Consider the following 72,089-nt stretch of genomic DNA (forward strand, 5'->3'; position numbering starts at 1 on the left):
TTTGTTCGTAAAAGTGTAGAGTCGGGAGCAAGGTATTCGTTAATGTCTCCAGCAGATACTGAATCATTTGGATTCTTTGAAGGCAGGTTTAGTCTTTGTGATTTGTCTAGAGTCTCCTTCATGGTTTGCTCAATTCTTTATTATCAAACTTTTGGCTGTTAAGGTCGTTTACAGTTATTACTGTTTCATTCAGCTTTTTCAACATTCCGAGTATTGATTCGCATACTGGGTACTTTTCAGAGTTTCAGAATGGAAGATCATAATTCTAAGAGATAAATGTTATATATATACATATAACTATTGATGTAGAAACGCGACGAGAATTAAAATATTGATTGCTGCTTACCAGAAATTGATATGGCAATTCTCGTTACAAGATGTGGATGAGTATATGACAGGGTTCCGATGAACGTAATGATTTTTCGGAAAGTAAAAGATTAATGGTGTTGCTGGTAAGTTTACTGTTAATGTGGTGGAATATAAACGGTTCCCCGATAACAATGACGAAAGGCAACTTATATATCACGGTTATAATAAGGCTAATCCGAATGAAAGTCGAAGTTGATTTGCTGGAGCTGTGACAAAATTGGCTAATTTAGAAAGGGATTACAAAGTTATTTTCGGTAATACAATGCCAAAGGAGCTAGTACATATACATGTTAAACGTTTACTCAGGTTCCGAGTGTTTTCAGGTGCATAACTATATGCATCAATCTTTTCTTCCGTATATGAAATGTGGTTGGTTCATCATCTCGATTGAGGTGTTTTCAAGAATCATGAAAGGTTTGAACGTGGATTGTAATCGTCAAGATACAAATGAGGTTTAAGATGAAATCAAGTGGCAAAATTGAAGAAATGTTTAGTTTCATATGTTAAAATCAATATTTTAATGGTCAAAAAAAAATCATTACCCGTTCGTAAAAAAAAACCCTCTCTCTCTCTCTAAGAAAAACCCTAGCTTATTTACAGTCGCCTCCATCCCTTTTCTTCTCCTCCGGTCGTCGGTCTTCTCCGGCGGTCCGGAGGACCCTCTTCCTCACCCTTTATCCTTTGTATTTCCTTCCTTTTTCCCCCTTATGTCTTTTTCGCTCCTGTTTTTTCGTTGTAGGTTCGGTTTTAATTTCGAGTGTGCCGTTTTTCGTCGTTGATTTTCAGATCGTGTTTAGATCAACTGTTAAGGTCGCTTTGGTGGGTTATCGTTACCGATCGGGTTCTAATCAAAGTTCCATGTGTTATGATCAACAAGTCCAAATTCAGGTTCTAATCGGGTCGGGGTTTAGATCCATTGGTAGTGATATAGATCTATAGGTCGTGGTTCCGTTCGGGTTCTCAGGTAATCGGGTTATTCGAGGTATTATGCTAGGTCGTTGCAAACATTTTTTCGAGGTATAATGGTGGGTCGTTGCTAGCAGATCGTGATTCTTGATGAGGTATAATGGTCGTGTAATGATGTTTCAAGATGCAAATCGAGTGCTTGATAATTTTTCTAGGTTGGTCTGTTGGATTAGAACACACAGAGTCCAACAGAATGAAGATTAGTGGAAGCATACTTTACTCCCACTGTAATGTTCGTGGCCTTTGTTGATTCGTGGTTTCCGTCTCGTGTTGTTATGGTTGTAGGTTCGTGGCCTTTGTGTATGTTGAAGGTTCGTGTCTCATGGGTGAAAAATACTACAGTCAATGGAAAGAGTCGAGGTTTTAGCTCCGCATCTATTTTAGGTTCGTGTCAAAGGATCCTTTCTTGGTTTTTCTTGATTTACCATCTTGACATATTGCATAATCACCACTCGATTTGACAAGTGTGGTCGGATTGTTTGATTTTTGTGGGCTTCGTGATTGGTGTTCGTGTGCTCCGATTCCTTGCTCTCTATCGGGTGATTGCCCTATGTGATTTATGTATTGTGTTTTGACTTGGCTAACGAGGGATTTACTTGATGGGTTGATCTTTCATATTTTTCGAGTTTTTAGGATTTGTGTTTTAGGATCGTGGTTGTCGATGTATTGTCATTCGGGTTGTGTTGTTTGTGTGTCGAATGTGGTCGTGATTTAATCGTTGTAATTCCTAGCATTTTGCTAGTTATTATCTATTAATAATATAACTTTTATTGCCTTTTAAAAAAAAATCAATATTTTAATTCATTTTAATTGTCCAATATTAGTAGTCCACAGTTATTAGTGCACAGTTAGTAATTATAATATTCGAATTAATTAATACGTATCGTGACCCATTGTATACATGCCTCAGACTCGATCACAACTCAAAGTATATATATTATTTAAGAATCAACCTCAGCCCTGTATAGCGAACTCGAGCATTACAGCATATAGAGTGTCTATGGTTATTCCAAATAATATATATAGATGACGTCAATATGATATGTCAAAACATTGTATATGTGTCCCGATTTATACAACTATATTTAAAGTGCGTAAAATAAATAACAGAAATTAAATGACGATAAATAAAATTGCGAGAATTAAAATTGTGATAATTAAATTGCGATAAATAAATGTATTAAGGAATTAACAGTTAGCTAGGATTTTGTTAGCGTAGATTCTTAACAAAATTTCTCATAGTTAATTTGTTTGTTTCTAACAATTTTTATTTTTGTCCAATGTTTTCTTCATTATGCCACTTGTTGGATTCTGGTAAGTCAAAATCCAGATATGAAATTGAATGAAAGTGGTTATTCTGTGGTGAATGGATTCGTATATCTGTGGATGTAAGTAGGATAGTAAATGATTGTTGAATCAGATTGGAAAAATGTACAGTGTAACTTATTAATGTGAAATTCAAATATTTCTAGGGTATTACCTACCCGTTAAAATATTTTCACCATTAATAGTTTGTACAAAAGAATTTTTAATTACAATCTTTATGAAAATATACTTACATATATATATTTCTTCAGATGTAATCATGAATTTAATGAGTTAATATGATATTAATCTCATTTGATTTACCGTTAGAACAAGAATATATAATCTTTAAAACATTAGAGATTACATAATCGCCATGTAGAACGAAGATAATTGATGTAGAACAGATATGTAGAATACATAATCTCTAAGACTTTAGAGATTACATAATCGCCGCCTAATAGTTCTCCAATGAAGTTATGAATCAATACTTCATCGTTGATTTTTATTAGTACTCCCTGGTATCTATGGTGCGTATGATGTTGATGCTCGAGGTACAGATTGTGAGGTTGAGGTGTGGGGTGCAGATGTTGTTGTTGGTGGTACTGCTGATGCCGGTGATGCTGCTGGTGTTTGTAATCATTGCACCATATTCTCTAAAGCCACTACCCGAGCGCGAAGCTCATTGACTTCTTCTATTACACCGGGATGATTGTCGGTTCGGACGAGCGGATGAATAAAATCTAGAATCTGAGATAGTATATAATCGTGACGAGATACTCTGGAAATGAGAGAGAAAATAGTGTCTCGAACAGGTTCGCCGGTAAGTGCTTCGGGTTCTTCGCAAAGAGGGAAATGTGGGGGATGGAAAGGATCACCTTCTTCCTGTCTCTAACGACTAAGTAGACTGGGAACCCATCCCCAATTCATCCAGAATAGGTGATGGCTGATTGGTTGATCCATTCCTGTTACACTGCTTTCGGAGCTTGAGTGGAAATCCATATCGGAATCTTAGGAACTTGAACTAGTGGTGAGTTCCATTTCGTATGATTGAATAAAGAATTTTTCAATATGAAATGATTTCTGGCTATCGGGTCGTATTCCAATTATATAGAATATCTATATATATATAGAACAAAAGATTTCATAGATTACTGAGGAATTTACGGAATATGCCAGGCAAAGTTTACAGTAATAGATACGCTAAGATATAAATTTTTGCCTATACACTATTCATGCAGTCAATGCAGTAAGGTGTGTCTAGACTAAGAATGATAAACAGGTAATTTTTGACACGAAATGATAAGCAAAACTTTTGACATGCAGACACGGTCGAAGTCCAGACTCACTAATGCATCCTAACAACTATCAGTTAGACACACTAATGCAAGACCTGGTTCGCTAAGACCACTGCTCTTATACCACCTATAACGACCCGTCCTAATCCATCTGGACGAATACATTACATTTGGTTACATCGTGTAGCCACCCGACAAAATCGTCATTGACGGCACCGCTAACTTAGGTCCCGTTACGTGGTCGTAGTCCCTATATGAGACTCGTTTAACCAAAATTATGTCGCATTCATTTGAAAGTACAAGATTTGCAAAGTTTAGTTTACCAAACGGATCGACAACAAGTTTAAGTTTACAAAAGTAGTAATGTAAAAATGAAATAACTTGCGACATAATTAGTTGAAAATCACAGTTGCTATAAATAGCGTAAGTATGTAAACAATATGTTTGAATCCAAAGGTGCTATCACTAGCGTATGTATGTATGCTTGACTCCAAGCAAGAAATCAAAGTGTATGCATGTATGCTTGACCCCAAGCAAGTACGAGTGTACGCGGAAGCATGTATCAAATAGCCATGTATGAACCTGAGAAACATATAGAAAACTGTCAACGAAAACGTTGGTGAAATCATAGGTGTTTTAGTAAACGTTGTATTTGAACCACAAGATTTAATATAAGATGATTATTAAAATCATTTGCATTTCAAAGTTGTTATTTGTTTCGCGGGCACCCAATTATCAAACTTAACTGTTTTGTACCCTGTTACGTACTGTTAGGACATACACTATACTCGAAAATATATTTCATCCGCTAACGGTAGCGAACCGTCCGAATGAGGCTCGTCAAGCCCATGTGATCACATAATATAAGTTCTCATTTACACCCTGCAAGTGTAACTAATGATAATTGAATTGAGGCTTTTTGTTCAAACCCGTACGTGGAATGTTCGTTTTTGTACTTGTGTTCAAAGTGTAAAAGTATGATACGTATATGTTTCTCATCCCATAGTTTAAAGCATAAAAGTTGTTTGAAAGATGGGACTATGATCTCACCTCGAGTGCACGAGTATAAAAGTACTTCACAAAGTAAACGTGTGCATGCAAGTTGCTTAGTCTTGACCTAAATAAGGAAATTGTATCAATTAACCGGTTACGACACAAGGTCGGGTGAAATGTGTTCAATTAGTCCTATGGCTCGTTACGACTCGATTAGTATAGCATGTGAATCACGTTGTCAAGTTCCATGCAAGAATCAAGTATAAAATACGATTAAAACGATTGCATAAGTGTTTGGTTAAGTTTGACTAAAAGTCAAACTTGGTCAAAGTCAAAGTCAAGGTCAACTGGGTCGGGTCGGGTATCCGATAATTTTCCCATGATGAGAAAGTATATATAAACATGTTTGCCAAGTTTCATGTTAATCGGAGTTACGAGTAAGCGGGGGTGAAAACGTGAAAAACAAAAAGTAGTTGGGACAGACCCAAATGGCGCGCCGCTCCATATTTGGCGGGCCGCTCCATTTAACTGATCAGCAAGTCTGGCAGTTTTCACACTCAAGCACGAATCCAACTTCAAATACACATAAATCATAAACCGTAAACATCTAAAACAAGTATCTTATATCGTTGGAAATGTATTTTGATAAGGAATACAACTAACCACTTTTCAAGCAAAAACATCATTTACAATAGTCGAAAACTCGTCAAGTGATCATTAAATGTTCAAAATCAACGTTTCAAGTTTACAAAATGCATTTTAAGATTCGGGAATCCAATTTTCACATATGATATGCCATTTTGAAGGTAATGAAACATACATTACAGCTAAACACTTACTAATAACATTTCATGGCATTCGAAACATCAAAAGTTCGTTTTAAGTCTATCAAACCCTAACCAAAATTCACAAAAATCAATAATCATGTGTTTGAAGTTTTCTTACTCAACCTACGCATCAAAACGAAGCTAGTGATACTAGTAACACAATTAAAACATGAACTTTAACATTTAAACAACATTTAATCATCCAAAATCAAAGATTAAGTACACCCATTTCAAATGTTCAAACTAGTTACTCAAGACAACAAATCGAGCAAACAAAACATATATTCATGTTATACACGAGCCATAGACACTAACTAACACCATTTCAAGTATATAAAATGAATTTAGAGAAATCTAGTGTTTTTAGAAACCTTACCCCAAGCTATGAAATTTGTACCAAATCGAAGAGGATGAAGAGGGGATTCCAAATATGTAATTTGTTTTTATGTTTGCTTCTCCAATCAGATTTAGATTGTGATTGAATGGATTGAGAGAAAAAGAGTGCTCTTGAGCTAGAGAGAAAAAAAAGGGAGAAGAGAGGTGAAGTGAATGAGTGGTGATGGTGGGGTTTGAATAGTTGACCTAGTCAACTAGTTAGGCCCCTTTGCAACTTTGGTCCCTCAAGTTTCAAAACGGGTGCGGGAATTAACCAACGAATATTTTAAAAACGCTCGAGTAAATGAGTGATGTTATAATTAAATGACGGGGATATTATGAACGTTAGTCAACGGAAACTACGAATTTAAATAACGAAAGATATTATTTTAAAAAAACGGTGTTAAAAATAAATTAACGGAAAAACGCGGGATTTGCAAAGTTTAGTTTACCAAACGGATCGACAACAAGTTTAAGTTTACAAAAGTAGTAATGTAAAAATGAAATAACTTGCGACATAATTAGTTGAAAATCACAGTTGCTATAAATAGCGTAAGTATGTAAACAATATGTTTGAATCCAAAGGTGTTATCACTAGCGTATGTATGTATGCTTGACTCCAACCAAGAAATCAAAGTGTATGCATGTATGCTTGACCCCAAGCAAGTACGAGTGTACGCGGAAGCATGTATATCAAATAGCCATGTATGAACCTGAGAAACATATAGAAAACTGTCAACGAAAACGTTGGTGAAATCATAGGTGTTTTAGTAAACGTTGTATTTGAACCACAAGATTTAATATAAGATGATTATCAAAATCATTTGCATTCCAAAGTTGTTATTTGTTTCGCGGGCACCCAATTATCAAACTTAACTATTTTGTACCCTGTTACGTAGTGTTAAAACATACACTATACATGAAAATATATTTCATCCGCTAACGGTAGCGAACCATCCGAATGAGGCTCGTCAAGCCCATGTGATCACATAATATAAGTTCTCGTTTACACCCTGCAAGTGTAACTAATGATAATTGAATTGAGGCTTTTTGTTCAAACCCGTACGTGGAATGTTCATTTTTATACTTGTGTTCAAAGTGTAAAAGTATGATACGTATATGTTTCTCATCCCATAGTTTAAAGCATAAAAGTTGTTTGAAAGATGGGACTATGATCTCACCTCGAGTGCACGAGTATAAAAGTACTTCACAAAGTAAACGTGTGCATGCAAGTTGCTTAGTCTTGACCTAAACAAGGAAATTGTATCAATTAACCGGTTACGACACATGGTCGGGTGAAATGTGTTCAATTAGTCCTATGACTCGTTACGACTCGATTAGTATAGCATGTGAATCACGTTGTCAAGTTCCATGCAAGAATCAAGTATAAAATACGATTAAAACGATTGCATAAGTATTTGGTTAAGTTTAACTAAAAGTCAAACTTGGTCAAAGTCAAAGTCAACGGGTCGGGTATCCGATAATTTTTCCATGATGAGAAAATATATATAAACATGTTTGCCAAGTTTCATGTTAATCGGAGTTACGAGTAAGCGGGGGTGAAAACGTGAAAAACAAAAAGTAGTTGGGACAGACCCAAATAGCGCGCCGCTCTATATTTGGCGCGCCGCTCCATTTAACTGATCAGCAAGTCTGGCAATTTTCACACTCAAGTACGAATCCAACTTCAAATACACATAAATCATAAACCGTAAACATCCAAAACAAGTATCTTATATCGTTGGAAAGGTATTTTGATAAGGAATACAACTAACCACTTTTCATCAAGCAAAAACATCATTTACAATAGCCGAAAACTCGTCAAGTGATCATTAAATGTTCAAAATCAACGTTTCAAGTTTACAAAATGCATTTTAATATTCGGGAATCCAATTTTCACATATGATATGCCGTTTTGAAGGTAATGAAACATAAATTACAACTAAACACTTACTAATAACATTTCATGGTATTCGAAACATCAAAATTTCGTTTTAAGTCTATCAAACCCTAACCAAAATTCACAAAAATCAATAATCATGTGTTTGAAGTTTTCTTACTTAACCTACGCATCAAAATGAAGCTAGTGATACTAGTAACACAATTAAAATATGAACTTTAACATTTAAACAACATTTAATCATCCAAAATCAAAGATTAAGTATACGCATTTCAAATGTTCAAACTAGTTACTCAAGACAATAAATCGAGCAAACAAAACATATATTCATGTTATACACGAGCCATAGACACTAACTAACACCATTTCAAGTATATAAAACGAATTTAGAGAAATCTAGTGTTTTTAGAAACCTTACCCCAAGCTATGAAATTTGTACCAAATCGAAGAGGATGAAGAGAGGATTCCAAATATGTAATTTGTTTTGATGTTTGCTTCTCCAATCGGATTTAGATGATGATTGAATGGATTGAGAGAAAAAGAGTGCTCTTGAGCTAGAGAGAAAAAAAGGGAGAAGAGAGGTGAAGTGAATGAGTGGTGATGGTGGGGTTTGACTAGTTGACCTAGTCAACTAGTTAGGCCCCTTTGCAACTTTGGCCCCTCGAGTTTCAAAGCGGGTGCGGGAATTAACCAACGAATATTTTAAAAACGCTCGAGTAAACGAGTGATGTTATAATTAAATGACGGGGATATTATGAACGTTAGTCAACGGAAACTACGAATTTAAATAACGAAAGATATTATTTAAAAAAAACGGTGTTAAAAATAAATTTAACGGAAAAACACGGGATGTTACACATCGCGAGGTACTTGACCTCTATATGATACATTTTACAAACATTGCATTCGTTTTTAAAATACAAACTTCCATTACATCAAAAATTGACGGCATGCATACCATTTAATAATATATCCAACTATAAATGACTTAATAATATCCTTGATGAACTCAACAACTCGAATACAACGTATTTTAAAATATGTCATGAATGACTCCAAGTAATATCTCTAAAATGAGCAAATGCACAGCGGAAGATTTCTTTCATACCTAATAATAAACATGCTTTAAAGTGTCAACAAAAAGGTTAGTGAGTTCATAAGTTTATCGTAAACAATAAAATTCATCATTTTGATAGACCACAAGATTCAAATATAGTACACCTATCTCATATACGAAACCATTTTCATAATGCTTGGCAGAGTAGGTTCGTATCCTTTTCTCCCCCGTAGGTTGCCTCGCGATTTTTAAATAATTGTGGACATATCTCGTGCACAAAACTAATACACATAACCTGTGTATAAAAATCATTCTCTCGATACATAACATTCATTTTGATTTCATTGCTCAACATGGTAACGACCTTAGCATATAATGCGCATCAATAATATCCCCAAAACAGAACATCTCGTCTGTATAATATATAAACTTCGAAGTACTAAACACCACGCCCACTAGCTCGTCCGTCTAGTGAACATTCTGGGTGGGGGTGTTAAACCCGGTAGCTACCTTTAGATTCGCGTGAATTAGGGCCATACCCGTTTCTAATTCTTAGGTTACCAAGCAATAATAATCAGGGGAAAATATTCACAACAATTAGTGGCAATTATCGCGTCCAACTAATTCAATAATAATCTACAGAACTTCTGTCTGCATAATAATTCATTCGAGGAATGTTTTGCTTGTGTCATATTGCGTCAAACATTTATAAAAGCATTTCATGTATTCTCAGTTCAAAAATATATTTCAAAAGCATTTAATAAAGCAGTTATAAAAACAGCGCATGTATTCTCAGTTCCAAAAATGTAAAGAGTAAAAGGGAATCAAATGAACTCACTGTAAAGAGTAAAAGGGAATCAAATGAACTCACTATACAGTATTTTGTAGTAAAAATACATATGACGAAACTGAACAATGCAAGGTTGGCCTCGGATTCACGAACATGTATCATTTGTGTATTTATTAATACATGTAATCGTAATCGAACAATTTCATATATTATAACTTTATATATTGTTTATTTAATTTGTATATATATTTGAAAATGATTATTATCTATATAGTTATATATACATATACATATATATACATACATACATATATATATATATATATATATATATATATATATATATATATATATATATATATATATATATATATATATATATATTAAAAATACCTAATTTGTTTTATATGAATATTTATATAAAAATTGTTAATATAATATATTCATACTTATATGTAATATTACTTATGAGTATATTTTTATATACTTAATAATATAGTAATTAAAATTTGTATTTGATAATAATAATAATATTAATAATAACATTACTTATAATAATAATTATAATAAGAATAATAGTAATAATAATAGTGACATTAATAATAATACTTGTAACAATATTGATTTTACTGTTAATGATAGTCATGATATTGATTTTAGTATTTACATAATAATAATAATATTCATGATAATAATATTACTTATGTCAATATTAACACTCCTATTATTTATAAAAAGATATTATTACTAATATTAATGATAATAATAATAGTTTGTGTTATTTTCGTAATAACAATAATAGTAATAATAATCATATTCATAATAATCATACTTATATCAATGATAAGAATAATAATAATAATACTATTAATACTTAGTGATATTACATAATAATAACTAAAATGATAATAATCATAATATCAATATTAACATAACAATAACAATAATTAATAATACTCATAATATCAGTAATAATACTAATAATGGTTATGATACTTATGATTAAGATGATAATAATAATTATCATAATACTAGTAATAATGATATTAATATTAATTTTAGTAGTGATAATAATATACATAACATTAATGATAGTAATAATAATGATTAATATAATAATAATAATAGCAATAAAATTAATAATAATGATAATAATAAAAGTTACAACCTTTGAAGAGAAGCTTAAAAAAAATGCCACGGCTTAAACTCGAACCCGAGACCTCACGCTCACATACAAATACCCAAAGCACTGATCCATTCACGTTTTTCTGACTAAAACCAACCCCAAAATAATATAACCCGTTTATCTGTGATCATCTTCCTCATCTTAATCTAATCGACCAGAGTAATTACCATTCCAACAGAGCTTATCTATGAATTGATTCTTAGTTTGATAAACGACACAGGAATGATTTATATGAGGTGTTTAAAATTAACAGCAAAGAGGAAAGCTTTAAAATAAAAATAGCAATAGCTGTGAGTTTTGTAAAAAAAAAAAAAATATGAACTCATACATCGAATTCAATCTTCCAAACGTTTTTAGATCACGAATTCTACATGAAATAGTTTTAAAATCTCTCCTAGAAACTTTAGAAATCGACACTTCCAACAGGAATAGAAAATAAATAAAAAAAATATGCTGCAGCAGCCCACGAAGAACAATTCAAAACTCCAGCATTGATTTTGATTTTTGGACAGTTTTAGATTATGATTACAACATAAAATGTGTTGTAAATCATTATTATAAACTTTTGGAATCGTTAATTGATCCAGAGACACTAAAACAAACTCAAATTTCATGAAGAACACATTCTTTGACTTTTTGAATTTAAACTTTGACTCCAAAATTAGGCTTCGTTACTAGGATTTGGGATATGAAACTTTGCAGATAGTTTCACTAGAGGATTTCTAACAGAACTACATTATTACATTTTGAAGATTTTTTTGAATTTGAAGGATTGTTTAAAAGGTATAAGAATAGGGGAATGGGCCTAGGTTTTCTTTAAATTTCTGTTTTTATTTTCGAATTGCAAGAAATAGAGAAATGGTGTGATTAATTGAATGATTTATGTAGCTTTTATAATCTAATCAAGGTTGTTTCATAGTGTAAGCTAGTCGACAGATTAAACAGGAGCAGAGAATAAAATCAAAAAAAAATATAAAGTTGATAAAGACCCTAAACTGATTTTGGATGTTATGGTGATAAAATTCGTGATTTGTACTGGAATTAGATATTGGAATCCAATTAGATACAGTATGAAAGTAACATGTAACTCATTCGTATAAGTTGTTATGAATTTACAGATTTATTCTTGATTTTTATATATAAAACAAATTTTAATAAAATAATTTTATTAATAATAAATAATAATACTGATTATTATTAATAACACTAACATAATAATAATACTATTAATAATAATTATAATACAAATTTATAATAATATAATAGTAATAATAATTTTACTAATGATAATGATAATAATTTACTATAAAATGTATACCATAATATGGTTAATAATGATAATTCTAATGATACCAATATTATTAATAATAACAATGATATTAATAATAATAATACTATATCAATCTATATATGTCATGTTCGTATCTTAAGATTATTAATAACACTAATGTTGGTATTAATATTAGAAGTAGTACAATAAAAATTATATTTATACTTGTTTTATATATATATGTATCATTACTTATGAAATATAATATATATATTATATATTAACTTTTTATTGATTAATTATTATCTATACATTCAAAATATATTACAAAATATATATAGTTTCATTTTTTTTAATAACAACTTTTTTATCTTGTGTAATATTTTACATAATTAACTCAATTGATTAAGTTGTATTTTATTGTTTCAATTTATTATATAAACTTATATTTGTATAAGTATATCTGGTTACAACACTCGTTCGTGAATCGTCGGGAATGGTCAAAGGTCAAATAATTTCATGTAAATAGTTCAAAAATTTTGAGACTCAACTTTACAGACTTTTCTCATCGTGTCAAAATCAAATAAAGATTAAGTTTAAATTTGGTCGGAAATTTTTGGGTCGTCACATTTACTTTTTCAAAGTTAAATCTGATGTGTATTCTACTTTTAAAGTGTGGAGAGCTGCTGTTGAAAACGAGACTAACTTGAAAGTTAAGTGCTTTAAATCTGACAATGGAGGAGAATACAGCAGTAAAGAATTTAAAGACTATTGTGCGAAACATGGTATTCGTATGTTGAAAACTGTTCCAGAAACACCACATCACAATGGGGTTGCCGAACGCATGAACCGTATGCTCAATGAGCGGGCTAGGAGTATGCAGTTACATGCGGGTCTACCAAAGATGTTTTGAACAGATGCCGTGAACACGGCAGCTTATTTGATTAATAAGGGACCCTCAACACCGTTAGAGTTTTGAATTTCAGAAGAAGAGTGGATCGGTAAAAAAGTGAGTTTGGCTCACTAAAGGGTTTTTGGTTGTAATGTGTATGTGAATGATGTCGTAGGGGGTGTATACAAAATAGTATTATTTTTAGTGCGAAAATACTATTAAATACGATGCAATTTTACACAAGATATTTATTTATTTATAGAATGGATATACTTAAACCTTGCTACAACACTTATAGGCAGTGTACCTAATCGTACAGTAGTGTAGTTTTTAGTAAGTCCGGTTCGTTTCACAGGGAATCTTTTTTAAACAAAGCTCAACGCTATATTAGTTTACTTTTATAAAAATACAAATATATATATAAGTAATATTATTATTATAAAGGGGGGTTTTTACCGTTTAATGACCGGTTTGTCGATTTTAAAACTTTAGTCGCAGTTAAAACCAAATGTAAAATATTAAAAATAAATACAAGACTTAAATTAAAGCATGAAGTAAATAACGATAAATGAAATTGCGAATAATAAAAGTGCGATAAAATAAACTTGCGATAATTAAAAAGTACGATAATTAAAAGTGCGATTAAATACAATAACAATAAAAATGCGATAATTAGAAGTGCAATTAAATATAAAATAAAGGAAATTAAATATGAAATAAAAGAATTATGCTTATTTAAACTTCCGTAATCATGATGTTTGACGTGTTGATTTTAGTTTTATGCCCATGGGTTAATTGTCCTTTGTCCTGGATTATTTAATATGTCCGTCTGGTTTTTGTCCATAACAGTCCATCAGTCATAAATATAAAGTGCGAGTGTCCTCGTCAAATTATCCTTATACCCGAAGTTAAATATTCCAACTAATTGGGGACTTAAACTGTAACAAGATTTTAATACTTGGTTTAATAATTACACCAGGATGTCGACTGAGTGTAACCCAAGGTTTTAATATTTTGTTATCAATTATACCAAGTGTCCTTTGTACATAATTTCACCCCTGTTTTAATTATTCTAGTGGCTATTATTCCATTCCCGTGTCCGGTTAAATGAACAATTATTCGTACATATAAATACCCCGCCCATCGTGTCCGATTGAGTGTATATGGTAATTTATAGGGACGCCCAATTGTAAATCTTTATATTAACATTAACAAACTATCATTTAGTTAAACAAATATAAAGCCCATTAATAGCTCATAGTCTAATTTCCACAAGTGTCGTTCTTTTGTCCAAACCCCAATTATGGTACAAAGCCCAATTACCCAATTTTAGTAATTAGCCCAACATCATGATTACTTCGTTTTAAATAAGCATAATAATAACTTAGCTACGAGACATTAATATAAAAAGGTTGAACATAACTTACAATGATTAAAAATAGCGTAGCGTTACACGGACAGAATTTCGACTTACACCCTTACAACATTCGCTAACATACCCTTATTATTAGAATTATAATTAAAATTAAAATATAAATTATATATATATATATATATATATATTTTACGTATGAGGAGAAGAAGAAAAAAGATGATATTTTACGATCAGAATGCGCGAGCTTTATAGGGGGTTTCTGAATTTGGGGCTCCGCGACTCGCGGTGAAATACCCTTCAAACTCCGCGAGTCGCGGAGAATGAAATTACAGCTCAGTCCCTTTGGAGTCTTTCTTGCCGACGGTTTTTATTATTTATTATAATATATAAATAATTATAAGAATTATTTAAATATTATATTATATTTATGTGCATAGTCGACTTGTAATTTTTAGTCCGTTGCGTCGAGCGTTGAGAGTTGACTCTGGTCCCGGTTCCGAATTTTCGAACGTCCTTGCGTACAATTTAATATCTTGTACTTTGCGTTTTGAATCTTGTACTCTTGTAATTTTGAGACGTTTCTTATCAATAATTGCAACCTTTTTGATTGTCTTTTGTACTTTTGAGCTTTTTGGTCGTTTGCGTCTTCAATTCGTCGAATCTGTCTTTTGTCTTCACCTTTTATTATTTAAACGAATATCACTTGTAAATAGAACAATTGCAACTAAAAGCTTGTCTTTCTTGAGGAATAATGCTATGAAATATATGTTCGTTTTTAGCATTATCAAATATTCCCACACTTGAGCGTTGCTTGTCCTCAAGCAATATCGTCTTGATATACTAGAATCACTTCTTTTATTCTTCACACTTTGTATATCAGTGATTTCTATATGGCGGTATAAACAATGGTAGTAACGATATGGTTTAAAGTCCCACATGACTATAAAAATTTAGATCCATTAAGGAAATTGGATTTTTATGAAAACATTTGATCTTTTGAAAATTAAATCTAGTTTTTACCCTAGATAAGTTTTTCGGGATAACCCTTTACCGGTGTTTGCAAAATATTTTTGTGGGTTTGGTGGGTTTCAGATTTGAAAATTTTAGCTCAAAACTTGCGGTTTTGTGTCACCCACTTGCTAACCTTGTATTTGGAAAGCAACACGTCCAGTTTACTTGTCCCGTATATTACCTTTCGGTAAACTACCGTCCGGTTGTAAAGGAAAGCGTTGAACAAGCAACTGTTAAGGCAATGTCCCCTGACATGCTTTTAATTATGGTCTATAACGTGTCGGACGCAATTACAATCCTTGGTAGGAGCAATAGTAAAGTTCACCCTTATGATTTTTCGGTATGGCACAAGGTCCTGTCTTTGACCACTATGCAACCACCGTTCTTACGGTTGACACCCGATTTAGTTCAGGTGACCTAATGAATTCCAGGTGAATTCCTAGGATTTTACGTTCAATGGTAATGAACGCATTGAAAATGGGTTTTCAGAAAACAAATCGGTTTATAATTTTGATCAAAATATTTTCTCGTTCAAGCTCGAGTTTAGATATCATTGAATTCCATGAGTTTGAATTCTCAATCTTTAAGGTCAATCTCTAGGATTGAGTAATATCAGTCTTAAAAGCTGATTTTTAATCTTTAAGGAGATTATCCTTTCTGGGGATCTGATTCATTAGTCTTATCAAGCTAATTTGCACGGTGCCCCCCCCCCATTGTACGAGATAAATCCTTCTCATGGTTAGGATAAATCTGACCACTTGGCTACCCTGTTTGATGCTGAGGTCCGTGGATTTCCAGCCGATTTTAGTGATGACTTTTCTAGATTTTTCGTCAACCTACAGCTGGTCTGGACGACAACTTCTTGACCTAAATCAAGAAGCGCGTGTCTTTTTCGGAAGACTTTACTTCCTTTTAATGATGGAATTGATTCATCGTGTAGATCCATCTATTCTTTTAAATATATTACAGTAAATTGGGTAAAACTGATTAGTATTGTCCAAAGCAAAAGTACCTGCAATAATCTTGTACAAAAATATGTGATATATGTTTTAAAGAACTTGGTAAATTCTTCCCACACTTGGCTTTTATTTTTTTCTTTGCCTTTTTATTTTCTTCTATTCCATTCTAAATGAATTCAAGCATTTTGGGTTGTTTCTCAATTTATGTCCTTTTCGAGGTAACGATAATTTCGGTATTAACACCTAGTTTTCATCGTTCATAAATATGTATAAACATGATTTTGAGTTCATTTAGTTGAAAATTTTTCAAATTTTCACAAAATTTGGCAAATAAACCAAGTATAAACCCGAGAGAATTTATAACCCTTCCCCACACTTAAGATCATGCAATGCCCTCATTTGCAAGAAATCAGTAACAATTTAAATTATTGAGGGTGATTAGCGTAGTAAAGTGATTAAATTTTACCAAAACTTCCAAACATATTGGCGTTTGTTTTGAATGATAAATGGTGCACGTCATTTGTTCATTCCGTTTGTTGTTACATCACATATAATTTTGCATCTTATTGTTAAAATTAGTTACTTTTGCTGAACTTAATGCCAGTCTTTGAAAATGCGTTGTTTTACCCTGTTTATAAGATAAACTACAAACAAATATATACATACTTTTTTTTTTTTTTTTTAAAAACCTTTAACTTATAAAACAAATATTAATTAATTTTAAAATTTTGTTTCTTTTAAGAATGAGGGCGTTTTGGAACGATGCCCTAGTCCGTCCCTCGACAAAATTTTAAAATTTGTCTTTTTGTAGCGATTGTTTTAAAAGCTAAGATTTTTGGGTTTTTTCAATGTTTTTGGCATACTTTAATCCAATAAGATTAAAAATAATGATAATAAAAGTTCTCGTCCCTCCCTCGGGTAAAGCAATTTCGGTTCAAAGACCTAGTCTTCAACTTACGACGAATTTTAAAAATCATATTTTTAACTTAATGAGATAAAGTAAATTTTTGTTTTTAAATTCACACAACTTAAATATAAAATTCAAAATTAATATTAAAAATTCACACCAAACTTAAAATTTGAAATGCATAAAATTAAAAATTCATATTTTAAAAATTAAAAATTCACACCAAACTTAATTTTAAAAATTCACATTATAAATTCACACCAAACTTATATTAATTTTTCAAATATTTACAATTTTAAATATATTGTTTTTACAAAGTTTACAATATTAATTTAAGATTTAAATATTGATTTTAAAAACATGGTAAAAATAAAATTAAAAATCTTTTTGGCTTTTTATCCCACTTTAATCAATCAAATATTATCAAAAATATGCGCCCCTCTTTTCGGTAAAGTAATTTCGGTTCCAAGACCTAATTTAACTCATGACGAATTTTTGAAATATTTTGGGTTGATTGATTAAAGATATTTATACCTTAAGAATAAACGTTAAATTTCGCAGTGATGTAATAAATTTTTGAATGATATCAATAATTTCGGTCGCCAAACCTAATTTTATTCAATATCAATTTAATACTTTTTAGCGAACAAATTAGCATTTATTATCAAAAGGTTAAAAATAAAAATAAAAATAAAAACTGTACAGACATACCTGTGAAATAGATTTCTTAGTTATATGATCTATCCCATTCATAAGATAGTCGGTTTAATTGGTTTTCCATGGCTACATAGGCGTAACCTCGAGCATTCAGTGTCTTTTCTTCTAAACATATGAACGGTCCGTCTCTGCATAAAGTAACAAATTCGGTATTTGAATAGGTTTGATTATTTGAACATTTACCTCCATGTGACCATTTTCCGCATTTGTGACATCTTTCTAGGTGTCGTGCTCTTCTTTTCGCTGCGGATTTTGATTTTCCTTTACCAAATTGTAACTTATTATCTTCGCATCTGGATTCTTTTCTAACTCCGTCCATTCTTTCTCTGATTACTGATACTAATTCACTCGGTAGTATGTCATTATTACGTTTAGTGATCAAAGCGTGTAGCATTAGACCATGGTTTAGTTCACAGGCAGTCTTCATTTCGTAAAAACCTAAAAAAAATAAAAATTCAGAATGGGGGGAGAAGACTTGTTCTTTAGGGTCTGCTAGGGAAAGACCATTTGGGTTCCATTTTCGAGAACTACACGAAAACAGACAATCTAACTCTAACAGAAATACATATTATCCTTTAAAGACTTGATTCTCCCCACACTTATTTAGCTGTGGTGTCGAAATTGTGATTAACTTCGTTGTCGACTTCCATCGGACCATGTATGTAATGTTTAACTCTGTGACCATTAACTTTAAATTCAATCCCATTTGAATTTATTAATTCTATCGTTCTGTATGGGAAAACTCTTTTAACTATGAATGGTCCAGACCATCTTGATTTCAATTTTCCAGGAAATAGCTTGAATCGTGAATTAAAAAGAAGAACTCTGTCTCCTTCTTTAAATTCTTTTGAACTTCTGATTCTTTTATCATGCCATTTCTTCGTTCTTTCTTTATAGATTAACGAATTTTCGTATGCTTCATGTCTTAATTCTTCTAATTCGTTTAGTTGACTTAATCGTAGACGTCCGGCTTCATGTAAATCAAGATTACATGTCTTCAAAGCCCAAAATGCTTTGTGTTCAATTTCTACTGGAAGATGACATGCTTTTCCATAAACAAGTCTAAAAGGTGTGGTTCCAATTGGAGTTTTGTAGGCTGTTCTAAAAGCCCAGAGTGCATCCTCCAATTTAATGGACCATTCCTTCGGATTTGATCCTACGGTTTTCTCTAGAATACGTTTTAAAGCTCGGTTGGTATTTTCAACTTGTCCACTTGTTTGTGGATGATATGCGGTGGAGATTTTATGAGTTACTCCATAACTTTTAAGAACTTTCTCAAGTTGATTATTACAGAAATGAGTACCCTGATCACTTATTAAAGCTTTCGGTGTTCCAAACCTTGCAAAAAGACGTTTTAAAAAGTTGACTACAACTCGTGCATCGTTAGTTGGGAGAGCTTGTGCTTCCGCCCATTTAGATACATAATCAATGGCTACGAGTATATATAGATTATTATGAGATTTTGGAAATGGACCCATAAAGTCAATACCCCAAATGTCAAATACTTCACATACTTGGATGACATTTTGTGGCATTTCATCACGTTGACTTATTTTTCCGGTCCTTTGACATGCATCACAGGATTTGCAAAGAAGGTGTGCGTCTTTGTAAATTGTAGGCCAATAGAATCCAGCTTCATAAACTTTTCTTGCTGTTAGTTGAGGCCCATAATGCCCTCCTGTTGGTCCTGTGTGACAATGGTTTAATATTTTACTAGCTTCATCTCCAAATACACATCGGCGTATTATTCCATCGGGACAACTTTTAAATAGATGTGGATCTTCCCAGAAATAGTGTTTTATATCACTGAAGAATTTCTTTCGTCTTTGGTACGATAATCCTTTTTCAAGGAATCCACAAACCAAGTAATTTGCATAGTCTGCAAACCATGGGATTTCTTTATAATCTATCTCCAATAGATATTCATCAGGAAAATTGTCTTGTATGGCTAATTCATTTAGAACTTCTAATTCGGGATTTTCAAGACGAGAAAGATGATCAACGGCGAGATTTTCTGCTCCTCTTTTATCTCGGATTTCAATATCAAACTCTTGTAAGAGTAAGATCCAACGGATTAATCTTGGTTTAGCATCTTGTTTTGAAAATAAGTATCTAAGAGCAGAATGGTCGGTATAGACCACCGTTTTTGCTAAAACGAGATATGATCGAAATTTGTCAAAAGCAAAGACAATAGCAAGGAGTTCTTTTTCAGTAGTTGTATAGTTCGTTTGTGCTCCTTGTAACGTCTTACTAGCATAATATATAGGTTGAAATCGTTTTTCAATCCTTTGTCCTAAAACGGCTCCCATTGCAAAATCACTTGCATAGCACATTAGTTCAAATGGTAGATTCCAATTTGGTGTTATCATGATCGGTGCATTAGTGAGTTTCTCTTTAAGAATATTAAAAGATTTGATACACTCATCTGAAAAGATGAATGGCGCATCCTTTTCTAGGAGTTTATTCATAGGAGTGGCAATCTTAGAAAAATCTTTTATGAAACGTCGGTAAAAACCGGCATGCCCTAAAAAACTCCTAACTCCTCTAACATTGGTGGGATGTGGAAGTTTAGCAATTACATCTACTTTAGCTCTATCCACTTCAATTCCTTCTTTTGAAATTTTATGTCCAAGAACGATGCCTTCTTTAACCATGAAATGGCATTTCTCCCAATTAAGTACTAGATTGGATTGTTCGCATCTAAGAAGCATTCGTTCCAGATTAACTAGACATGATTCAAATGTATCACCGAAGACTGAAAAGTCATCCATGAAAACTTCCATGCATTCTTCTATCATGTCGTGAAAAATCGCCATCATGCACCTTTGAAAGGTTGCAGGGGCGTTGCAAAGTCCAAATGGCATGCGTTTGTAAGCAAAAGTACCATAGGGGCACGTGAATGTGGTTTTCTCTTGATCCTCGGGTGCTATTGGAATTTGAAAATATCCGGAAAATCCATCTAGAAAACAATAGTAACTATTTCCGGCTAATCTTTCCAACATTTGATCTATGAAAGGTAAGGGAAAGTGATCTTTTCTGGTGGCGTCATTTAATTTTCTACAATCAATACACACACGCCATCCTGTTACAGTTCTAGTAGGAATAAGCTCATTTTTCTCATTTGTAATGACAGTCATGCCACCCTTCTTAGGCACGCATTGAACTGGGCTTACCCATGGACTATCAGAGATTGGATAAATTAAACCTGCATCTAGCAGTTTAATAATCTCTTTCTTAACTACATCTTGCATATTAGGATTTAGTCTTCGTTGGCGTTGCACATACGTTTTATGACCCTCTTCCATAAGGATTTTATGTGTGCAATACGAAGGACTTATTCCTTTAATATCATGAATCTTCCATGCAATGGCTGGTTTATGAGCTTTCAACACAGAAATGAGTTGTGATTTCTCATTTTCAGTAAGAGAAGACGATATTATTACAGGTAATTCAGATTCACCATGTAAATAAGCGTATTCCAAATGGTTTGGAAGTGGCTTTAACTCTAATTTCGGAGGTTCTTCTATCGATGATTTGTATCGATATCTGTCTTCTTCTTTTAGCATTTGAATTTCTTCTGTTGTTGGTTCATATCCATTAGCTATAAGTGTAGCTAACATTTCAGCTTCATCAATTGGTTCATTACCTTCTCCTAAAGAACATTCTCCTATTCCTTGTAATTCTGGAAATTCTTCTAATAATTCTGCATGTGCATCTATAGTTTGAATATAATAACATGTATCATCTGCAGATTGTGGTTGTTGCATTGCTCTATCAACTGAAAAGGTAACACTCTCATCCTCTATACTTAGGGTCAGTTTCTTACCGAACACGTCTATCATTGCTTTAGCCGTGTTTAAGAATGGTCTTCCTAATATGAGAGGAACTTGAGAATCTTCTTCCATGTCCAGAACAACAAAATCTACTGGAAATACTAAAGTACCAACTTTAACTAGCATGTTCTCCACTATCCCTCTAGGATATTTTATTGATCTATCGGCTAGTTGTATGCTTATTCTGGTTGGTTTCAATTCTCCAAGGTCTAGTTTAGCGTATAGTGAATACGGCATTAGATTTATACTAGCACCTAAGTCTGCCAATGCTTCTATTGAACTAAGACTACCCAGAAAACATGGAATTGTGAAACTTCCTGGATCAGATAGTTTTTCTGGTATCTTATTCAACAGCACTGCTGAACAATTAGCATTCATAGTAACAGCCGAGAGTTCTTCCATTTTCTTTCTATTTGAGATTAGATCTTTCAAGAATTTAGCATATCTAGGCATTCCTGAAATCACATCAATGAAAGGAAGATTTACATTTATCTGTTTAAACATATCCAAGAATTTGGATTGCTCGGCTTCAAGTTTTTCTTTCTTCATTTTACTCGGATAAGGAAGTGGTGGTTGATATGGTTTAACATAAGGTTTAGCCTTAGCTGTGTTATCTTCATTAATCTTTTCAACTACCGGTTCTTTTTCCTTATCTTGATCAGGTTGTGGTTCTTGTGGAGTAGGAATGGCTTCATCAGAAGTTACAGGTATTTCAGGTGGTTTAAGTGTTGTACCACTTCTTGTGGTAATGGCTTTAGCTGTTTCATTCCGGGGGTTAGCATTTGTATCACTAGGTAGACTTCCCGGTTTTCTTTCACCTATTAACCTTGCTTGGTTACTTACTTCTTGTTCCAGATTTTGAATAGAAGCTTGTTGATTTCTAAATGCTTGAGCATTTTGTTCATTGGTTTGTTTCTGAGATGTGAAAAACTGTGTTTGAGTTTCAACTAGCTTTGTCATCATATCTTCTAAATTCGGCTTTTTATCATCGGTTTGTTGTGGTGGTTTGTTTTGAAAATTCGGTCTTTGCTGATTGTAAGTATTATTGGATACTTGTTGATTGCTAGGACCTTGTTGGTTGTTGTATGGAATATTTCGGTTATAATTCTGGTTTTGATTGTAAATCGGTCTTGGCGGTTGATAATTATTCTGATAATTATTTCCAGGCCTTTGGTTTATGTATGAAATATTCTCTCTTTGTTCCATTGTTAATTCAATACTGAGACAATCTTTTGTCAAATGTGGTCCTCCACACTGCTCACAACTAATTCGTATTGAGTGAATATCCTTAGTCATCTTTTCCATTCGTCTCTCCACAGCATCTATCTTTGCGGAAATAGAATCTAAGTCATGGCTAGAATCGGCTCTAGCTGCTTTAGATGATCTAATGATATCTTTTTCTTGGTGCCACTCATGTGAGTGGGAAGCAGTGTTATCAATAATTTTGTAAGCATCAGTTTCGGTTTTCTTCATAATAGAACCACCAGCTGCTATATCTATGTCTTTCCTTGTAGTGATGTCGCATCCTTGGTAGAATATTTGTACTATTTGACAGGTGTCTAAACCATGTTGCGGACATCCTCTTAACAACTTTCCATATCTTGTCCATGCCTCATATAGAGTTTCATTTGGCTTCTGTGTAAACGTAACAATTTCTGCTTGAAGTCTTACGGCTTTAGATGCAGGAAAGAATTGTTTAAGAAATTTGTCAACTAAAACATCCCATGTATCAATCGCCCCTTCAGGTAACGATTCCAACCAATCTTTGGCTTCTCCCTTTAAAGTCCAGGGAAATAACATGAGATATATCTGTTCATCCTCCACTTCTCGGATTTTAAATAGTGTGCAGATCCTATTAAAGGTACGTAGATGTTCATTTGGATCTTCCTTCGGCGCACCACTAAATTGGCATTGATTAGTCACCATGTGTAGAATTTGTCCTTTGATTTCATAATCTGGCGCATTAATGTCTGGATGAGTAATTGCGTGACCTTGGCCAGTGCGTTTAGCTCTCATTCGGTCTTCCATACTTAAAGGTTCCAGATTCTCCATAATTGAATTTGTTGAATCGGTATCACTAGATGATTCTGATTTAATGGTTCGTTCCTCAACAATCTCTGTTTGAATGATTGGTGGCTCCGGAGGAAAGTTTAGTGGTTCAGGATCTACGAACCGTTCCTGAATATTCTCCGGATTCTCAATTGTGAGGTCGGGTTCAAAAAATGGATTATCGGAAATTTGAACTGAAGTACTTGGTCGACTGGATGACGATTCTAAAGAAAAATCAACGGCGGTTATATTTGCTAAATGTCTTGATCTAGTTACAGGTGGTGAACGTACAAAAGGTGGTGAACGTCTTGCTCGGTGCATTCACTGAATATCCTATTAGTTTTTAAAAGGAAAGAAAAATTATAATAAGTTATCCAATTAATAGACTTTTCTGATTTTGCCCACGTTTTGAATAGCCAAAAGATGCAGCAGAGGGGCAGGATTCGTTTGGTCTCAATATAATTGAGGACTGTTTGGCTCCAATAACCCGGTCCACGTACAAATCCAACTATTACTACGAACCAGAAAATTTTGATGTCTATTAATTTAACCACTTAAAATAAATTTTCGTAATTTTAAGAAATTTAGATAAGAAGTAGAATAAAAATCTATGTCCTAAAACTAGAATAGCGAGAAATAAGAAAGAAAAAGAGTTCGTCGAAAAAGGTCGAAAAAGAAAAATGGTTGAAAAATAAAAGGTGACGGAAAAATAAAAGAAACTTATAAAACTTAAAAATACTTGACTAACCTAACCTTATTACTACAACTAACTTAAAATTATAATCGCAAATTGAAATTACTAATTGGAATGATAATTGATACATAGGTAAAAAGTCGTCTAAAAATATTAAAGCTTACAAGAAAAACTAAATCCCAAATGGAAATAACTTAAAAAGAAACTAAAACTTAAAAAGGCGTCGCAAAATTCTAAAGCACCTAAATCTTAGTCTAAAGAAAAAGCACTTAAGGAATTCTACGGCAAAGCCTAAAAATCTAGGAGTAAAAACAACTATGGCAAAAACTAAGTTTAAAACTAAATATGAGCTAAAAATACAAAAGTTACGCTAAAGCGATTAAAAAGGGACAAAATATAAAAATATACAAAAAGTTGTAAAAATTACAATTTTTATAAAAATATTATTTTTATATTATTTATTTAATAAAACTACTAATTTTACAAATTAATTAAACTAATTTAAACAAAATATACAAAATAATAATAAAAACTAAAAACTAATTAAAAACTAAAAACATAATTAGGGTTTTAATTAATAAATAATAATAATAATAACTCCGTAATTAATGCCTGATTAGGGCTTCTGTCGCGTGTCAGAATACCTCCGCGAGTTGCGGTATTTAATGCATCAAACCCCGCGAGTCGCGGGGTTCAGAATTTCAACTGACAGGTTTAATTTCAACGCGTTTTTCTTTATTTATTTATTTATTTATTTATTTATTTTATTTTCTGTTTTTAAATATGTGTATTAATAAAACTTATATTTAAAACTTAAATAAAAATAGAATCACTTTATAATTTTATAAATAAAAATCTTAAAACTAGATTTATATATATATATATATATATTTTTTTATTTATATGTTTTTAAATAAAAACAAAATACTTAAATAAAACTTATGTTTTTATAAAATAAAAACAAAGAAACTTTATAAAACTTAAATATTTATCAAACTCCTAAAAATATTTATATTTTTGTTTTTCTTTTTATATTTTCGAATATTTAAAACGTTTTTTTTTTACAAAAACGAATTTTAATAAAAGTAAACTAAAAATCTTTTTTTTTTTTTTTATATTAGCGTTGCGCTTCCGGCTTTTAAGAGAGTTCCCCGGCAGCGGCGCCAAAAATACTTGATGTCGTAGGGGGTGTATACAAAATAGTATTATTTTTAGTGCGAAAATACTATTAAATACGATACAATTTTACACAAGATATTTATTTATTTATAGAATGGATATACTTAAACCTTGCTACAACACTTATAGGCAGTGTACCTAATCGTACAGTAGTGTAGTTTTTAGTAAGTCCGGTTCGTTCCACAGGGAATCTTTTTTAAACAAAGCTCAACGCTATATTAGTTTACTTTTATAAAAATACAAATATATATATAAGTAATATTATTATTATAAAGGGGGGTTTTTACCGTTTAATGACCGGTTTGTCGATTTTAAAACTTTAGTCGCAGTTAAAACCAAATGTAAAATATTAAAAATAAATACAAGACTTAAATTAAAGCATGAAGTAAATAACGATAAATGAAATTGCGAATAATAAAAGTGCGATAAAATAAACTTGCGATAATTAAAAAGTACGATAATTAAAAGTGCGATTAAATACAATAACAATAAAAATGCGATAATTAGAAGTGCAATTAAATATAAAATAAAGGAAATTAAATATGAAATAAAAGAATTATGCTTATTTAAACTTCCGTAATCATGATGTTTGACGTGTTGATTTTAGTTTTATGCCCATGGGTTAATTGTCCTTTGTCCTGGATTATTTAATATGTCCGTCTGGTTTTTGTCCATAACAGTCCATCAGTCATAAATATAAAGTGCGAGTGTCCTCGTCAAATTATCCTTATACCCGAAGTTAAATATTCCAACTAATTGGGGACTTAAACTGTAACAAGATTTTAATACTTGGTTTAATAATTACACCAGGATGTCGACTGAGTGTAACCCAAGGTTTTAATATTTTGTTATCAATTATACCAAGTGTCCTTTGTACATAATTTCACCCCTGTTTTAATTATTCTAGTGGCTATTATTCCATTCCCGTGTCCGGTTAAATGAACAATTATTCGTACATATAAATACCCCGCCCATCGTGTCCGATTGAGTGTATATGGTAATTTATAGGGACGCCCAATTGTAAATCTTTATATTAACATTAACAAACTATCATTTAGTTAAACAAATATAAAGCCCATTAATAGCTCATAGTCTAATTTCCACAAGTGTCGTTCTTTTGTCCAAACCCCAATTATGGTACAAAGCCCAATTACCCAATTTTAGTAATTAGCCCAACATCATGATTACTTCGTTTTAAATAAGCATAATAATAACTTAGCTACGAGACATTAATATAAAAAGGTTGAACATAACTTACAATGATTAAAAATAGCGTAGCGTTACACGGACAGAATTTCGACTTACACCCTTACAACATTCGCTAACATACCCTTATTATTAGAATTATAATTAAAATTAAAATATAAATTATATATATATATATATATATATATATATATATATATATATATATATATATATTTTACGTATGAGGAGAAGAAGAAAAAAGATGATATTTTACGATCAGAATGCGCGAGCTTTATAGGGGGTTTCTGAATTTGGGGCTCCGCGACTCGCGGTGAAATACCCTTCAAACTCCGCGAGTCGCGGAGAATGAAATTACAGCTCAGTCCCTTTGGAGTCTTTCTTGCCGACGGTTTTTATTATTTATTATAATATATAAATAATTATAAGAATTATTTAAATATTATATTATATTTATGTGCATAGTCGACTTGTAATTTTTAGTCCGTTGCGTCGAGCGTTGAGAGTTGACTCTGGTCCCGGTTCCGAATTTTCGAACGTCCTTGCGTACAATTTAATATCTTGTACTTTGCGTTTTGAATCTTGTACTCTTGTAATTTCGAGACGTTTCTTATCAATAATTGCAACCTTTTTTATTGTCTTTTGTACTTTTGAGCTTTTTGGTCGTTTGCGTCTTCAATTCGTCGAATCTGTCTTTTGTCTTCACCTTTTATTATTTAAACGAATATCACTTGTAAATAGAACAATTGCAACTAAAAGTTTGTCTTTCTTGAGGAATAATGCTATGAAATATATGTTCGTTTTTAGCATTATCAGTGAAAACCAAAGACATTGACAAAGACAAGCTTGAAGCTAAATCAAGAAAGTGTACTTTTATCGGGTATAGGTTGGATGACATGGGTTATAGGTGTTGGGACAATGAGGCGAGGAAGGTGATTCGTAGTAGAGATGTTGCTTTTGATGAAAGCTCGTTGTATGGCACCAAGGTAACAGTTAATTCTAATCATAGTCCGGTTATGCTTGATAAGTTTGTTGATGTGAATACAGGTTCTAGTGGAAGTTCAGGAAATATTGCCAATTGACGGTGAGGATCAAAGTGATGGAGATGATTCGGAGAGTGGTGCTAGCTCCGAAAATGATGAGATCTCTATTGGTAGGGATGGCGGTGACTTAACTCGATCACCGTCACCCGTTGCTCCACCATTGAGACGCTCTAGTAGAATAACCTACTGTTAGGTTTTCTCCATCAGCAAACTATTTTCTCTATACCGAAAATGGTGAACCCGAGAGTTATTTTGAAGCAAGACAATCTAAAGAATCCATACAGTGAGAGCTTGCTATGAAAGAAGAGATGGGGTTACTTATCAAGAATAAGACATGGTCTTTAGTGAAATTACCTCCAACGAAAAAGGCGTTGCACAGTAAATGGGTCTTTCGGGTCAAAGATGAGTTGAACGAGAAAAATTGGTACAAAGCTCGGTTGATAGTTAAGGGGTTTCAACAAAGGGAAGGAGTTGATTATAATGAGATCTTTTCTCCGGTTGTGAAGATGACTACTATTCGCTTGGTTTTGAGTATTGTTGCTGCTAATGACTTACATCTAGAACAGTTAGATGTAAAGACCGCATTTTTACATGGGGTTCTTAAAGAGGAGATTTATATGGTGCAACCAAAGGGCTTCAAGGTAGTTGGTAATAGGAGATGGGTTTGCAAATTGAAGAAAAGTCTGTATGGGTTAAAACAAGCACCACGGCAATGGTACTTGAAGTTTGATGAATTTATGACAAGGAGTGGCATTACAAGAAGCAAGTCGGATCATTGTTGTTACTTGAAGAAATTCAAGTCCTCCTATGTTATATTGTTACTTTATGTTGATGACATGTTAATTGCAGGTTCGGACATGTCAGAGATCAACAGGTTGAAGAGAAAGTTGTCTCACGCGTTCGAGATGAAAGACTTAGGTGCTGCTAAACGGATACTCGGAATGAGTATTGAAAGGAATCGGGTTGAAGGTACTTTAACTTTGTCTCAAACTAAGTATATCGAGAAAGTGTGTGACGACCCGGAAATTTCTGATCAAATTTAAACTTAATCTTTATATGTTTCCGACACGATAAGCAAAGTCTGTAATATTGATTCTCAAAATTTTTGAACTAATGTTATATATTCAGTTAACCTTTGACTATTGACCGACGATTCACGAACATCTATTTGTGTGTATATATATATATATATATATATATATATATATATATATATATATATATATATACAATAAGTTAGAATATTAAGTATTCATAAATAACTTGCAATGCGTATTTAAAAACTGATTTATGTATATTAAATAAAGATATATACATATATATAATTTCAAGTTATTTAGTAAATGATGGTAACATTCGTTTATTGATTCGATTGATATTTAGATAAGTTAACTAAAACATTTAAGATGAACAAGTAAAACACTATTTGTTACAGTAAAACACTATTTTGCTACAGTAAAAACGACTTTGCTACAGTAAAACACTATTTTCTACAGTAAAAAACGACTTTGCTGCAGTAAAACACTATTTGCTACAGTAAACGACTTTGCTACAGTAAATACTATTTGCTACAGTAAACCACTATTTACTACAGTACACACTATTTGCTACAGTAACACACTATTTGCTACAGTGAATAATATGTCGACAAACAAGAAAACACAACATATTGGGTGCGTACCAGCTGGCCATGCGATCGCATGGCAAATGGGCATGAAACCCATGCGATCGCATGGGGATCAATCTCAGCAAACATCTATAAAGCTCGCACATTTCTGCTTCGACACACACACACATAAATTACTTTGTATTATATTTATATTTATATTTTTATTATTTTTATTATTTTTATTATTATTATTATTATTATTATATTATTATTATTATTATTAAGATTAATATTATTATTAATCTTATTATTATTATCAGTAGTATTAATATTATTATTATTATTAGTATTATACATAAAATACTACGATGAAGTACTGCTCAAATGATTTCAAACCGAGTTTTCAAATGAGTCAAAGCTAAGGAAACTATGGGTTATAGCTATGGAGGTTATGGGTAATATTCATGGGTATTGTTCGCAAGTCAAACCTAGTGTTTATCATCTCCGTTGCGTCTACGTACTTTCATACAATATTGAATCACAATATTGATACGTGAGCATTCATATCTTATCTTTTATACATTAATAGTGTATCTAGGTCTAGTGCTCGAGTATATATGTTTATACATGCTTGTATGCTTTAATTTTATCATTAGATAGTTTATGATGAATCACGAATTTGATACATATGCTACTGATATAAAGTATATGATATGAATGTCGTTGGAAAGCTATCGAAAAATTAATAACTTTTCATTTAGAAATCGCGTGATTTCGATGAACGGATTAAAATATATGGTCAACTGAATTATGTTTGATGTTAATTGAAATTGTGTTTGAAACTGTAAACTAATATTTAAACAATTTGTCTATGAGATTGATAAATTGGATTTTTAGATATTACTAATCGAATAAATGAATTTCTATATAAGGCACGTCTCGTTTTGTTGAACAATTGTTAAAGTTGACCGTTTTATCATGTTTTAAAGCTTTATAAACACTATAATCTGATTCTACAAGTATTGGAAAAACTATGTGAAATAATAAAATATTTTCGATTGCCATGTTAATTCAAATATAATATAACTCCTGAAATAAGTAATATTTTGAGTTTGATAAACTATAAATTCGTTCAATTATCAAGACTTATACTATGTTAATAAACATGTATAGATTTAAAGATCATATTGGGTCATGTTGACTTTTGAGATGACTTTTGTTAACTTTTGCATGTCGGTCTCGAGCATTAGGATTGTGATACACTATGACCTGACCTAGCTTGTTAGACATGTATTGACTAACATATGTTCTCTAGGTTGAGATCTACGGTTATTTTGCATTCCAAGTTTCGGTCACATTTCGGTGAATGACCTTATGTGCTGCTAAGGTGAGTTTCATTTGCTCCCTTTTTAATTGCTTTTGCAATCTATATTTTTGGACTGAGAATACATGCACTTTATTTTAAACGCAATGGATATAAGTACATACTAAATTCTACACCGAGTTTGAACCAAAAATCCCTTAGCTTTGGTAACTAGTAACTGCCGGTTATAAGAACTGGTGGGCGCGAGTAGTTATATATGGATCCATAGGGCTTGACATCCCCGTCTGTTCCAGGTATAGAAACCCTAGCCTGAACTATAAAACAGACGTATGCTATTTGAGTTTAGTACACGTTGGATTGCGTGTATTGTACATGTTGGTTGCATGTATGTTAAAACAGGGGTACTTATTATAACATTAAAGTTTAGTTACCAGGGTGCTCAATTTCGTAGAATCTTTTGATAAACGTTTCGGATGAAACAACTGAAATCTTGTGATTCACCTTTATATACAGATTATGCGCAACATTAAAACTATGAACTCACCAACCTTTGTGTTGGCACTTTTAAGCATGTTTATTCTCAGGTTCCTAGAAGTCTTCCACTGTTTGCTTATACGTTATACAAGCTATGTGCATGGAGTCATACACGCTTTATTCGAGAAAACTTTGCATTCACAAAATCATCACCATGTATCTTATTTTGACAGCAATGTCAACAGATGTAGTATTGTAAACTATTATTTACTGTGATTGTCTATATGTGAAAATCATCAGATGTCAAAGACCTTGGAATTAGATATTCATTTATGGTGTGCCTTTTCAAAAGAATGCAATGTTTATAAAACATATCATATAGAGGTCAAAACCTCACTATGAAATCAATAATGATGTATTCGTCCAAATGAATTTGGACGGGTCATCACAAAGTGTTAGAGCGGTTCAACATGGGTGATTTAAAGGCAAGATCCGTGCCTTTATGCGGTACTTTAAAGTTAACGAAAAGTCAAGTACCTACAACGAAAGTAGACAAAGAGGAGATGGCTCAAATTCCGTATGCGTCGGCAGTGGGTTGTATTATGTATGCAATGATTTGTTCAAGACCTGACATAGCTTAAGCAGTGGGAGTTGTGAGTCGGTTTATGTCGAATCCGGGTAAAGAGCTTTGGGAAGGTATAAAGTGGCTTTTGCGCTACTTGAAAGGTACTTCTAAAATGGGGTTGCAATTCACTAAAGGTGTTTCCATTTTGAGAGGGTACGTTGATGCTGATTTGGGTGGTTGTGACGATTCGGGTAGAAGCACTACGGGTTATGTTTTCACGGTTGGTAAGACGGCTGTTAGTTGGATGTCCAAACTTCAAAGTTGTGTTGCGCTGTTAACAACGGAGGCTGAGTATATGGCAGCAGCAGAAGCATGCAAAGAACTTGTATGGCTGAAGAATTTTATGTTTGAGTTGGGACGAGTTCAACAAGATTATATCTTGCACTGTGATAATCAAAGTGCTATTCATTTGGTGAAGAACCCGGTGTTTCATGGTCGTACGAAACACATAAAGCTAAGGTATCATAAAATTCGCGAACTTATTGAAGATGGTACTTTAGTTGTTAAGAAAATTCCTGGTACGGAGAATCCTGCTGATATGTGTACTAAGGTGGTTACGATCGAAAAGTTGAAGCTTTGCATAGCTTCAACTGGTCTTCTTGTTACTTGATGAAAGAAGACGGCAACTAGAGAACTCTAAGGGTTATTGGTTTTGATTTTGACAAGTAGTGTTGAAGACCTTGTATCGAAATTCTGCTCTTCCAGCGATGTTGAGTTTGAGTGTCCCATGTTTGATTGGCGGTATGAAAGGTGGTTCGACGTTCTTGGTTGAAATGGTTGGTTTTGAGGTTGACGAGATTTCTGGGTTTTGCTCTCCTTTGAGTGGGAGATTGTTGGATGTGCAAAGAAGATCAAAACGAAGAAACAAGTAACAGGTTGCGTTCGGATATGGTTTGTCGCGATACGCGACACATTGGAACGCGACATATGTGTCTGGAACGCGACAAATATGGCAGTGATTGGGGCTCGATGTTCATCGCATTTTGGTCTTAGTTGCCGCGTTTGAGTTGGGTTTATCGCGAAACGCGATGGGTTGTCGCGAAACGCGACAATGTTCGTGGCCAGCAAGTTATTAGATTTGTTTCCTAATTTTGATTAGCACTATAAATATACCCATTGTATTCTGTAACCCTATGTACGAAAAATCAATAAAAAAGCTCTCTAGTTGCCCGTGGACTAAAGCAATCATACCGATTGCTTATAACCACGTAAATTCTTGTGTCTTTTACTTTTCTTGCATTTATTTTGTTCCTTTGTCGTTTGTGGGATAACAATCTTTCGATTGGTGGTCGTTGTTGGGTCCATAAATTCCTAACAGTTCTATGTCTTTTTTTTGGCAAATTTTTGGAACTACTTGTATCGAGAAGTCTTTGGATCAACCGGGATTTTAAATGATTTAACAAGTGTCGCTCAATCAAGCTAAAATCCATCTGTCAAATAATATTTCTTATTGAATTATGCCCCGTTAACAGTAAAGCTTCATTGTAGAGCTTTATCTTGAAGTAAATCTTTAAACAAATAATATTGATTGAGCACATTAATGTCATTGTTTGAACCGGAAGGTCCACACAAAGCATTCCAAATTCTAAAGTCGTACGATGCCACCGCTTATAGCATGATTACATAGTTGCGCATCCCTGATCACCTCATGTGTAATGACCTTTCCCAATGCATACAATTGAGGCTTCCGAGCATACACGGAAACTAAGTATATATTTTATGATGTTTGTTAATCAAATGTTGCACATCGAATGCATTTAGTTTTGGCAAATACTCGATCAAGTATAAATGAAATATACACTTATTAAAATTGTTCAAACATTCATATTGGGTTTGTTGACCCATGTGTAAATACTCATTAGAAAAAATTGATTGAAAGTACGCTAATTATCATATAAGCGATGTACATTTTTGAAATACATTAAAGCGAAACGAACCGATAGCATCCCACTTTTGGTGAAAATGACTAAAATAATCGGAATGGTGCTTCATAATAGCTAATTACACCTTGGCATATACAGATAAACAATGGACTGATCATCCGATAGCGTCTTCGAGAATAATCTTCTGGAAAAATTGGTGTCGCCGAAGTAATCATCAAACAAACATACTGCAGCAGTATGACGATCCATGGGTATGAACGTACGTGGTGCTTTTGGTATGGAATTTCCAACCTTCTCATCTTCCAAGGTATCTATCATGTTGTGTCGAGTGCTTGAATTTGATTGAACGCATACGATTTAGCGAATTTCTTCCATATGGGGATCATTAATTTTCATTTTAAGGTAATGAGTGATTGTTACAAAAAATTAAAAAGAAATATTGAAAGAATGTGTGAAACTAGCATAGATTGGCCTGCGCGTTGCCGCGGAAAAAAAATTCGCTCTACACTTTAAAAAATGTAAGTATTAGAGATGACTTGTGCATTGCGGATGCAAATTGTATGCATCAATATATATATATATATATATATATATATATATATATATATATATATATATATATATATATATATATATATATATATATATATATATATATATATTATGCTACATAATTTTTTATTCTACAAAGAATACGAGACAATGTTAACCGTCAGATGAAGATTATCTAAAACTAAATATAGAGATTTTCTAGGATAAATTTATATAGAATAAATACACTCAAAGGGTATAACCGTCTCAAACATTTCCTTCCATTGGCCGTTCACAAACTAAAATATTATAATGGCTATAATATCGCCGACAATATTTATTAGTATACTTCCCATATATTGGTTTCACCAAGTATCATCATCAGTTTATATATGTTTGAAGTGTAATACAAATTGATACATATCAGTTTATTTTTTCTAACAAAAATTGATACACATAACTTCTAATGGTGCTCAAATCAATTCTTTGATCCACAACCCATAAAAAACAGTAGCTAACAAAAATTGATACACAAACTACATATTATTGATGCATGAATACAATAAATATACACGGACCTTTAAATATTGATACATTTGTATTCATGAAATTTATAAAAAAGATACCCAATTGGACAAATATCAAATTACTAATACTTGAAAGAAACTTTGATTCAGGAATTTGATACATGAAACTTGATGATAAATTGATACAAAAAAACATGAAAAACTGATACATCATGATAGGCCTTTTTCTTGCTAGAGATCCACATTCCAAAACATGATTATGGAATATGCTCACTAATTGAATGCTGGAAACAACGGTAGGTTGAAAATTTTGAGGATGTCTAAATTGATGTCTTGAGCAGGTGTTGCTGCTACAAAATATCAAACAAAGTATACTTAAGAAATCGCATAAAATAGAAAACTGAACACCAATACCGTACTAAGAAAATAGTACCGGTTCAGTATCGATATCGGTACCGGTATTTTCGGTATAGTAGCGAATGCAACCGAATTCGAGTATGAATTATAAGTTTAAACTGTAAGGTGAGAAAACCTTTCTGCAATTTTTTTCATGCATGAAGCCACGATGTGATGGACTGTAGGTTTAAACTCTAATGTTCACTTGCATTAAAACTATTGTAAAGAGTTGGCATCATGTTCTTTTGGTCAAAGTGTTAAGATTCGTTTGCCACATTTTCTTGTCCGGCACAATGACATGTGACGTGAAAAACGTCGGTCCGTGGTGCTATATGAAGGGGCGGCATCGACGGTCCTTTTCCGGTATCACAATGAATACAACCTTAAGTACAAGGAGAACAAAAGGACCTAGGGCGTGTAGTTGATAATCGTTGTTCATCATCTATCTAAATCTTTGTTTGTTGGTTGTCATCAACGTTCCTTTAATCTCTGTTTACCCTACTTGTCTTCGGGTGATGTTACAAAGGACAGTCGATATGCACTCTGTGCAACTAGGTTCATTTTGCTCAGCTTCATTGCATAGTTCATGATTGTCATTTGCCTATCTAATTTCCTTTTCTAAATGCATACTAATGCTACTGTGTAATTGTGAGTTATGTGTGTTACAAGTTTCATGGCCTCAATTAAAAATTCTTATACGAGTAAATATAATATTCTTGTTTTTCAAAAATAAATAATGGAGAGAGTTAATTGGGTAAATAAATTTATTGAATTAAAATTAAATCAATTAATTAATAAAACAGAACGAAACTTTTCTGCATTTACTAAATTATCCTCACTAATATTTAAAATTATACTAAATATTATTGACAAGTGTCATCTTCTTATTGCTTCCTATCTTATGTATTTTAACACACTTTGTAGATGAACATACACACACACACACATATATATATATATATATATATATATATATATATATATATATATATATATATATATATATATATATATATTGTTTCAGTATTTACAATTATAATAAACATGATTGTTACAAATCTTTTAACTAATAAAAGTAAGAAAAAATAAAATTAATATAGTTTATAACAGTTTTTAAAAAATTGAAAGATAAAAAAAAAGTATCTTATGTTGTAAATTTAGTAGTTAAATATGGATGGTAATTAGTCAAATATGGATAGTAAAATTTGTACTATATATATGTGCATAATGTAAGTTACAAAAACACACATATACATTAAATACATCACACCTCTTTTCAACCTCTTTCTCTCCTATATCTTCTACAACACATCTCTCTTTTATTGGTTCTTTCAATTTGAATATATTGAACCAGGCCACTAAAGGTAGTTATAAGTCTACTGAAATATAACACGTTATCAGCACGAAGTGCTCCGTATAATCAAGGTTTATCTAAGCACGCACACGTCACTAATCAAGGTAAGAAATTATCTAATTTTTATTAACTTCATTAACATTTATATTTATGTTATATATGGTCGGTTATACCGCCTGAATTATATTTCTGTAATCTAACTTTTATTAACTTCACTAACATTTATATTTATGTTATTTAAGTTATATATGGTCGGTTATACCGCCTGAATTATATTTCTGTAATCTAACTTTTATTAACTTCACTAACATTTATATTTATGTTATTTAAGTTATATATGGTCGGTTATACCGCCTGAATTATATTTCTGTACTCTAACTTTTATTAACTTCACTAACATTTATATTTATGTTATTTAAGTTATATATGGTCGGTTATACCGCCTGAATTATATTTTCTGTAATCTAACTCTTATTAACTTCACTAACATTTATATTTATGTTAATAAGACCTCATGATTGTACGCAACACGTCATTTGACAACACGGTACTTTATGTACGCAACACGTCATTTGACAACACGGTACCATGGGTCGAGATTAATTCAGATCAATACGAATACGATGGGGTCTTTATATGTTATCTAACATTTATGATTACTTATGCAATTAATCATTATTTATTTCATGCATGCTAATGTTTATTCTTAAAAGTAAATCTTAAAAGTTAAAATAAGAAAAAGTAGTTTGTATTTTTATTAAAAGTAAATCTTAAAAGTTAAAATAAGAAAAAATAGTTTGTATTTTTATTAAAAGTAAATCTTAAAAGTTAAAATAAGAAAAAGTAGTTTGTATTTTTATTAAAAGTAAATTTTAAAAGTTAAAATAAGAAAAAGTAGTTTGTATTTTTATTAAAAGTAAATCTTAAAAGTTAAAATAAGAAAAGTAGTTTGTATTTTTATTAAAAGTAAATCTTAAAAGTTAAAATAAGAAAAAGTAGTTTGTATTTTTATTAAAAGTAAATCTTAAAAGTTAAAATAAGAAAAAGTAGTTTGTATTTTTATTAAAAGTAAATCTTAAAAGTTAAAATAAGAAAAGTAGTTTGTATTTTTATTAAAAGTAAATCTTAAAAGTTAAAATAAGAAAAAGTAGTTTGTATTTTTATTAAAAGTAAATCTTAAAAGTTAAAATAAGAAAAAATAAGAAAAAGTAAATCTTAAAAGTTAAAATAAGAAGAAAAAAAAATCTTGTCCTTTATATTACTCATACGCGTTTTGATATAATGACTTTATTCGTTAACGTCAACTAACGACGTTACAACAGTCATATATACATAACGGTTGTTAACGTCAACTGACGACGTTACAACAACTATATTTTTTAAATATAAAATAAACATCTCCGTTTTCACATTTTCACAAATCAATCTTCATTTTTCAGATTACTACTCTCAAAAAGTTTTTGTAAAAATGATTCACACAAGGATGATTTTTCCTATTGTATTGGTCATATTAACTATCATCATTGTTGCTAATATACCACCGGGTGAACCTATATTCTATCCTGCCCTTGTGGTTTTATTATTTATAATCATACCATTATTCTGTTGTTTGCTACTTATGAATTTAAAATGATTCTAATTTCATTTTATTATTTGTCTATGAATAGAAGTTGATTATGATTATAATTTATGTTATTCATCTTTTTGATAATAGAAAATGTCGAATTTAAAAAGGCTTATATTTGCTCATTTAGAACAAGTGGGAACAACTATTTAACATGGATTATAAATGTAGAAAAACATCTCGAATCAAACGGTATTTTAGAAACCCTGAATGAAAATAACAATTATTCCGAACAAGAGAAAGCAATAGTAAGTATTTTTCTTAGCAAACATATTGACGAGTCCTTAGAATCTACATATTATATGATCGAAAATCCAAGTGTATTATGGAAAATACTCAAAGATAGATACGATATTAATTATCAAAAAAAAAATAAAAAAAATAATAATAACGGTGATCCATGAAAGAATAAAATTAAAGATATTATTAGACGCTCTTATAAGAATTCCGGATATTCTTATTAATGATCTGGTAACGTGGATCATCAGTCTAGTATTTCTTGAATACATGAACATCTTGTTTAGCTCTACAAATAAGTCCCAAAAGAAAAGAAAACGAGAGTGAATCTGTTGACAAATCTTGATTAAATTAACCCTGAGCTACCTTGAAACTTGAATGGTTTGAATTTTCTAAGATGCCTAGTTTTTTTTATGTATCACTCATAAATAAATGGTTTTAGACCATAACGCATATGTTTTATTAAGTGTTATCTTTTATGTACTTCAGATTATAACTTGTTTGCAGGTAATATAATTTGATTATCTTGCTGAAATATAACTCATTATTTGCTTATCTTATTTGAAGTTTTAGTATGAATCCTGCTGAAATACAACATCAATTAAATGGTAAAGACCTATGTATTGCAGATAGTAGTAACATACACACTATGATCAAATCTAAGAAATATTTCATTGATTTAAATCAAATGAAGGAATTATAAATACTATATCAGCTCTTGCAAACTTGATATAATGAACGAAAAAGGCAAAATTTCATATTACCAAATGGTACGAATTTTTTGGTAAACAATGTCTTGTTTTCTCCCAAATCAAAGAGAAATTTGTTAAGTTTCTCTGATATATATCATAATGGATATGATTATCAGTCAATGATAATCGAAAATGAGAAATATCTATGTAGCACCGAAAAGCGCATAGGATTAAAAGCGCATATGATAAAAAGCGCATATAATGAAAAGCGCAGCGCATATGATAAAAAGCGCATATGATGAAAAGCGCATCGCATATAATTAAAAGCGCATATAATGAAAAGTGCATATGACGAAAAACGCAGCACATATGATTAAAAGCGCATATGGTGAAAATGATATATGATGAAAAACACATATGATGATTAACGAAAAACACGTATAGTGATTAATGAAAAGCACATATGACGATTAATGAAAAGCACATTGAGAAATAATCACCAATGTTTCTTGAAAGAATTCAAGGGTATATATATGGACCAATTCATCCATCATGTGGACCATTTTTCTAATAGACGCATCTAACGCATGGTCTCATGTTTGTGTGTTATCAAGCCGTAATATGGCATTTGCAAAGTTTCTTGCACAAATTATTAAATTAAGAACACATTATTCTGATTACACCATTAAAAGGATGAGACTTGATAATGCTGGTGAGTTAACATCTCAAGCTTTTAATGATTATTATATGTCTACAAGGATTGTTGTTGAACATCCAGTTGCTCATGTGCATACACAAAATTGGTTTAGCTGAATCAATAGATAAACGCTTACAGCTAATAACTAGACAATTAGAAATGAGTACAAAACTCTCAATATTTATATGGGGACATGTAAATTTACATGATGTGACATTAATTCGCATTAAATCAAGTGCAAGTTATAAATATTCTCCATTACCAACTTAATTTTGGTGGAGACCAAATATTTTCCATCTTAGAACATTTGGTTGTGCAGTGTATTTTTAATTGAACAACCACAACAAATGGTTCCTCAAAGAAGGATTGAAATATATGTTAGATATGAAACATCTTCAATCATAAGATATATTAAACCCATGACGGGTGATGTTTTTACAGCAAGTTTTGTCGATTATCACTTTAATGAAACATTGTTCCCTATATTAGGGGGAGAAATGAAATATAAATAAAATGATGTTTCATGGTGTGAACATCAATTAAGGAATATTGATCATCGCACAAAAGAATGCGAAAAGAAAGTTCAAATATAATGCATATGCAAGAACTTGCAAATTAATTACTTTATGCATTTAAAGATACAAAAAATAAGTGACTAAATCATATATACCAGCAGTAAATGCTTCAGCTAGAATTGAAATTACAAAAGCTGGCAATAATGTCACTCATGAGTCTTTGCTACGGCAGAAACGTGGGAGACCAATTGGTTCCAAAGATAAAAATCCTCGAAAAAGAAAATCAGCTGATAATGAGGTAAAAGAAAGTGTTCAAGAAGAACCACAAATCAATACTCCTTCTGCAGAGGATATTGATAAATGTAAATACATAAATTGCAATAAATTATGCAATATTATGAAACTGAAATGAAATGAAAAATCTTGATGAGATATTTTCATATAATGTTACAATGACATCATGAATAAAGATGATGATCTGGAACCAAAATCTGTCATTGAATATCAAAATAGACGTGATTGAACTCAACGGAAAGGAGCAATACGAGCTGAATTAGAATCGCTCAATAAAAGAAAAGTTTTTGGATCAATCGTTATCACTTTTAAAGATGTGAAACAATGGGATACAAATGAATTTTTATCCGAAAAGAAATGTGCAAATGAAGTTGCAAGGCAAAACTAGACTTGTAACTCAAGATTTCCCACAAAGACCAGAAATGAATTAGGAGAAAAACTTATCCTCCTATAATGAATACAATTACTTATTAGATACTTAATCAACCTGGTAGTTATTTAAATGCATCTCATGGATGTTGTTACTACTTATCTGTATGGATCACTTAATAGTGATATATATATGAATATACCTGAAGGGTTAAGGTATCATAAGCATCTAATGCAAAACCCAAGGGAATATATTCCATTAAATCACAAAGATTTCTAAATGGGTTTATACAATCGGGACGTATGTGGTATAATCGATTAAATTACTACTTGATAAGAAAAGGGTATACATATAAACTTATTTGCACTTGTGTTTTATAAAAACAATGTTCGAATATGTGATCATAGCTGTTTATATCAATTATCTTAAATAAAGAAATCTATGAAGCCATTCAACTTCTAAAGAAAGATTTTAAAATAAAAAAAAAATCAAGTATTACGTTGATTTACATATTGAGCATATAACTAATGACTTACTTATATATCAAACAACTTATACCGAAAAGATTTTAAAATATTTTAATATGGACAAGACAAAAACCATTAAGTACTCATATGGTTGTTGATGTGGTAGCGGAGGGGTACGTGATAGTACTATATTTTACTACGAAATACGTTACAAATTACACAAGTTTTAATTATTTATTTAGAGAATGGATATACCTAAACCTTGCTACAACACTATAGGCAGTGTACCTAATCGTAGAGTAGTATAGTTTTTAGTAAGTCCGGTTCGTTCCACAGGGAGCGGGCTTATTGCACACTATATTTTTAAACAAAAATATATATAATTATATATAATAATATATAAAAGGGGGTTTACCGTTTAATGACCGGTTTGTCGATTTATATTTTAAGCGAAGCGTATAGTAAATGATGGTATTTAAATAACAATAAAATAAATAACAATAATTAAAATGACAATAAATAAAAGTACGAGAAAAAATGAAATAAAATATATTATGCTTAATTAAACTTCCGTAACCATGATGGTTGACGTGTTGATTTTAGTTTTATGCCCATGGGTTAATTGTCCTTTGTCCTGGATTATTTAATATGTCCGTCTGGTTTTTGTCCATAACAGTCCATCGGTCATAAATATAAAATGCGAGTGTCCTCATCAAATTATTCTTATACCCGAAATTAAATATTCCAACTAATTGGGGATTCGAATTGTAACAAGGTTTTAATACTTTGTTTAATGAATACACCAGGTTATCGACTGCGTGTAAACCAAGGTTTTACTACTTTGTTAACAATTACACCAATTACCCTTGAATGTAATTTCACCCCTGTTTTAATTATTCTAGTGGCTATTAATCCATTCCCGTGTCCGGTTAAATGAACGATTATTCGTACATATAAATACCCCGCCCATCGTGTCCGATTGAGTGTATATGGTAATTTATAGGGACGCCCAATTGTAAATCTTTATATTAACATTAACAAACTTTCATTTAGTTAAACAAATATAAAGCCCATTAATAGCCCATAGTCTAATTTCCACAAGTGTCGTTCTTTTGTCCAAACCCCAATTATGGTACAAAGCCCAATTACCCAATTTTAGTAATTAGCCCAACATCATGATTACTTCGTTTTAAATAAGCATAATAATAACTTAGCTACGAGACATTAATTTAAAAAGGAGAACATAACTTACATTGAGTATTTATCGCGTAGTGTTACACGGACAGAATTTCGACTTCAAAAACCCGTAAAATAACCTTTACATAACCCGAACTAATCTAATATAACACTAATCTATACTATATATATATATTTATTTATTTATTATCTTATGGAGTATTATTATTATTATTATTATATATTTTACATGCAGAACTCGAGAGCTTTTATAGCCAGAACTGAAATTCACTGCTCCGCGAGTCGCGGTCATTTTGGCCTTCCAGCTCCGCAAGTCGCGGAGGTTCCTAAACCAGCCCACAAGTTCAAGATCCAAGGCTGCCGACGGTTTTTATTTAAATATATATAATATATAAATAATTTTTATAATTATTTATATACATAGTAGACTCGTAATTTTTTTTTTCCGTTACGTCGAGCGTTGAGAGTTGGTTCATGTCCCGGTTCCGGATTTTCGAACGTCCTTGCGTACGCTGAGATATTTTGTACTTTGCGTTTCGTAACTTGTACTCTTGTCATTTTTAGACATTCCTTATCAATAAATTGAACCTTTTTAATTGTATCTTGTACTTTTGAGCTTTTTGGACCTTTGCGTCTTCAATTCGTTGTTTTCGCCTTTTGTCTTCGCACTTATTTAATATAAACGAATATTACATGAAAATGGAACAATTGCAACTGAAATCTTTACATATCGGAGGGATATTGATACTAAATATATGTTCATTTGGAGCACTATCAAATATCCCCACACTTGAACGTTGCTTGTCCTCAAGCAATACAGTCTTGAAATAAAACACACTAGAATCACTTCTTTATTCTTCACACTTTATACATCAGTGATTTTGATACGGCGGTATAAACAATGATAGTAATGATAGAACCATGGTTAAAGGTGGGTGTGTCATCCACAGTTGCCTTGGGTTTAGGTCAACGACACTTGCAATCAAATAGCCGATTTACTTTCGGTTTTCAAAGCAAAGTGCACATTTGAAAGGTGGTTTACAGTCCCACATGACTATAAAAATGTAGATCTTTAAGGAAATTGGATCTTTATGAAAACATTTGATCTTTTAAAAATTCAAGCTAGATTTTACCCTAGACAAGTTTTCTGATTTGATCCATCATCGGTGTTGCAAAATATATTTGTGGATCAATATTTTGGCTTAAAACTTTTAGGTTCGTGTAATCCACTGCTATCCCGGTATCGGAAGCACACATCCAGTTTACTTGTTCCGTATATTACCTTTCGGTAAACTACCGTCCGGTTGTAAAGGAAAGCGATGAACAAGAAACTGTTAAGGCAATGTCTAATGACATGCATTTGTTCATGGTCTAAAAACGTGTCGGATGCTAGAACTATCCTTGGTAGGAGCAATAGTAAAGATCATCCTATGATTTTTCGGTCTGGTACAAGGTCCTGTCTCTGACCATGCTATGCAACCACCGTTCTTACGGTTGACACCCGATTTGGTTCAGGTGACCTAATGAATTCAAGGTGAATTTCTTAGGATTTTACGTTCAATGGTAATGAACGCATTGAAAATGGTTTTTCAGAAAACAAATCGGTTTGTATTTTTGATCAAAATATTTTCTCGTTCAAGCTCGAGTTTAGATATCATCGAATTCCATGAGTTTGTAATTCTCAATCTTTAAGGTCAATCTCAAGGATTGAGTAATATCAGGCTTAAAAGCTGATTTTTAATCTTTTAAGGAGATTATCCTTTCTGGGGATCTGATTCATTAGTCTTATCAAGCTAATTTGCACGGTGCCTCCCCATTGTACGAGATAAATCCTTCTCATGGTTAGGATAAATCTGACCACTTGGCGACCCTGTTTGATGCTGAGGTCCGTGGATTTCCTGCTGATTTTAGAAATGACTTTTCTACATTTTTCGTCAACCTACAGCTGATCTGGACGACAACTTCTTGACCTAAATCAAGAAGCGCGTGTCTTTTTCGGAAGACTTTACTTCCTTTTAATGATGGAATTGATTCATCGTGTAGATCCATCTCTCATTACAGTAAATCGGGTAAAACAGTTAATTTAGTCCAAAACAAAACACCTGCAATAACTTTACAGAAACATGTGATAGATAGTTCTTAATTGAATGACTTGGTATATTCTCCCCACACTTAGTTTCTTTCTTTGCCTTTTTATTCTCCTTTATTCCATTCTTAAATGAATTCAAGCATTTTGGGTTGTTTCTCAATTTATGTCCTTTTCGAGGTAACGATAATTTCGGTATTAACACCTAGTTTTCATCGTTCATAAATATATATAAACATGATTTTGACTTCATTTAATTGAAAATTTTTCAAATTTTCACAAAATTTGGCAAATAAACTAAGTGTAAACCCGAGAGAATTTATAACCCTTCCCCACACTTGAGATCATGCAATGCCCTCATTTGCATGAAATCAGACTATAATTATAAATTCATGAGGGTGATTAGTGTAGAAAAGTGATTAAGAATACCTAATTTGTACTTACAAAGCTCGTCGAATGATAGATGGCGCGCCTCATCGTTCATTCCTTTTGTTGTTTTATCACACATGTTTTTTTTTCAAAAACGGTTGGTTTTCTGAACTGTTTACTAATATTTGGAAAAGCGTCTTTTACCCTAACTCATCGTGTATTTTTATTAACGAGTTATGTATTAACCCGAACCCCGAATTTAACATTAAGTGGGGTTAGACTTCCCCACACTTAGCTGACGACATGTGAAGTCGGTGGAATAAGTTCCACGAATTAAAATAGTGAGCCAGTTATTTGCATCTCGGGTGGTATATATTATATCAATAGGTTTAGAGTTTAGACTCACCAGATCGTCACTACTTAATTCTTTTTTAAGTGTAGCTTTTAGTAAATGGATATGTCTCTTTTCTAGTTCTTGGTCAAATGGATCGATATATACCGACATACATATTTCTATAGGGTGGACAATTCCTAATATTTCCTTCCGTTTATTCTCGGGATCAAAGTTTTCACCTCTATTACCCAATTGGGTGAAATCTGAGGTGTCATTATCTATTACAGCTCGTAGTTCATCTTCGGTAGATGACTCTTCTATAGAGAATATTGGGTTTGAAGGTTGTGGAATGGTGAAGTTCGGTTTGGTCTCGGGGTTAAAATTTTCAACGTTATCGTTTTCCCAAGAGTACCAATTTGTCACCCTTATTTCTTCTTCATCATTCATTGATGGATTGATGATTTTGTCGGTAGAGGCTAATGTGTCGATATGTTGTGAATTTGGTAAGACTGAATAAAAAGTATCATCGGGGTAGTTGGTGATTTCGGAGCTCTCGAATTCATCAAAATTCGATGATATGGGATTTTTTTGAACATGTCTCCTCAGATCAACAGGTGTGTAATTTGATAGAGTTTCAGCTTGCCGGTTTACAAACTCTCTCATTTGTTCATTTTGAGCATCGAGTTCTTCGAGTTTGATTTTTATAATGTTTAAAGAATTTTCGGACACGTAATTTTCCTCGTCTTCTGGTTGTTGAGTTTGGATATATTCTTGGGAATAATCCCAATTTGAATTGTGTTCTTCGTAATTGTTCCATTCAGGTTCCGTGGGTGCGTAATTTTCCATAGGAACGTAATAGTAACATTCCCATGTTGAGTGATAATCTCCACAGATTTCACAACCAGTTATTGTTTCGTCGTTCGCGATCCAAGATTGACCGAATGAATTGTTATCAACACTCGTTTGAGGGTATTGATTTAATTGATTTTGGAGTTCAAAAAGAGTTTCCAAGGCCCTGTTTTCAAAATTTTCCATTTTATTGCGATGGCCAAATTTTTAGCTACAATGTGGTGCGTTCACTAATTATCCTATTAGTTATAAAAATAGAAAAACTTATATAAGTTGTCCAATTAATAGACTTTTCTGCTTTTGCCCACGTTTCGAATAGCCAAAAGATGTAGCAGGGAGCCAGGCACCTTTAAATCGGAAAAGCCACAACTCAGCCACTAACAAATCCAACTATTACTACGAAGCAGAAAAATGTCAACGTCCATTAATTTAACCGCTTAAATAATTTTTCTTTCCGTTTGAGATATTAGATAAGAAATAGAGAAAATTCTAAGTCCTAAAAACTAGAGCGTCGAGAAATAAGAAAGAAATAGATTGCATGTCGAAAAACGTCAAAAAAATAAAAAGGTAGAAAAATAGGCGTCGAAAAATAAAAATAAAAAAGTAGCACAAAAAACGGCGTCGCAAAATTCTAAAGCACCTAAATCTTAGTCTAAGGAATAAGCACTTAAGGGATTTTACGGCAAGACCTAAAAATCTAGAATTAAAAATAAACTACGGCAAATACTAAACTTAAAACTAATTACGAGCGAAAAAAATATACAAATTACGCTAAAACAAATAAAAAAAATACGACAATATAAAAAGATATAAAAAGTTGTAAAAAATACAATTTTTATAAAAATATTTTTTTTATAATAGTATTAATTTTTATATATAAATAAAACTAATTAAAACTTAATATTACAAATTAATTAAAAACTTAAACTAAATAATATTATATATAAAACCTAATTAGGTTTAATAATAATAATAATAATAAATAATTAAAACCTAAATCGTATTAATTGCTGGACCAGGTTCGTGTCAGACGGCTCCGCGAGTCGCGGTTCCCGAAGCTGCAAACCCCGCGAGTCGCGGGGTTCCAGAATTCAACTCTGGTACAGTTTGAAATTCGAAGTTTTTTTTTTTTTTTTAGTTTTTTTTTTTTTTTTTTTTAGGATTTTATATTGTTTTTCTAAAAATAATATATATTTATACAAAAATGAATTAAAAATATAGAGTTTTGCCAATTCTCCGGCAGCGGCGCCAAAAACTTGATGTGGTAGCGGAGGGGTACGTGATAGTACTATATTTTACTACAAAATACGTTACAAATTACACAAGTTTTAATTATTTATTTAGAGAATGGATATACCTAAACCTTGCTACAACACTATAGGCAGTGTATCTAATCGTAGAGTAGTATAGTTTTTAGTAAGTCCGGTTCGTTCCACAGGGAGCGGGCTTATTGCACACTATATTTTTAAACAAAAATATATATAATTATATATAATAATATATAAAAGGGGGTTTACCGTTTAATGACCGGTTTGTCGATTTATATTTTAAGCGAAGCGTATAGTAAATGATGGTATTTAAATAACAATAAAATAAATAACAATAATTAAAATGACAATAAATAAAAGTACGAGAAAAAATGAAATAAAATATATTATGCTTAATTAAACTTCCGTAACCATGATGGTTGACGTGTTGATTTTAGTTTTATGCCCATGGGTTAATTGTCCTTTGTCCTGGATTATTTAATATGTCCGTCTGGTTTTTGTCCATAACAGTCCATCGGTCATAAATATAAAATGCGAGTGTCCTCATCAAATTATTCTTATACCCGAAATTAAATATTCCAACTAATTGGGGATTCGAATTGTAACAAGGTTTTAATACTTTGTTTAATGAATACACCAGGTTATCGACTGCGTGTAAACCAAGGTTTTACTACTTTGTTAACAATTACACCAATTACCCTTGAATGTAATTTCACCCCTGTTTTAATTATTCTAGTGGCTATTAATCCATTCCCGTGTCCGGTTAAATGAACGATTATTCGTACATATAAATACCCCGCCCATCGTGTCCGATTGAGTGTATATGGTAATTTATAGGGACGCCCAATTGTAAATCTTTATATTAACATTAACAAACTTTCATTTAGTTAAACAAATATAAAGCCCATTAATAGCCCATATTCTAATTTCCACAAGTGTCGTTCTTTTGTCCAAACCCCAATTATGGTACAAAGCCCAATTACCCAATTTTAGTAATTAGCCCAACATCATGATTACTTCGTTTTAAATAAGCATAATAATAACTTAGCTACGAGACATTAATTTAAAAAGGAGAACATAACTTACATTGAGTATTTATCGCGTAGTGTTACACGGACAGAATTTCGACTTCAAAAACCCGTAAAATAACCTTTACATAACCCGAACTAATCTAATATAACACTAATCTATACTATATATATATATTTATTTATTTATTATCTTATGGAGCATTATTATTATTATTATTATATATTTTACATGCAGAACTCGAGAGCTTTTATAGCCAGAACTGAAATTCACTGCTCCGCGAGTCGCGGCCATTTTGGCCTTCCAGCTCCGCAAGTCGCGGAGGTTCCTAAACCAGCCCACAAGTTCAAGATCCAAGGCTGCCGACGGTTTTTATTTAAATATATATAATATATAAATAATTTTTATAATTATTTATATATTATATTATATTTATATACATAGTAGACTCGTAATTTTTTTTTTCCGTTGCGTCGAGCGTTGAGAGTTGGTTCATGTCCCGGTTCCGGATTTTCGAACGTCCTTGCGTACGCTGAGATATTTTGTACTTTGCGTTTCGTAACTTGTACTCTTGTCATTTTTAGACGTTCCTTATCAATAAATTGAACCTTTTTAATTGTATCTTGTACTTTTGAGCTTTTTGGACCTTTGCGTCTTCAATTCGTTGTTTTCGCCTTTTGTCTTCGCACTTATTTAATATAAACGAATATTACATGAAAATGGAACAATTGCAACTGAAATCTTTACATATCGGAGGGATATTGATACTAAATATATGTTCATTTGGAGCACTATCAGTTGTTAGATCTTAATATTGATACTAATCCATTTCATCCTCTAGAAGATCATGAAGATCTTCTTGGTTCAGAAGTTCCATATTTTAGTGTAATTGGGGCTCTTATGTATCTTACAAATTATACAAGATCTGACATTTTTTTTGCAGTTAATTTGTTGACAAGGTTCAGCACAGCCCCTAACAAAAGACATTGGAATGGGATCAAACAAATAGTTTGATACCTTCGGGGAACTACTGATTTATAATTATTTTATTCTAACAACTCGAAACAAGATTTGTTTGGTTATACAGATGCAGATTATTTATCTGATCTACATAAAGCTAAATCTCAAACTGGATATGTATTCCTAAATGGAGGCACCGCAATATCATGACGTTCTCAAAATAAACACTTGTTGCAACATCATCAAATCATGCCGAAGTGATTGCATTACATGAAGCTACTCGGGAATGATTTTAGTTAAGATCAATGATACAAATCATTATCGATTCTTGTGGACTAGAACGCTATAAAAGCCCAACAACTATCTATAAAGATAATACAGCTTACATAGTACAAATGAAAAAAGAGTATAAAAAATGACAGAACAAAACATAAATGCTGACGAGGCGCTAAAGCTATAAACGGTCTTAACGGTCATAAGTTTGATGGAAAAGAATGGTATATTGGTAAGGCTCAGAAAAAGACTGAAAGGGAATAGGAATTGAAACAACAGTTTGAGCAAACCATGAAGGAGACTGTAGACAAATCACAAGGGTCAAACTTGTACATAAAAGATTTAGATGATACAGTTTCAGATGAAAACCTCAGATTCTTCTCATATACTCAAGATCTCATAAAAGACAACCAGATTAAAATGAGATACGTTCAATCAACAACTCTGCTGATCTTTATACCAAAGCACTGTCAATCGTTGTTTTCAAAACATACGTTCACAATATTGGCATGAGGCAAGTTCAAAAGATGTGACGACTCAGCGTTGTCTACTTGAGGGGGAGTCAACTCTATGCTGCACTCTTTTTCCCTTAGCTAAAGTTTTATCCCACTGGGTTTTCTTTAGCAAGGTTTTTAACGAGGCAGTATTAATTGCTCTTTAAAAAAAAAAATTACCATCCAAGGGGGAGTGTTGTAAATTTAGTAGTTAAATATGGATGGTAATTAGTCAAATATGGATAGTAAAATTTGTACTATATATATGTGCATAATGTAAGTTACAAAAACACACATATACATTAAATACATCACACCTCTCTTCAACCTCTTTCTCTCCTATATCTTCTACAACACATCTCTCTTTTATTGGTTCTTTCAATTTGAATATATTGAACCAGGCCACTAAAGGTAGTTATAAGTCTACTGAAATATAACATCTTAGATTTTTTTAATAACTCACCAACTAAGCTGTTTTCATTACGAAATGCAAAACTTAATACATACATTAATATTAATACTTTATATACTAAAAATGGTGGTGGTTTCCGTCGTTTCAGTTTTAATACTTTATATACTAAAAGTGGTGGTGGTTTCCTTCGTTTCAGTTATATCGGATAGTCGTTTTGAGTTTGCATTCACATTACAAACGGTCCTTCAACTTCGGCTATATTTACACAACGGCCCCTGAAGTTTACACTTTTTCAGGGATAAAAAGTGTAAATATATAATTTTATTAAAATAAAAGAAACTAATTCCACCCGAATTGTTAACGGGCCTTATCTTCTCGCTCACTGCGAGTTAAATTTTTCCGAGACCACCGTTCAACTCGGAAAAATCTTACGAACCCAACTGGACTAACTATACGCGAAACGGACACTTTTCAAAAAACGCTAAACACAACGACAACCCGTATCTTTCTGTTCGCCGCGAGTTAAATTTTTCCGACAGCACCGTTACACTTAAAAAAATTTATTGAACAAAACAAAACTAACTACGTTCGAAACGCATACTTTTTAAAAAACGATTAATACAACGACATCTAAAACGGCGCTTAACACATTGGTCGTGTTCCCCTCTGTAAATAGACAACGCTACGTTAAATATGAATATGCAGGCTGAAAGCCCCAGCCGCAACGCGCGGGCCGGTCCGGGCTAGTTATGTATAAAAACACAAACAACAAAAGGAATGACGAAGACGTCAAGAAATCGCATTTCTAATAGTATATATGAAGAATTATACTCCGTATAAAAGAATGAGTGATAGTTTGTGAAAGAATTTGTAAATGGTTGTGTATGTATAGAGAAATAATAAATAAACTGAATTATACGGAGTATTTGTTATACTCCTCCAAGCGGTATTATTATTATTATTATTATTATTATTATTAAGAAGTATTTTTTTTTTTTTTTTAAGAAGTATTTGATATATTTTATTTATTTTTGTTAAAATTAGTACGGAGTAACATGTAAGAAATATTCTGAAAAACATAACCTATCACGCTCGCCATTCAATATGCTTTGGAACGAAACATACAATCAACCATTATCGATTGCGAACCAATGGTGCTCATGAATGCCATCAGTGTGATAGACGGAAGATGAAAACGGTGAATGTATAATGCAACGTTGGGAACCCTCTTAATCGAATTCTTTAAGGTCATCATCGTGGTTTTTGTAAAAAAAAAAAAAAAAAAAAAAAAAAAAAAATGTACGGCTTATGTGTCGTTGATCAATATTACTCGTTTTTGTAATCGTACATGTGTCTCATCATAAAACCTATAAATATCGAAAGAAGCTCAGGTTTATGTACCATTGAAATTTCATTGTGTTGGTCCCTATTGACACAAACAATTGTGATTACATCAAAACATGTCGATAGATGAACAAGCAATACAACTCCCTCTTCCATAATTAGTCGTATCATGAAAAGGATATGATATATCATATATGGACCACCACTAGTAATATCTTATTACGCGTTATATGTTAATTATTTTGGAAATGATGTTTGGCATTAGTCTTAATCGCCATAACATGCATTTGTTCAAAAGAAGCTCTTGAGCGATATATCTGACCTATCAAATTGAGAACAAGGCAAAAAGTAGGTATGCTAATATAGGCTTAATTCTAACACTCTTGAAGCATTAAAATCTAAATGCGATGAGGAGTTGAATGTTTTAGTTAGCATATATACTCTTTTATACTATCTATATTTATTTATTTATATTTATTTATTTATTAATCATTTATATTCATTATTTAATAAATTAATATTCACTTAATTTACTTATCATTTAACAATTAGTTATATGAAAAAATTTAGTGGACACAATAATTTTATAAAATATTTACAAAATGATACATTGTTGTAAGCATTGTTGTAAAAAACTTAATGACTCTCCGTTTAAGAATAGTGTGTTCTGAATTTTCAAAATTTAATTGGTCAATGTTGCTTAATGGGTCAAATCGGATTTGTTGATCAAAGTCAAAATTAGTAAACATTTTAAAATGAATTACTATTAATATTACTATTACTATTACTATTACTATTACTAATAGACAAAATTTGTCTCATTAGTTATGAATAGTACTATTTACTATTTCATTTTTCACACACCCAATCCCCTAACTTTCATTAAAATACAAATCGAACTCCCCATTTTATAGTACTATTTAATATTTCATTTTTCACACACTCAACCCCCTAACTTTCATTAAAATACAAATCGAACCCCCCATTTTATACCTATAATCTAAAAAAATTATTTATCTCATCACTAACACTCTCACCACGCTACTACTGTGTTACTTTTTTTTTGTCTCAAACGATAAAAAAACAACTTTCATAAAAGGAACAACCCTTCAATGCTACCAAAAGATGACGAAAAATATTCTTTTTTACAAAATAGATCAACTAACTTTTTTTAAAAAAACCCGAACGCTAAAAGAAGCAACTTTCACAAAGGAACAACCCTTCAATGTTAGATGTCGAAATTTTTTATTTTTTTTTTACAAAATAGATCAACACTTTTTTTTAACTCGCATTCAAAATGGAGCCCCCGGCGCGAAGCGAGGGCTCCACAACTAGTTTAAACTAAAGTTTTAGAATTTTTTGAATAAAGTGAACAATTTTAGAGTATTACGTTAAAGTTTATGTTTAAACATATAATTTTGAAATTTATTATTTAAATGTATAAAAAATATAATTCGAATAATCTTCGATTTGACCCTGACTGATTACTCTTTCTAAAGTCCCGACCGATTAGGTCTAGAATAACGAATGTTGCAACCTTGGTTGTAAGTATGTAAAAAATTACAATGGTAGGGTAAAATGTAAAATGGTTAGATAGAATCCTTTTGTTATTGGTTTAGTGGTAATGCATCATATCTCTTTGTTAGAGATTGGGAGTTCGATTTTCTAGGATGGCAACATTGCACACAAAGATATTCTCTTTATCTTGAAATCCACATAAGGTTGTCTTTCTATAACAACCCTCATTTTTTTCCATTTTGAAATTTCCAAATTTGCCCTTAAGGTTTCATTGTTTAATTCAGTATATTATTAGGGTTGTTATTCGAGTAATTAATACTAAAACCCTAGTATTATTTAAAACCCTAAACTAAATCCTATGCATTAAATGCTAAACCCTAATACCATTTAACATTAAACCCTAACCCTAAAATATAAACTATATGTATTAATATAATTGTGACAATATTTATATATATAAACTAATTAGAACCAAATCAACAACTAATAAAAGTTAGGGTCTAATATTTAAATAAAATGTAACCCTAATATTAAGTAATATTAATAATAATAATAATAATAGTAATAATAATAATAATAATAATAATAATAATAATAATAATAATAATAATAATAATAATAATAATAATAATAATAATAATAATAATAATAAAAATATATAAAATACCTAATAAATAAAACAATGCCGTAAAAAATATATATATAAATGTGTTGCATATAACTCGGCTAAAAAAAAAAAAGGAGAAGTAAACTTGATCCTTAAGCATTCATAAATCCTAGTCTAATACAAATTAAGATCTTGATCACCGGTATTTGAGTGGGATTAGGAAACCAACAACCCTATATAAACCCTCAAGTCTTTCATAATCTTTCAACACCAAACCTGCTGCAAAATAAGTCAACTATTATCCAGCTTTTTCCCTCCATCTGTCGACTAATAAACCCTTTAACCATCTGCTTTTTGTTGACTCACAACCACCATCAAACAGCCCTTCCAGTCGCTAATCATCATCATCAAAACCCCTCATGCAATTGACCCTTGTTGCTGCTGTATTCGGGTTCTGTCTTCGCCAGACAAACCACCACGAAAACAGCCCATATCCTTCTGTTTTGTTGATGTAAATCGTGACTCAAACAGCTCCATAAACAACCCGTTGTTGCTGCGTTTCTTTTCTGGTTTTCCTGCAAGTTTTCGTGATCAAAAAGACAGCCCAAGATCGATTGTGTTGCTGTGATTTTTCTGCACTTGTTGCTATTTTTCTGTCGTGACCAGTAGACACAAAAGCCAATCAAATAAGCCATCTTTTGATCTTAAATTTGCTACTGCGTTTTCTGCTGTTTTTGTCGAGCAATCTGACCCAAGAAACCCTTTCAATTGGGTCGAAAGTACCTGCTGAAATCTGCTCCTGTTTCAGTTTCATTCATCACTTTTTCTTGATCTCTAACTTCCTAAGGTATACCTAAAACCCTAGTTAATTATACTCCTAATTTGTTTAAGTTAATATAATTATGATGTTGAATATAGTATGAGTAATAAGAATAAGCATGTTATGTTATAAGTATTATGTAAATTAAAAAGAACTTATATTTATATAAAGATGATAATGAATGATTAATGAATAAGAATATGATTATAATTAAGTAGTATGATTATAAACTTGAAAGTGTTAGTAAATAAAAGTTGATGATTTTTGATATGAAGTTAATTAATATAGATGAAGATGATAATGTTAAAAGATGATAAACATGAATAAATATTATGGTTAATGATTTTGACATAGGTTATGGGTAAGATAAATAATTATGTATGAAGTCTTATGAATAAGATAATGATGATGTTAAAAGAATGATTATAAGATGTAAGTATGAATATAGTTATGATCATGATTAGGGTTAATGAATATGATTAAGTATTACGATTCATGGACATGAATATGATAAAATGTTATGATTTTTATGTGTTAAAAGATTGATAATGAATATGAATGTGTATGAATAATGATAATGAATATGACATAGGATTATTAATAAGGATAAAAGATTATAGATGAATGATTATGATTTCATTTAGGTGAAAAAGTTAAAAGTAGATTATGAATGTAAAGTATTGATTATGTTTATGATTAAAAAAGTTAATAAGCTAGTTGATTAAAATAGATAAAGATTATGTATACGAATTGATTATGGCTAAAAAGATTACTAGTTATTATGTTAAAAACTTATGATTTTATGTTAAAGCTATTAGTTTAAGGTTATGATAATTAGGTCATGATTTCATGTGCATGAGTTAAATTAATAAGTTATAATGAAGATGATATACGTGCATACATGCATGCATACGTATGTATGTACATATGTATAGGTAGGTATATGCTTGTGTATATATTTATATATATACATACGTGTATATGTATGTGTATATATGTATGTATATGTACGTGTGTATGTATGTATGTATGAATGTGCATTATGTAAGTTATATAAGTTAGTAAACATAGTAATAAAAAGTAATAAGTGTATATATATATATATATATGTATCATCTTACACTTATGTATATGTAACACCTACACCTAATATATATATATATATCCCATATAGTTATGAATACATACATGTATAATAATAATAAAGAATGTATATATATGTATATATCACATAGGTATAATTATATATGTAACATTGATATTACTCAAAATAGACATATCATTAGTCACAATATCAAGTCCTATCGTCGGTTATTTCATACGAATTTGTAATATTTCCATTATTATTCCGTTGTATTGTAATTAAGCATAGAATCATTGAATACTTGAAGAAATGTTGAAGATAATGAATGAAACAACTCAAAGATCAAAACCAGAACAAGAAACGAAGAAACAGAAAAATGAAAGCTACAGTGCGCGCCGCGCACTATCCGCGCACACCACCGCGCACTCAAGACTTTGATCAGAACATTTGATTAAAATGGAAACCAGAGAGCGCCCCGCGCAAGTTCAACAGAGCGCGCCGCGCACAACAGAGAGCGCCGCGCACTTCGCCGCGCACAAGTACCTGAAACGTCCAAATTGAAGTGCGATCGTGAACTGGAAAGTAAAAGTGTGGTAGGTGAGTAGTGCGCTCCGCGCACCCCTTATGTGCGCGCCGCGCACAGTGCTTTCCAGCTACTTTTCAGCCTTTTTAAACCTCTTTCCAGCTTCATTCCAAGTGTGCCAGTTTTCTTTCTATTCAGAGATGAAAACATATCATTCAAAACAGTTCTTGAGCTTATCAAAGTGCATCAAAAACACTAAAATCATTGAAGATTCAAGGATCATTCAAGGGCTTCATCCAAGATTACTCTAAAAAGGTCAATCTTGTATTTACAATGAATTCTATCTTTGTTACTGTTATGTTTAAGTTTTCTAGCATGATTGTTGGCTAGTTCCTTTTATGTTCATCTAGATAAATAACTGAGATGTTGAATGTTTACTTTTGATTGATAGTTACCATGCACGATAGTTTGATGTTTGAATACAAGAACCATTCTTGTTAAGTTTAATCTTTTCGATTCAACTAGTTAGTATACTTGTTCAACTAAGAAACACCATCTTGCTGATTTAGTATATTGATTTACACCTAGTGACAAGTGTTTGCCCGTCTTTTACTAAAAAGGGGTAAGTTACGTTCAAACGGTTAGTCTATATAGGAATGTAAGAACGACTCTTGTAGATACTTTCAGATAGCTTAATTGATATGTGTAGTTGTCTAGGTGAACAATCAATTCCCTAGAATCTGTCATGCATATTTTCACTACTCAATTCCATATAACTAATAGGTGTTAGTAATTTGCCTTATCTAGTGACGTTTATAGGGATCTTATTACCACACTTAATTGATTACTTGGGTTGGGCGAATTGAACAATTAACCAGACCAAGGGAATGAACTAAGCTAAACCATTAGTTGACATAGGAGTGGATCATGATCAACACACCATTGGCTTGATCATTCTTCAAGTCTTTAGACTAGTTGAATTAGTTGATTACAAATAGGAGGTCTTAGATGACAAGAACATCACTTGCATCTTGTAATCCCGTTTGAGTGTTTATTCAAGACTACTCTTGGTAAACCGATCAATTAGTTCTCGTGCATAACCAATCGATCCGATCTTAATCCTAAATAAACATTCACATCGAGGGTAAAAAGTCTAGATGAGCATATTTCATCTCTTTGATATCAAAACTATCTTAATTGCTTTCCTTGCACTTATAAACTTAAAAGACCAAAAATATTGTTTTTACTTTTACTCTTCTCTGATTTGGCTAATCGTTAAATAAGCCACAAAACATAAATCTTGTACCTTTAAATTTCATTTACTTAGTTAATCATAATATAGTTTATAATTCTAGTTTGACTAATACAACTGTCCTTGGAACGATACACGGAACTAAACCAGTTACTATACTACTACACGATCGGGTACACTGCCCGTTAGTGTGTAGCAATCTTTAATCGGTATTTTTCCATATTATTTTATACGACAATTCATATACCACTTTACGACACATCAAGTTTTTGGCGCCGCTGCCGGGGACAGTTTTGTGTCAAAATAGAATTATTAACTGATTTGTGATTAAGTAGTTTCTTAATTATTTTAAATTATTAATAGTCTTTGATTTTTAAACTTATAGAATCGGTATGTTTAATAGTTTTTGTTAATTGTGTGATTGACAGTTTATAGGTCGCATATGCCACATACCCGAAGTTCAGAATCTCCATTACTTACACCGTTTACAGAACCTGATAGAAAGCTTGGTAGGATTCCAAAAGAAGTACTTGAAATTTTTGAATCTTCATCAAAGCAAGAAACCTTTGATTCAGAATCAAGTACGACCAAGCCTCGATATTCAGACTTTGGTAAACCCGTTCAACCCCCAAATTTTGAAATGGAAGGAGAAAGACCGTTGGTACCACGACAATCAATGGCAGCAAAGATGAAAGCAACCCGGACCGGACAAGGTAGTGCTATTACTCCACCTACTGGTGAGGTAACTTTTGAAATAAAAGGACCTATTCTTCAAATGATTAATAACAGGTGTCAATTTGGTGGTGGTCCGAATAAAGATGCAAACGAACATATTCGTCTCTTTCAAGAGATATGTCTTCTTTTTAAACTTAAACCAAAAACTGACCAGGCCATATTATTAAGACTTTTCCCTTGGACACTCCAAGGGGAAGCACGAAGTTGGTTAGATTCATTGGCCGAGGCTACGATAGAAACGTGGGATGGTATGTTGGAAAAATTTCTTAAGAAATATTTTCCAGCATCCAAGTCCGCGAGACTCCAACACGAAATTACCCAATTCTGTCAAAAGCCAATGGAAACCCTGTACGAAGCATGGAATCGATTTTCCAAAATGCTAAGAGGTTGTCCAAACCATGGTTTCGATACCTTTCAAAAGGTCCAAATCTTTTACAAAGGTAGTGATGTAGCAACCCGAATTTCAATTGACCAAGCGGTCGGTGGTTCTCTTATGGACAAAACTGAGCAAGAGGCTTATGAAATAATCGAGAAGCTAGCCGATTATTCTCATGAGTGGCATCAAGAATGCCCAATTACTCGTAATGCTCAAGTCCAAAGCGCCGGCGCCTATGATGACCTTAGTTCCCTAAGTGTTAAAATAGACGGTGTTGCTCGAACCATGGATAAAATCACCAAGGAAATTCATAGTATGAAAGTAGGTTGTGAATACTGTGGTGGTCTTCATTTAGGAAAAGATTGTGATGCCGGTTTAACAATGGCTCAAAAAGAAGAAGTGGCTTTCATAAGCCAAAGAAATAACAATCCATTTCAAGGAAGAGCCCAATTTAACCGGAACTTTAACAACCCCTACAACCCCTACAACCCTCAAGGGTCAAGTAGTGGGTTCCAACAACAAACTCCGGGTTTTTATCAAAAACCCCAACAGGAAGAAAAAAAGTCAAATTTGGAGAGTATGTTGAAAAAGTTGATTTCATCACAAACTCAGCTTGTCACAAATATAAACCAAACCAACGAGAAAAACGAACACCAGTTTCGAAATCAACAAGCCTCAATTCATAATTTGGAGAAACAAATGAGTGGTTTAGCTAATTTACTTAGTGAGAGAAAACCAGGTAGTTTACCGGGCGATACAAATAAGAACCCTCGAAATGAGCACGCCAATGTTATCACCACACGGAGTGGTTTAGCATACGATGCTCCAAAAATGCCCGAAAATTCTGTTTTTAGTGTTCCGTTGAACCGAAATGACGAACCGGTTAAGGAGCCGGAAAAAGTGGTTGAAAAGGAAGAACGGGAAAAACCCGTAGTGAAACCATATCAACCACCGCTCCCATACCCAAGAAAACAACAACAAGAAAGGCTAGAGGCCGAAAGGTCAAAATTCCTAGATATGTTTAAACAAATTAACATAAATATGCCTTTCATTGATGTAATCTCAGGTATGCCCAAGTATGCTAAGTTCTTAAAAGACTTACTTACTAATCGGAAGAAAATGGAGGAACTTTCATCCGTCACCATGAATGCTAATTGTTCAGCAATTTTGATGAACAAAATACCAAAGAAATTAGTAGATCCTGGAAGTTTTACCATACCATGTCTCCTGGGAGATTTGGAATGCATTAAAGCATTAGCGGATTTAGGGGCTAGCATAAATTTAATGCCTTATTCATTATATGTTAAGCTAAACCCCGGGGTACTAAAACCAACCCGAATGGCAATTCAACTAGCGGACCGCTCTGTTAAATTCCCTCGTAGAATTTTAGAGAATATGTTGGTAAAAGTAGGTACCCTAGTATTTCCGGCTGACTTTGTAATTTTGGACATGGAGGAGGACACACGTGTGCCTCTTATATTAGGTCGACCTTTCCTCAATACCGCTAGAGCTATGATAGATGTTCATGGGCAGAAATTGACCCTTAGTATTGAGGATATGAAGGTTACCTTTTCCGTTGACCATGCCCTACAATACCCCGAGTCTACTGATGATCAATGTTATTATGTGCAAACCATAGACACATATTCAGAGTTGTTGCAGGAATTTCCAGAATTGCAAGGTACGGGAGAATGCATTTTTGCGGAAGGTGATGAAGAGAATATGGTGGAAGAAGTGGAGATGTTGACCACCTTGATAGCTAACGGTTATGAGCCAAATGATGAAGAATACAGAAAGTTGGATTTAGGAAATGAGTACCGATGTAAAACATAGATTGAAGAACCTCCCGTTTTAGAACTCAAGCCACTTCCAAAACACTTGGAATATGCTTACCTACAAGAAGGTTCTACTCTCCCGGTTATCATTTCATCCGAACTCTCTGTAAGTGAGAAGTCTAAACTTGTTTCCATGTTAAAAGCCCATAAAACAGCTCTAGCATGGAAAATTCATGACATCAAGGGTATAAGTCCCTCTTATTGTACGCATAAGATATTAATGGAAGATAACTGTAAGTCATGTGTACAAAAACAAAGGTGACTTAACCTTAATATGTAAGAAGTTGTTAAAAAGGAGATTGTCAAACTCCTAGATGCAGGTCTCATTTATCCAATTTCGGATAGCCCTTGGGTAAGTCCGGTCCAATGCGTGCCCAAAAAGGGTGGCATGACCGTTGTCACAAATGAAGACGACCAATTAATTTCTACCAGGACTATCACGGGTTGGAGGGTATGTATTGATTACAGAAAATTAAATGATGCTACCCGAAAAGACCATTTTCCTCTTCCTTACATTGATCAAATGTTGGAAAGGTTGGCAGGAAAGAACTTTTATTGTTTTCTTGACGGTTTCTCGGGATATTTCCAAATCCCTATAGCACCCGAGGACCAAGAGAAAACGACCTTTACATGCCCTTATGGTACTTTCTCCTATCGACGTATGCCCTTTGGCTTATGCAATGCTCCTGCTACCTTTCAAAGGTGTATGGTAGCTATTTTTCATGATATGATTGAAGACTTTATGAAAGTATTCATGGATGACTTTTCAGTCTTCGGTGATTCTTTTGACTCATGTCTTCATAATCTTGAGCGTATGTTGATTAGGTGTGAAGAATCAAATCTTGTGCTAAACTGGGAAAAATGCCATTTTATGGTAAAAGAGGGCATTGTATTGGGTCATAAAATTTCTTGTGCAGGTCTGGAGGTGGATAGAGCTAAAGTGGAAGTCATAGCCAAATTACCACTGAAAGGATCCGAAACTAATCATCCGGACGTTGTCCATATTGATTACAAACGAATTACAATAGTTGATAACATTGCGAGGTACTTGCCCTCAATATGATACATCTTACAAACGTTGCATTTATTCTTAAAAGGCAATCTATAGTTACATCCATAATTGACATATTCGCCTGACATTTCAAAATATTCAAATGACCTAAACCGCCATTTACTTAATAATAGTCTCTATGAACTTCAATGACTCGAATGCAACGCCTTATGATATAAGTCCTTAATGGCCTCAAGTAGTATCCTTAGTACGAGATAATGCACAGCGGAAGACTTAATTCATACCTGAGAATAACATGCTTTAAAATGTCAACATAAAGTTGGTGAGATATAGGTTTAATGTCGACAGCGATATAAATATAGACCACAAGATTTCATATATAAACATTTTAATAAAAATATTCTAAGTGGTTGAGCACTTGGTAACCATACTTAACAATTAATCACGTCGCATATTCCCTTTAATATGAAATCTTACTACACTGTACCAAGTGTAGTCACGAAACGAATTACTGTGCAACCGTTGAATACTGGTCGTCCAGTCCGGTTGGGGTTGTCAGGCCCGATAGATCTATCAACAGGATTCGCGTTTACAATACCGCTGTAAATATTAGTTACCAAGCTACAGGGAAGTATGCCAGTGGTACAACTCAACGTAGAATATATTTTTCAGTTACTTGTGTCCATAACGTAAAACATAAAATACATGTATTCTCATCCCGAAATATTTAGAGTTTAAAAGTGGGACTATATACTCACTTTCGTCTTGAAGATATATATAATTTGACTTGGTCTCCGGTTGATATCACGAACCTATCCATATATAATATATCAATACCTTTTCTTTTTAAACAAACGTCACATATATATACTTGTTATACTTTTAATACTTTGAATAATTCCTTAGTCCGTAGTTAGCAGCTCGTTGTTAGTAATTCAATTTTAATGGTTCATTTTTAGATGTTTAATATACCCGCAATGAAATAAATAAAACCCCCAACGAAATAAATAAAACTCCATCGTATATGTATTGGTCGAGATTAATCTTGACCCACGGTACCAGTGTTGTCAAATGACGTGTTGCGTACATAAAGTACCGGTGTTGTCAAATGACGTGTTGCGTACAAATATGGGATCTTATGATTAATCTTCTCGTGTTGTTTACGGGTGATCCTGAACCATATAAAATTGAATTATAAGTACATATATATGAAATATCATGTTATCTTAGAAATATGTGATTTATTTAATTTTTCCCAATTAATCCCGAAGTTAAACAAGTCTAGGATAACCAATTTTGTTTCGGTCATAGTTTCTTCGTTACAAATCCGTTTTCGTTGATTCAACTTGCCATCTCCTTGGATCGAGTCCCTCTTTAAGACTATGAACTGAAAATACCTTGGTTTGTATTCAAAATCACACGGCATAGGTGAAACTTTAGTGAAACTTATGAAGTTAAACATTTTTGTTACAAAAAAAATAACACTTAATGACCATTTTTCTAAAAATACTTATACTTTGAATTAAATCATGAAATTTTTATGTGTTAACATATTTATAGTAAAAATCATTTTTCCAGAACATAAACCTCCAATTCAAAGTTTAAGATAGTTTTTAATTATCCAACCCAAAACAGTCCCCGGTTACACTCCGACGTCGTAAAAACAGTTTTTAAGATATTCTTTGAAAAACCAAGTTATACCTTGTTAAGTTAGCATATATTTAAGTTATATTACAGGTCTTGAAGTATTTTAAAAGTTAAGTTAGAAGGATCTATTTAGTTTGCAAACAAGTTTGAAAACTTTCAGACTATGTTCTTGTTGTTAAAATTGTATACCACAAAATATGATAGCTATATATATATGAATCGAATAAGGTTATGAACATAGATACTACCTCAAGTTCCTTGGACAAGGTTTCTGTAAAAGAGGAGTAAAAAGCTAGAACCAAAAGGGTGATGGAATTGGATGAAAGATTGGAAGTAAGTTTGTGTTCTTGGAAGGATTTCTTGAAGTGTTTTTGTATGGTTTTCTTATGGTGTTTAAGTAAGGTTTTTGAAGCTAAATGATGGGGAAAATACTTGGAGATGATCAAGTATGAAGTTAAGAGTATTTTGAGAGAGAAATGAAAGTGTAAGTATAAGAAAATGGGGTGAAGAAATGGTGTGCATGCATAAAAACGTTTTTAGGTTATAAAGGAAAAAAAAGATACCTAACTTTGTTTTCTTGCTAAATAATTCATGCTACTTGACAAATGGTTGGTTCCACATGTTTCTTAATCATTTAAGGCTGCTAAGGAGCAGATTTTTATTGGTATATACCAATAGTAAATACATCTAGAAGCTGCGTATGATACGGGTACATATACCCTAGGTATACGTATAGAAATCTTTGAGAAAACGGAACGAGGATTCAAATATAGCTATCTTTTGTAAATATACTTATATTGTTTTATGTATTTAAGTCTTTAAAAGTGATTAAATACATTACTTATACGATATATGTATAAACATTATAGGTCATAAGTATTTAAGTCAAATAACGTTACGTATGGTTATCGTTTTGAAAACTTAAGTTAGTAGTTTCAAAATATACTTATAACTTATTGTTATTAATACAAAATGAGATATTAAAACATTCTTAGATCATGTTAAATATGTATATATACATATATATACACAAACGTATAATTATCATATATTGTATAGTTCGTGATATCATCGGTCAAACTAGACGGTCAAACGTTGTGTAAAACTCTTTTCGAAAACATAAGTCTCAACAATTTGGATTGCTTATCATGTTGGTAAGGTTTAATTTATGTAAATATTAATCTTATAAGTATAGAACGATCAAAAAAGTGCGGGTCAACTTTAGGGTTTTTGCTTATCGTGTCGGAACCATATAGAGATTAGAGTTTAAATTTGGTCGGAAATTTCCGGGTCGTTACAGTACCCACCCGTTAAAGAAATTTCGTCCTCGAAATTTGGTAGAGGTTGTCATAAATAACAATAGGAATGTTTTCATGACGAATATGAGGTAATAATGAAATTTTATCATTATTGAAAGATTTAGATAAAACGATTCGGTTATGTGAGACGCACGAGCGAAGCTATCACAAAAGAGTGAAATGAGTAAATATAGAATTGTTGTAACCGATGACGTGATTATGATCGATTTCCGGGATTTAAGGGTTTTAAAGAAAATCTTATGTAATAAGATTTAGTTTTGCGGCGATCAGGATCTTCTTTGATTTAACGCGGCAATCTGTTTTGATTTCTTTGTCGAATATTTCACTATAAATTTACCTCCTTCCCTTTCTTTCTTCCCACATCTTCTATTCTTTCTCTTTAGTTCCTACTTTAAGACATTCGCTAATATGCTCCATCCCATTCTAATCCTTGTTATATTTCTAACTTTCATATCTTTCATTCTTCTTTTTCATCTATCACCAGAAGAATCTATTCTCTTTTATCCTTTCCTTGGAATTATAATGTTTTTAATTCTCCCGTGCCTTTACGTTGCAATACGTATTGATATGCACGGTTTGTAGTTTCGGGGTTGTTGTTAGGTTTTATACCTTCCCTTATATTTCGATGTTCCTACTCCCGTCCCTTAAAATCATTGTCATCCACAGTTAATGCTCTCTCTTATTTGCTGTGGTTTATGTTCCTATTTCTATTCTGAGGTTTTGTCCCTTCGTTTCTTCTTCCTGTCCTCGAGCCAAGCGAACAATGGTCCGAAATTCGTAGGTAGGAAATTTGGAATGAACCTAGCTATTGGTTTTAGAATGAAATTGTAATGGCACGATCTTGATTCGTTAAATTACTCGAATATTTCAGAAAAATTGAACTATCAAGGTGATACGTTCTAATATGTTTGGAGACTTGATAGAATGTAAGAGCCGTGTAACATGGCACATGATGACGGTACTGTGAATCATCACATTCCATTAGAAACTTAACATGACTTACTGTAATATAATGAAGTTGATCAAGTTTCATTATATTATACTAATTCATGCATCAGTTCCCAACACTACTTCAAATCATTTATATTTTAATCTCGGAGGTTTCAGAATTTAGAAATTAACACAGTTTCTTTTATATTGTAACGCAGATGTTACGGAGAGATAAATGATCGCAGATAGGAATAGTTGTAAAAATATCTCCAGAAATATGAAAAATATGTATAACGAATGATATGAAGATATCTTATAATATCTAAGATAAGATGATGATGAAAAATATCATCCGGGTAAGGTTTTGAATAAAGAGTAGGGTTCTTACTGACGGTTTCAGCAGGTACGGAATCGTTTGTATTCTTTGAGAGCAGGTTCAGTCCCTGTGATTTATCCACAGCCTCTTTCATACTTTGCTTCATCCGTTTTCTAGTTCCAAACTTTTTTTTTTTCAGCTTTACCACCTTACTATTCTTTGTCATCAAACTTTTGACCGTTAAAGTCGTTTACAGTTTTTGCTGCTTCGTTAGCATTTCAAGAACTATTTCATAGTCCCGGGTGTTTTTCAGAAACTTCACATTCAGATTATGAAATTCTTAGGGATAGACATTATAGATATGATGGAAGAAGTTCCGCGAGATTTTCAAAATACTGATTGTTGATTTCGCCAAAAGGATAACGATCTGCTGGTGCACCTGTTGATGTTGTCGAGGGATATAAAAGGTTTTCCGGTAATGACGGCGAAAGGACAAGGTATAAATATCATGATTATAATAGAAATAATCTCACTGAAAAGTCGAAGTGGAGCTGTGACAAAATTAGCTTCTTGAAAAGGAATTGTAGGGTTGTTCTTGCTAATAAATGGCAAAGGATTCAATACGTTATGTGTTAAATTATGAATTTGGGTTCGAGAGTTCTTCAGGTGTATAACTGTATGTATAAATCTTCATTCCATAGGCGAGGTGCGGCGGGTTCAACTTCTCGGTCGAGGTGTTTTCAGGAATCATGAAAGGATTTGAATGCGAATTGTAATCGTCAAGTTACGAATGAGGTTTAAGATAAAATCAAGTGGCAAGCTTGAAGAATTGTTTAGCTTCATATGTTACAATCAACATTTTAATTCATTTTAATTGTCCAGAGTTAGCCGGAACAGTTAGCGTGGAATCCTTAATAGATTTTTAATTAGTTAAATCGTGTGTTTCTAACAATTTTTTTTTTATTTTGTCCAATGTTTTCTTCTTTATGCCACTTGTTGGATTCTGGTAGGTCAAAATCCGAATATGAAATTTGATTGAAAATGGTTATTCTGGGGTGAGCGGATACGAATATCGGTGGTTGTAAGTAAGATAATAGATAACCGTTGAATCAGATTCAAGAATGTACAATATAACTTATTAGTGTGAATTCTAAATATTCCTCGGGTACTACCCACCTTTTAAAATATTTTCATCATTAATAGTTTGTACGAAGGAATTTTTAATTACTATCTTTATGAAAATATACTTGCATATATATTTTCTTCAGAGATAATCATAGATTTAATGAGTCAATAAGATATTAAACTCATTTGATTTATCGTTAATTCTAGATTACATAATCTCTAAGACTTTAGAAATTACATAATCGTCATACGATACGTAAAGCGAAGATAATCGATGTAGAACGATATATAGAACGAAGATCATACTCGAAGTATAGATATTGAGTCGTGTGATGTTGATATTCGAGATACAGATTGTGATGTTGAGATTTAAGGCGCGGTTGTGATTGGGGTGATAAAGGTACTGTCGACGTTGACGATGGTAGTACGGATTATGCTGCTGGTGCTGCTGTTGGTGTTTGTAACCTTCGCACCATATTCTCCAAAACCACTACCCAAGCACGGAGTTCGTTGACTTCTTCTATTATACCGGGATGATTGACGGTTGGAACGAGCGAATGAACAAGATTTGAAATATGGGATAGTATGTAATCATGACGAGATACTCTAGAAATGAGCGAGAAAATGGTGTTTCGAATAGGTTCGCCTGTAAGTGCTTCAGGTTCATCGTTAAGAGGACAATCTGGTGGATGGAATGGATCACCTTCTTCTTGCCTCCAGAAATTTAGTATATTACGAACCCATCCCCAATTCATCCAGAATAGATGATGGGAAATTGGTTGATCCATTCCGGTAACGCTGTTCTCGGAGCTCGAATGGAAATCCATATCGGCGAAGCTATCGAAGTCGGAGGAATTTGAGCTGGATGAAGAATCCATCTTGTATGGTCGAAGAAATGAATTTTTGGTTTGGAATAGATTATAGGAGTTGGGTTTGGTACTCTTCAATACATAATTTACATATGTATATATAATATCAAAATCCCATGAATTACGGAGAATCTTTGAAATACGTCAGGCAATGTCTATAGTAACAGATACGCTAGGATGTGAATTTTGTCTATACACTATCGATGCACTAAATGCAGTAAGACGTGTCTAGACTTAAGAATGATAAGCAGGCAGTTCCCTAAGAATGATAAGCAGATGATTTCCGACTAGGATTGATAAGCAAAACTTTTGACAGGCAGACACGGTCAAAGTCCAGACTCACTTAATGTATCCTAACAACTACTAGTTAGACACACTAATGCAAGGCCTGGTTCGCTAAGACCAACGCTCTGATACCAACTGAAAGGATCCGAAACTAATCATCCGGACGTTGTCCATATTGATTACAAACGAATTACAATAGTTGATAACATTGCGAGGTACTTGCCCTCAATATGATACATCTTACAAACGTTGCATTTATTCTTAAAAGGCAATCTATAGTTACATCCATAATTGACATATTCGCCTGACATTTTATAATATTCAAATGACCTAAACCGCCATTTACTTAATAATAGTCTCTATGAACTTCAATGACTCGAATGCAACGCCTTATGATATAAGTCCTTAATGGCCTCAAGTAGTATCCTTAGTACGAGATAATGCACAGCGGAAGACTTAATTCATACCTGAGAATAACATGCTTTAAAATGTCAACATAAAGTTGGTGAGATATAGGTTTAATGTCGACAGCGATATAAATATAGACCACAAGATTTCATATATAAACATTTTAATAAAAATATTCTAAGTGGTTGAGCACTTGGTAACCATACTTAACAATTAATCACGTCGCATATTCCCTTTAATATGAAATCTTACTACACTGTACCAAGTGTAGTCACGAAACGAATTACTGTGCAACCGTTGAATACTGGTCGTCCAGTCCGGTTGGGGTTGTCAGGCCCGATAGATCTATCAACAGGATTCGCGTTTACAATACCGTTGTAAATATTAGTTACCAAGCTACAGGGAAGTATGCCAGTGGTACAACTCAACGTAGAATATATTTTTCAGTTACTTGTGTCCATAACGTAAAACATAAAATACATGTATTCTCATCCCGAAATATTTAGAGTTTAAAAGTGGGACTATATACTCACTTTCGTCTTGAAGATATATATAATTTGACTTGGTCTCCGGTTGATATCACGAACCTATCCATATATAATATATCAATACCTTTTCTTTTTAAACAAACGTCACATATATATACTTGTTATACTTTTAATACTTTGAATAATTCCTTAGTCCGTAGTTAGCAGCTCGTTGTTAGTAATTCAATTTTAATGGTTCATTTTTAGATGTTTAATATACCCGCAATGAAATAAATAAAACCCCCAACGAAATAAATAAAACCCCATCGTATATGTATTGGTCGAGATTAATCTTGACCCACGGTACCGGTGTTGTCAAATGACGTGTTGCGTACATAAAGTACCGGTGTTGTCAAATGACGTGTTGCGTACAAATATGGGATCTTATGATTAATCTTCTCGTGTTGTTTACGGGTGATCCTGAACCATATAAAATTGAATTATAAGTACATATATATAAAATATCATGTTATCTTAGAAATATGTGATTTATTTAATTTTTCCCAATTAATCCCGAAGTTAAACAAGTCTAGGATAACCAATTTTGTTTCGGTCATAGTTTCTTCGTTACAAATCCGTTTTCGTTGATTCAACTTGCCATCTCCTTGGATCGAGTCCCTCTTTAAGACTATGAACTGAAAATACCTTGGTTTGTATTCAAAATCACACAGCATAGGTGAAACTTTAGTGAAACTTATGAAGTTAAACATTTTTGTTACAAAAAAAATAACACTTAATGACCATTTTTCTAAAAATACTTATACTTTGAATTAAATCATGAAATTTTTATGTGTTAACATATTTATAGTAAAAATCATTTTTCCAGAACATAAACCTCCAATTCAAAGTTTAAGATAGTTTTTAATTATCCAACCCAAAACAGTCCCCGGTTACACTCCGACGTCGTAAAAACAGTTTTTAAGATATTCTTTGAAAAACCAAGTTATACCTTGTTAAGTTAGCATATATTTAAGTTATATTACAGGTCTTGAAGTATTTTAAAAGTTAAGTTAGAAGGATCTATTTAGTTTGCAAACAAGTTTGAAAACTTTCAGACTATGTTCTTGTTGTTAAAATTGTATACCACAAAATATGATAGCTATATATATATGAATCGAATAAGGTTATGAACATAGATACTACCTCAAGTTCCTTGGACAAGGTTTCTGTAAAAGAGGAGTAAAAAGCTAGAACCAAAAGGGTGATGGAATTGGATGAAAGATTGGAAGTAAGTTTGTGTTCTTGGAAGGATTTCTTGAAGTGTTTTTGTATGGTTTTCTTATGGTGTTTAAGTAAGGTTTTTGAAGCTAAATGATGGGCAAAATGCTTGGAGATGATCAAGTATGAAGTTAAGAGTATTTTGAGAGAGAAATGGAAGTGTAAGTATAAGAAAATGGGGTGAAGAAATGGTGTGCATGCATAAAAACGTTTTTAGGTTATAAAGGAAAAAAAAGATACCTAACTTTGTTTTCTTGCTAAATAATTCATGCTACTTGACAAATGGTTGGTTCCACATGTTTCTTAATCATTTAAGGCTGCTAAGGAGCAGATTTTTATTGGTATATACCAATAGTAAATACATCTAGAAGCTGCGTATGATACGGGTACATATACCCTAGGTATACGTATAGAAATCTTTGAGAAAACGGAACGAGGATTCAAATATAGCTATCTTTTGTAAATATACTTATATTTTTTTATGTATTTAAGTCTTTAAAAGTGATTAAATACATTACTTATACGATATATGTATAAACATTATAGGTCATAAGTATTTAAGTCAAATAACGTTACGTATGGTTATCGTTTTGAAAACTTAAGTTAGTAGTTTCAAAATATACTTATAACTTATTGTTATTAATACAAAATGAGATATTAAAACATTCTTAGATCATGTTAAATATGTATATATACATATATATACACAAACGTATAATTATCATATATTGTATAGTTCGTGATATCATCGGTCAAACTAGAGGGTCAAACGTTGTGTAAAACTCTTTTCGAAAACATAAGTCTCAACAATTTGGATTGCTTATCATGTTGGTAAGGTTTAATTTATGTAAATATTAATCTTATAAGTATAGAACGATCAAAAAAGTGCGGGTCAACTTTAGGGTTTTTGCTTATCGTGTCGGAACCATATAGAGATTAGAGTTTAAATTTGGTCGGAAATTTCCGGGTCGTTACAACCACCACCGTCAAATGTAAAAGGCGTAAGAAGTTTTCTGGGACACGCCGGTTTTTACCGGCGGTTCATTAAAGATTTTTCCAAAATTGCAACCCCCATGAACAAACTTCTTGAGAAAGACGCTCCATTTGTCTTTACGGACGAGTGTATTACTGCCTTTAACCTACTTAAAGCAAAGCTCACACAATCACCCATTCTCATATCGCCGAATTGGTCAATACCATTCGAACTTATGTGTGACGCTAGTGACTTTGCTATTGGTGCCGTCTTGG

This window comes from Rutidosis leptorrhynchoides, chromosome 8 (genome assembly GCF_046630445.1).
Source record: "Rutidosis leptorrhynchoides isolate AG116_Rl617_1_P2 chromosome 8, CSIRO_AGI_Rlap_v1, whole genome shotgun sequence".
NCBI lineage: Eukaryota > Viridiplantae > Streptophyta > Magnoliopsida > Asterales > Asteraceae > Rutidosis > Rutidosis leptorrhynchoides.